The sequence below is a fragment of the Carassius auratus genome, chromosome 4 (genome assembly GCF_003368295.1).
Source record: "Carassius auratus strain Wakin chromosome 4, ASM336829v1, whole genome shotgun sequence".
Lineage (NCBI taxonomy): Eukaryota > Metazoa > Chordata > Actinopteri > Cypriniformes > Cyprinidae > Carassius > Carassius auratus.
The window spans coordinates 3,640,836-3,712,924 of NC_039246.1; the positions used below are offsets into that span (position 1 = coordinate 3,640,836).

Consider the following 72,089-nt stretch of genomic DNA (forward strand, 5'->3'; position numbering starts at 1 on the left):
CTGGTGGAATGACCTCCCAATCTCAATTCGTACAGCTGAGTCTTTACTCATTTTCAAGAAACATCTAAAGACTCATCTTTTTCGCCTGCACTTAACCTACTAACACCAGTACTTTTCCTTTTCTTGTCTTTTTCATTTAAAAAAAATAAAAATAAATAAATTTATATATACCTGGCTATGCGTTCTATACTAGACTAACTGAGACTTGTCATGGCACTTGTATACTGTTGTTGTTCTCTTGTTGACCTGACTGCTTCTATTGTTCTCATTTGTAAGTCGCTTTGGATAAAAGCGTCTGCTAAATGATTAAATGTATATGCACTGAAAAAAAGTGTAACATTGCTGTTGTTCGTTTAATGTGTATTTTCTCGTTGAAATAGCTTAAAATTATTATTTTTTTCTGTTAAAGTAAACGTTTTAGTTTATATTTATGGTTGAATCCATTCTTTTTACATGGATACAATGTGATTTTGCTGCGGGACATTAAACTGAATTTATTCATTTGATCAGAGCATTTTTATCAGATTAAGCATGATTTACACATGTGCATTGTTGAGTTGGAGATTCCGCTCTCTGACCACCTGACCTGTTTAAATAAAGGATTAAAAAACATATGTTACAGTTGAACTGTGTGTGTTGAACTGCGGCCGTGGCAGAACACTTCAACAGAACCCTCCAGCCTGGTAATGTTAGTTTTCAGCACCTCCTGCTTTTCTCACGTCAGTTTAGGTGACTTGTGTGAATCGTACAGATCTGAGAGGATCTGATTATAATTTCACAAAGTCTTCTGAAGCCATTCCATAACTTAATCTGAGGGACATAATTATATTTACATCATTAAATTAGGTTTACTTATGCTGTCAATAGCATAATGTCATATGTGATCTATTATTTACACTCCTTATCATCTTGTGTTCAGTATTTATAAGCCTTAATATTACAAGGCCCAGCTATTTCTGTCTGGTAATGTTAGTTTGCTACACTGTTAACAGCATTTAACGTTACTTGTAGTAAAAATTAACCAGATTGTTAGCCAGCTTTCCTAAAATCACAAAATTTATATACTTATGTTAAACGTTGGGTATTCTTAATTTTTGCATGATGTTAGTAGTTAACACACTTTGATGATTAACAATTAAAACTTAATGTTTTCCCTATCAGCTTCAAGTAAGCAGCCGCCAAATTATTTGAAAGCTCCTGCCTGTGATCAGTGCTTGTGGTAAATTCAAATTACAATGTCATGAGGGCATTTGTGATAATTAGACATCCTAAAGTGTAGAATTTTCATCTCATCTGGTGCTCATCCACCACACTGTTGGGAGGTCATCAGGAGCAAGGGAGGAGTTGTGAAAGGGAAGACCACCAGGACCTTGCAGGTTTTAGATGAGGTATCTATGAATAGGTTGTGTGTCAGTGTGATCCATGGCTAAATAGTTTTTTGTTGTAAAAGTTTAATTGTAACTCATAGTAACTGTTCTTACTTAGACTGTGGACATCACCATCAGAAGAGAAAGCATCCTCAAATCTCTGATCTACATCGGCGAACCTGTTGAGGTGAGGGCATCTCTCTCACTTGCTCACACCATTAACACCTACAGACTAACTTGGTCATAGTCTAGGTTTCCTAGCCATATTTAATAAATAGGGGTGTGACGAGAAACTAAGCTCACTAGACAATATTTTAACACTATTTATAAAAAATCTTTGATGCTCTTAAACCACATCCAGATGTTCCAAAACAATGTTTTTTCCCCATCTTCTCTGGAACGGTGTAAAAAAAGTGTGTCCAAACGAATCCATTTGCAAATGACTTAAATGGATAGTTCACCCAAAAATTTTAATTCTGTCATTAATAACTCATGTCGTTCCAAACCAGTAAGACCTCCATTGATCTTCGGAACACAGTTTAAGATATTTTAGATTTAGTCCAAGAGCTCTCGGAGTGACTCACTTCAAAGTGAGTGAGAGTGATTGTGGTGCTTATATGTGTGTGTAAATGAGGTGCAGGTGTGGCAAGTAAATTGGCTGCTGAATGAGGTGCAGGTGTGGCAAGGTGATTGTGATGCAGAGACTCATGGGAGATGTAGTTCGGGTGTGGTGCAACAGTATGAGAGGTGCTAGTGTCCAAGTGATGATATGGTGACATCAGTTGGTTGATGGGTGGAATGGTACTGAGTGGAGTGCCCTTTACTGAAGTTCGTGGGCACTCCAGCTAATAATCATGACACATATTCGTTTATTTAGTTTGTTCTAACTTAAAATAATTAGTTTGTTCGAATCTAAAATAATTAAACTGGTCAACCTTTAAAAAAGTGGTTACATGGATTTAAACTTTTCAAGTCAATGTCAAATATTTTGTGTGATTTGATTACTTAAATTTTTTTTTAAGTTGATCCAAGGTTTTTATTTTTTCAGTGTGTTTTGTATAATTATCAAACATGTCATCAGAATTGTATAGCAGACAGTGTTGTAGTCGAGTCACCAACTGTCGAGTCCGAGTCGAGTCCCAGTGTTCGAGTCCAAGTCCGAATCACCAAACAAGAGTCCGAGTTGAGTCCAAGTCAAGTCACCAGTGTTCTACATTAAACAAAAATGACACCACTGTCAGAATTACAAAGAGAGTTTATTTACTGATTTGACAAACACTTTGCAACACACTTTGCAACTTTACGATGACATCAAAAGCATGTTTACTTCCATTGTTGTGAACTTGTGATTGAGAACTAGCGTAGAAAATTTATATTTATTTAATTGTTTAAATATTTTTTTATAAGTAACATTAAAGGATTAGATCACTTCAAAATGAAAATTTCCTAATAATTTACTCACCCTGATGTCATCTAAGATATCCTTGTCTTTCTTTCTTCAGTGGAAAAGATTTTAAGTTTTTTGAGGAAACAATAGCAACCAACTGAGTTGGTAGGCATTGAAGTCCATTATATGAAGAAAACATCCTGAAATGTTTTCCTTAAAAAACATAATTTATTTTCCACTGAAGAAAAAAATCCATGGATATCCTGGATGGCATTGGGAGGAGTAAATGATTAAGAAATGTTCATTTTTGTGTGAACTAATCCTTTAACAACTGTATTACAGAAATACACTCAGCGATAAAAAGAAACGTGCATTTTACAGGACACTGTATTTTAAAGATACTTAAAACGAAAAAATCAATACAATATGCAGAGAGAGAAAGAGAGAGAAACAGAGAGTGAGAGAGAAGGAGAGAGATTTTGTGTTTGAGTGACCAAGTGATTTAGCGTGAGTGCGTTTGTATGTGTTCAAATGTATGTGTGAGTGTGTGTGACGGCACGAGACTGGACAGAAAGCAATGTGTAACGTTAGTCTGACATGTTTCTTCTCCACGACACCACAGGATTTTAGGAGTCAAATTTGCATCATCCATCTTACACAGTGACCACTGCAACAGACAAAATATTGGTTAATCTGACACAGTGACTATCGCAACAGACAAAAAAAATCATGTAATCTGAACCAGACATTAGACATTAGACATCGTCGACGTCTGATGCCAAATTTTCAAACATCGCTCCAACCCTAGCTTCTTCTGTAAATATTTTTTTTAAAAAGATAACGTTAGCCAAGGGAAAGGATTTTACTTTTCTGGGTGCATCCATGACAGGTGTCTGTTAAAGTTTGAAGCCGTCCCAGGCTTTTGCGATTACACACAAAACATTTAGCGTTGCTCTTTCCAGCATTAGATGCAAAATTTGATTCGAGTCCAAAGAATAGTGACTCGAGTCTGACTCGAGTCCGAGTTCAGGACTCGAGTACTCCATCACTGATAGCAGAATAATAGTGTATAAACACACTACCTTTTAAAGGGAGTTAATGCAGAGAATCTTTGCAGAACTGATGAGAACATCTCTTGACGTTGGGGAGATTTGAAAGTTGCAGAGGTCCAGCCATTTCTGGCCAGGCCAGTACGCACATCCATGATGCTGGAGATTAGCGGTAGTCTCATGCTATTTCTAATGTCATCTTTCAAAAGCGAGAGCAGGGAAAATGCTCGCTCGACATGGGCATTGGAAACAGGCAGAACAAGAAGTTTTATGGGCACAGGAGCTCCAGTATGCAAAACATTTCCATTGAAGCAGGTAAGCGCAATTGGTACTGCTTTACAAGTTCTTTCAGAAAATCCATACAACGCAATGTAATTTTCTCCTTCATGTCGGGGGTTTTTACACATTACTCATGCGTAAAACACTTGGTTTGAGAACGCATCTAGCAGTTGTCATGTACAGTCTTTTCAAGTCTCTAAACACACCAAGGGTGTCTCCGGTTTCCCACTGAAAGCATTTATTTACAGTTTTGATTTACATTAGAACAGGCAAGGGATTAGTTTTTTCATTGTACATCTCCTTTAAAAGCCGAGCAGTATAACAGGGCTCTGAAATTGAAGCTATGTTAAAGTGCAGTGTGAGGGCATCTTTTTGATCTGCAATATGGTCAATGCAAATAGACCTCACAAGCCAGTTTGGACTTATTAATTTCAGAGGGCAGCCCCCATTATTAATAATCTCATATATATTCTATGTTTACTGCCACTTTGCTATTTGAGCAAACCAGATGTAGGTTTCTGTAACCATGTTTACTATGTTGCTCAGAAGAAGCTGCATGGGAAAGAGGCTAAGTACAGCACCATAGAGAAAGAGTGCCTTGCCATCAGATGGGCCGTCCTCACCCTCCGCTATTATCTCCTGGGACGGGAGTTCACCCTCTGTTCGGACCACGCTCCGCTGCAGTGGCTCCACCGCATGAAGGATACCAACGCGCTCCGGATTACAATCCTACAGTGCCCAGCATACCCAGAGCCACTTCACATCCCAAACCTCATGTCAGGATTTGTTCACATCACGACAGTAAGCCAAGGCCTACTCACATCATGCCTGCCAAGCCAGAGCCTGCTCACATCATGCTGGTCTTTCAAGAGATCCTCCACAACATGGCCGCCATTGAAGAGCTTCGTCGTAAGATGGCTCCCACACAACAAGAGTCTTGTCACATTGCAGCTAAACATCCAGAGTCTTGAAATGTCGCAGCTGAACTTCCAGAGTCTGATTACATCATGCCCGCCACACCAGGAGTCCCCGGCCGAGATGGCGGTCACACCAGGAGTCACTGGCCGAGAAGGCAAAGGTGGCACCTATGAACTCTCTGCCTGTCCTGTCACGGCCATGGAGACCGTCCAAAAAATCTCTGCCTGTCCTTTCACAGTCAAGGAGGCCGTCCACAAACTCTCTGCCTGTCCTGCCACAGCCATGGAGGCCATCCACGAACCCTGCCTGTCCATGGCGGATCTGGCAGTTCAGGAGCCTTCTGTGGGCAAAAATTAAAGGCATTAAATTTGTATACAGAATGTATTAAAGCACACACACACGCACACTTATATATGACTTGTGGCGTACAGAAGAGTGTAAGCTGCCTGTGTTCATCCAGTGTTTTCCAAAATGGCGCTACGGTGATTTTTGGGAGAGACAGAGGAGACAAATTGTTGAATAAAGTCGTTATTTTTGTTTTCTTCTCATACAAAAAGTATTGTTGTTGCTTCATAACATTACAATTGAAAACTGGACTGATGGCAGATGGACTATTCTGATGATACTTTTCTGGACCTTGACAGTGTATTTTACTTCACAGTCTAGTCCAAGCATGCCACAGTTCATCTTTGCACCATTATGTCAAGTCAAGTCAAGTCAAGTCTGCTTTATTGTCAATTCTTCTACATGTACTGTACATACATACAGAGAATCTAAATTGCGTTACTGTCAGACCCCGGTGCATACAGATAACATTAACATTAAAGCCTAAAAATCTAAATCAAATATAAAATGTAGATACAACCCATCTGTCCTCTTTAAAAGCAGTACACATACCAGAGCACATGAACATGGTAGCAGACGAATTGTCACAAAGTTTACCTCTGTCGGGGGAATGGCACCTCCATCTGGAGATTGCAATTCATTTGGCACACGTACGAGGCGGCAGACATGGATCTGTTTGTGAACAGTCAGTCAACAGTCAATCAATGTCTGAGATCCATTTGTTTAAAAAAAGTTATTATGGCCCAGATTTACTAACAGCTTGCACCAGCACAAACTGTCTTGCCATTAAAATAGTACTGTCAGGATTTACTAAAGACACGCAGTGAAGAATTAGCACTGAAAAGGCATGGACACCTGACCTTATTTAAAGCTGCAGTAGGTAACTTTTGTAAATATATATTTTTTACATATTTATTAAACCTGTCATTATGTCGTGACAGTAGAATATGAGACAGATAATCTGTGAAAAAAGCAAGCTCCTCTGGCTCCTCCCAGTGTCCTATTGCCATTTGCAGAAAGTCATCCGCTCCCAGTAAGAAACAACCAATCAGAGCTGCGGTCCGTAACTTTGTTTGTGTTCAAAATGTAGAAAAATGTATATAATAAGCGAGTACACCATGAATCCGTTTTCCAAACCGTGTTTTTAGCTTGTCCTGAATCACTAGGGTGCACCTATAATAAGTGTTTATATTCGGACTATTTTAGATTGCTTCGGGGGTACCGCGGCGTAACCCAGTACCTTTGTGATTCTTCATAGACATAAACAGAGAGAAGTAGTTCCGGCTACAATGTTCTTCCGCAAGACGCAAGCAGTTCTGTTTATTAACCGCTAGAGCGTCAAAAGTTCCCTACCGCAGCTTTAATATGCATTTGTAAGAGTTTCCCTTTGTAGGGGATTAACAGTTAAAGAGTTAGTTCACCCAAAAATGAAAATTATGTCATTAATAACTTACCCTCATGTCGTTCCAAACCTGTGAGACCTCTGTTCATCTTCGGAAAACAGTTTAAGATATTTTAGATTAAGTCCGAGAGCTCTCAGTCCCTCCATTGAAAATGTATGATCCGAAAACCGATGCAACCGGTTCATGACTCGAGGAGTCAGTCTGTTGTTCGTTATCTGGCTCGGCTCGGTGTTCATCTTCAGTTCTCTTTTCACAGCAGTTCAGTCAGTGCACTGTTTGAATTACTCCGGGATATAATGCTCTCGGACTAAATCTAAAATATCTTAAACTGTGTTCCGAAGATGAACGGAGGTCTTACGGGTTTGGAACGATATGAGGGTGAGTTATTAATTACATAATTTTCATTTTTGGGTTAACTAACCCTTTCACACCCAAGGACCAACTATGATGAATGAAGACCAGGAGTCAGAGATGCATTCAATTAATAATAATTTTACTTAAAGAGAATAGTTTGCAGTTTCATCAGCAGAAGTCAGCTTCAGTACTCTTGACAGAGTTCTTAGGCCACAATTCAAAATCAACAACAATTATACCTTGACAGAGGATACTAATTGCATCAATGCATAAGTCAACAAAATTCTGATTTGTTCCAAAATCTAGATAAACTCTCCAAAGACGTATATCTGATACGCTGGACATTGGCAGTTGAACATTTGTCCTGGGACTGTCTGAGCTTCTCCCTGTACAGACAGATGCTAACACACATACACAGAGAACATATCAGAACTTCAAGTCCGCCTAGCCCTAGCTAGAATTTTATCAGTATGGTTTGTTACACACACACTGAAGTCATCATCTTAGAGAGTAGAAGTACAGAATAAAGCAGAATTCTTTAATATCTCATAAGCGCACATAAGGTTAAACATTTCACTCTTGCCATAACTTGATTAATAGTCAAACAAGAAATAATGTCATAGTTTAACCATGGCATTTGTAGTAAATCTGTGGTTATACAAATGGTAGTCAACACGCCAAAAAACCATGGGTTACTACAGTTTTACTATAATAAAACCATGGTTATTTTCCATAAGGGTAGACGTGTTTGCAGCGTTGAGCAATGCAGTGCTGAAATTTGCATGCTCACGTTTCCTCTCATAACACACAAATTGTAGACATTATGAAATATTATGCATATATTTATTGTGTTATAATAGAGATTTGTGAGATTGCATGAACTGAGATCATAGGCGGAGGGTGATCCAACTCCTTTGGCCACCCCACTCAAAACTGCCGTTTTTTTTTCCATTTTTTTCTTGACAAGAAATGCATTTATTTAGATCCAAACCACCGATCTCTTAAGGCTATGACCACATAGAGAATTTTCAGATGCACACTTGAGCTTCAACTCAGCGTCAGGCACGAGTCAAGTGGAAAAGCTACAGCAGCCAAATGAGCTTCAGTAGAGGAACTGTGAACTGCGGTCTGATGGGATATTGTTAGACAATTTGTCATTAAAAAACACTTCCCTGTCCCATCAGTCATTTTACTATTCAAAACCCTTACAAAAATAAACCATGGGTTTTTCATAGTAAAACTGCTTACATTTTTTTGCATGATTTCTGAATGCTTGAGACTATAACATCAATTAGACAAATGTATTATCTTTTTATTTACTTTTTTTAATCAAAGTTTTATTTTGTCCCCTATAGTAGTTTTTATTTCAGCAAAGGGGGCAGAACAATACAACTCCAATTAGGGCCAGCAGCAGCACTGGATGTACTGGTTCACATTTTGGGTTTTAACTATGTCTACATAATTCCAAAGTTTTTATTAACAATTAACTGCAATCAAACAGTTATTCAATTCAATTCAATTCAAGTTTATTTGTGTAGCACTTTTTACATTACAAATCGTTACAAAGCAACTTTCTAGAAAATTATGTTTCTACAATATTTAGTAGTAGCTAGTAGTTTGTGCACATTTGACAGGATTTTAGAAAAAATAAAAATAATAATAATAATACAAGACGTAGTCAGCTAGACGATGAACTATCAATATTATTAATTAAGTTATTATATGATGCAGTCACACATTTAGCAATAATTGTTAGTTCTGTTTGTTGATTCAGGTTAGCATCATCTGAGGTCCTCTGAGGGTCAGCATCATTAGTTATTTAATAATTATGAAATGCCCAAATATTCTCTAATTACTTGTACTTTTAGTAAATCTGATCACGTAATCCAGATCAGTGGTTCTCAATTTGTTTTGATTACTGTTAGATTACTGCAATCTGCAATAACATTTTGTTTTCTTATAAAATGAAAATGTAAAATTAGAATTTTTTTGAATACATTTTAGGCTCGTCTTATTCCGTCAATGAAATTGCATGTTGCATAGTTTTAGTTATCATTTATTGACCTTATCATCATCTCATCTTTGTCATGGGAAAAAAGCTCATCATGAACATTTTTCATCATAATCTTCGTTAACGAAATTAACACCAGAGGCAAGGCAAAAGAGTAATCCAGATGGACAGGCAATGGTCAGGGCAGGCATTAAACAATCAAAAAACGCAAAGGCAAAGAAACAGGGAAACATGGAAAGGCAAAATATTCATTCAGTCACCAGCAAATACAGAATTTAAGGTAAATTTACAGCAAATTATTTTCTTAACTTGAAAGAAATAATGAAAAATCATGAAAAATTATCTAGATTTGAATAGTTTGTACGCAATTTAGTTTACACACAAGTGACTACAAAACTGCAATAATTTTCTGATCAAGTGATTACTTTCTTTGCTGTCATATTCTCTTTTTTTTTTTTGATAGAAAAAAAATATTAGAAATAATGAACAGTGGAGAAACAAATGTGTCACATGAAAGCATCACACACAACTGCCGGACCACTCAATATATTAAATTGTTTAACTATTTTGAAAATATACTGAATAATAAATTACATTAAAATATTACAAAATATTAAATAATACATAAGTGACGGGTGCAGTATACAATAAGTGCACGAAAAGAAAAGAATAACGTAAACAATCTTTAATTAATTCACATAGAAGTTATCCGCATCAGGCAGGCAGGAGACATACACACAGCTCAGCTCAACTCAACACTGGAAGAGGGAACACAGGACAGACTAGAACTAAATACACAGGCAAACGATGAAAATTAACAAGACACAGGTGAACTGAATGACATAATCAGAAATAAGGTAAAACTAGATCATGGGCACATGAGAAAGAAAACACAACCAAAAGTCCTGGAGTGTGACAATAAGGAATTTATGCTTTCACACATTGAAAAAGGGTATAATATATTTTATTGTATATATATATGCACAATTGTATATTGTGCATAATGTAAATATTCAACATTATTCATAATGTGTAGCTGTACATAAAATATTGCTTATACACGAAAACAATCTTGTGTATGAAAATGTTAAATGTGTTAAATTCATATTTCACTGTATTGTGGAGGAGCATCTGCAGGTTGGCCATAAATGGAAGAGCTGCTGGCCACAGGCATCTGCAAGATAAATAAAAAAAGAAAGAAAAGAATATGATCAGCCTTCTTCCTCATTGATTTGCAGATTTTTTTCTTTCTATATTTGGGGTTCAAGCTTTTCTTACCTCTGAACTTTGAATATCATGGAAATGAAAGGGCCTGAAATCAGAGGGCTCTGGTGGTAGAGAAACAAACTGCACCTTTGGAAAACAATAATTAAAAACACATGTGATGTTTTATAACTTCTTACTGTGAAGTGCCAGAAATCTAGACAGTCCCAGTATTACAGGTTTATAAACAATCACTGTATTTTAAATAGAATGAGAATAACTCAAAAGACAGAAATCCTTCTGAAATCACTTGGTGTGGAACCTTACACCTTCATCTGCATTTCAAAAATAATTTCACAACTTGGATTGTGACCTTTCTCAGGAGATGGTAACATTGCTGTTCTTGAAGCAGTTAAAGACTGAGTTCTGCTATTAGTAGAGATGCTGATGCAGGCTGAACTCAGGACTCAAGTTCAAGCATAAACTAATAATTCTGACCAAATGTTTTGCATGTAGCCTAGGAAATCTGTCTACCCCTTTATATGATATTTTTGCAATACCTTTAGAAAATGAAACCAATTACTAGCTAGGATAGAACAACATGCTACCAGAAGACTGACATTTAGGAATAATTTTAATGAATATATAAAACCACAAATCCACCCACTCATTTTTTTTTATAATCCCAATAAATCATAAAGTCTCTTTGAATGCTTGATTCGAGATTTGTCTTGATATTACATCATTTTAAGGAGAAATTCCACCCATTTGTGACGCTCTCTGCTCTATTAGCATAGATATAGGTCTGAGTAAGAAGCAGCAGTTTGCCATTATTGTTTCCTGAGATGCGAGCAGCTACCGTTGGATCATAAGGATGGAATGAGAGGTAGAGTTGAGTGTCATCAGCATAGCAGTGATGTGAAAAGCCATGTTTCTGAATGACAGAACCTAATGATGCCATGTAGACAGAGAAGAGAAATGGTCCAAGAACTGAGCCCTGAGGCACCCCAGTAGTTAGATGTTGTGACTTGGTCACCTCACCTCTCCAAGATACTATGAAGGACCTATATGATAGGTAAGACTCAAACCACTAGAGTGCGGTTCCTGAGATGCCCTTTGCCAATAGAGTTTACAGGAGGATCTGGTGATTAACCGTGTCCAAATCAGTACACAGATCCAGCAAGATAAGGAATCAGCTCTTGCCAGTCTTAGAGCTTCAACAACTGAGAGCAAGGCAGTCTCAGTTGAATGTCCACTTCTGAAACCCGACTGGTTGCTGTCAAGGAGGTTGTTCTGTGCGAGAAAGGCAGGGAGTTTTGGTTGAACACAGCTTGGTCAAGTCTTTTTGCAATGAAAGGAAGAAGGGAAACCAGTGTGCAGTTTGCTCAAGGTGATGGGTTAAAACTGAAGCTGCCTTCATGTGGAAGCAGGATGATCTTAAATATGAATGTTATAATAAAAATTGCATATTAAAGATATTTGAAGTTGACCGCTTGAATTTATAATTTATAAATGAGACTTATAAAGTTTGTGATAACATGCAAAGACACCATGAAATAAATGTAATACACATATACTTCATAAACACAAATTTATTATGCACAGTACAATTAAGCCCAATCCCAATTCTATTTTATACCCCTTCCCCTTCCAAGGGGTAGGGGAGAAAATATTCCCCTAAGAATTGGGACACCAGTACCGTGCCGTCACACGCCATCATTCGTCATCTAGCTCTTACAATACACATATATACTAGTGTGCTGGTGTGCATTAGAGCCTTTAATTATCGTTCTGTATTAATGCGCTGCTTACTGACACACACACATATCGCAAATCATGCAGCTCACACATCCAGTAGAAAATAGACTTGTCAACGCTGCCCCACGAATTTTATTAAATACAGTTTAAATACTGAATCGCTACATTATATTTTCCAGCGAAAAGAGGATACAATCACTGTTTAAGTAAACTCACTATAAAAAGATAAATGCACAGACGCGAATACACGCAATTTCCATTTCCCTTTCTCTCTATCTCTCTTTCTTTCTTGAATATGCAATATTTGAGAAAATGGTTTAGCGATTTATAATTATTGGGGGGATTAGCCCCCATCAATGTCTATGGCAGTTATCAGCCTGATCAGACATATGCTGTGGCACTATCATGCAGTCTGTAATGATATGACATTAGCAAATAGCGATTTTGTGCAAACATTTTTTTGTTTCATGACCATTAATATGAACTCACAATTGAATGTAACATAAAACAAATGATTACTTTTCGTTAAACTCTTTATATATGCCAAAAAAGCTTACATTTCGGCTTCTTTTTGTTCACTGTAGCAGCCACGTTGCCGAGATAATTCATACCCCTTCATTTGAAGTGTGGTCCAGAAAAATCTTCATTTGAAGGGCTATCTGGCCCTTCCCCTTACCTCTACCCCTCCAACCAAAAGAGAATTGAGACACCCCTACCCCTTCACGTTATCAAGCTAGGGGAAAAGGGAAGGGCTAAGGGGTAGAATTGGGATTGGGCCTTAGATGACTGAAAACAAGCTTGTATTAATAGTGGAAGGATTATTTGCAAAGGCCTGCACATCAAAACAGCAGCAGAGAATTTCTGACATTCCCACTTAATGAGATTGTTTGTTTTTGCTGATATACCAGAGCATGAGCTCTTGAAGATCTGCCCTCCTCTGAAAAGGGACCAGGAGCACCAGCTCATTCGCATTTAAAGGGACAAACACAAAAACGTCTCGTTTTGGCTTATACACTAAAAGTGGCAATATGCTTAAGATTTTAAAGTTGAAGTAGCACCATTGTAACGGGTTGGACTGGAGTTTGAGAGACAAACTTATTTAATGATTTTACACAAAAAAAAAAACGTAACATCAATTGATATAACTCACCTGAGGACGAGAACTGCAGGTGATACTTTTACGGGCAAGTGCTCCCAGATAGATGGAGATGATAAACTCTAGCAAGGCAAATAACAGCAATACTCCTCTGATTCCCCTGAAGAGATTCTGAGAGAAAAATCAACATTAACACAAATAATTAGAACAGAAAAACGTATTAGATAGTCCGTATGGAAATGAAAACTCCTACAAATACAAATGCAGTGATGTCAGTTGCAAAAACAACTGCGTCCATGCCTTTTCACCCTAAATCCTGACACTAGGTTTTTGTTTTGTTTGTTTTTTTACACCAAAAGAGGCTTTTCAATGGCAAAAGATGTTAGTAAATCTGCCTCAGTCAAACTGGACTGAGTTTACAATTGATGCATAATGCCAATTAGAATGAATCAGAATCAAAATGAGCTTAATTTCCACTTATGTTTACACATACAAGGAATTTGTTTTCGTGATAGAAGCTCCGCAGTACAACAGAATGACAGCGACAGAACAAAAAACACATAATAAAAGAATAAAATAATAATAAGTAGGTAAGGAATGACGATATGCAAATTGACATTTGTATGGCAGGTATATTACAAAAAGCAGTAACTTATGTACAGGTATATTATGTGAAAAAAATTTAATTTCCACACTGATGCCGAGTCGTTGGAAGTGAACTGAGTACTTATTTTTCCAGAATAACTCCTCTTCGCCACTCCGATCTCCTTTTCCAGTGTGTATTTTACAAGTTTGTAAATCCTGCTCTGCTTCATTAGTCCATCTTTTTACAGTCCTTGATACAGGTTTAGCTGATTGTTGTGTCTTCCTGTAGGTCAGTATAAGATGAATCAGGCAGTGATCAGAACGTCCCAAAGCTGCTCGTGGAACAGAGTGATATGCATCCTTTACTTTAGTGTAACAGTGATCCAATATATTACTGTCTCTTGTGGGACATGTAACATGCTGTCTGTATTTTGGCAGTTTACGGGAGAGTTTGGCTTTATTAAAGTCCCAGAGAATGATTAAAACAGAGTCCGGGTGTTGTTGTTCTGTCTCTGTGATCTGATCAGCGAGTTTCTCTAAAGCTGAGCTCACATGCGCTTGAGGATGGATGTAAACACTGACCAGAATGAACGAGTGAAACTCCCGCGGTGAACAGAATGGCTTGCAGTTAATGAAGAGTGTTTCGAGATTTGAGCAGCACGTCTTCTTTAACACAGTTACATCTGTACACCAGCGTTCATTGATGTAAAAGCATGTCCCACCGCTGCGTGATTTCCCCGTTGATTCTGTGTCACAATCCAATCTAAACATCTGAAAGTCCAGCAGATGGAGCGTGCTGTCCGGTGTGGCGTCATTCAGACAGGTTTCCATAAAACACAAAGCAGAAGAGTGTGAGAAATCCTTATTTGACCGAGAGAGCAGGAGTTCGTCAGTTTTGTTGGGTAGAGAGCGGAGATTTGCCAGATGGATGCTAGGCAACGGCGTTCGAAATCCGCGCTTCCTGAGTCTGACGAGCGCTCCCGCTCGCTTCCCCCGTCTGCGCGTCCTGAAGCGCTTGATCAGCGCCGCCGCTCCTCCGATAACAACGTTCAGTAAAACATCTGAATAATTGAAATCCAGTAAAAGATCTTGTGGTGTGTTCTGCCGAATGTTCAGCAGTTCATCCCTGGTGAAACTGATTGCAGGAAAATATAACTAAAGAAAGGACAAAGTAACAGAAACACAAAAACAACTACAGAGCACGTCACGGAGGCAGCCATCCTGTATCGGCGCCAGCGAGTTTATTGCATTGTACATTTTCCTCTAGGTTTGAGTGCAACCTATAATCATTGCTGTTAATAGTTTTCATCGTCTGTTCGGTTATATGACATTTACTACCTGCTTGATTTTTACCATACATTTCTGCCATATGGACATCAACTTGAGATAACAACTGATAAGCTATTACTAAATATAATGTAGAAACTTTAATTTTATGTTAAGCTTCTTTGCAAAAAATGTGCATCATTAAAAGCGCTATAGAAATAATCTTGAATTAAATTAAACTATCTATAAACTACTTCTGAAAAACGATAAAGACTGAACAGGAGTGCAGATTAATGCTTGTGTACTGACCACACAGTGGTCTTACAGTAAATACTAAATAAATATGAATATAAAGTTGATGACATACCTCATACTTTCTGCCTAAATCATGACAGTAATAACTGCTGCAGTAAGTGTTGATTGCCCCTAAAGCCAAATCCAGTGAAATTAAAAGAATGGCAATGACTGCGGTTATAATACAGAACATGTTCAGTCCAAGTGAAGCCTTTATCTATAGGAAGAAAAACAAAATAAAATAGATTAATAAACTGCCAAACATTTTTAAACATAGTATTAATATAATACTGTACATAGAAAAGTATATGTAGTGGGATTAAAAATACACTACTTGACAAATAAATAAATGAAATATAGCTGCAAGCAGCAATCATCTGGGTCCAAGCACCAGTGTCTTACATGGATATTTAAGTGATATAATTAATATGTATCTTTTTAAAAATATTTTTTTATAATACAAGTTAATCGTTGCTGTGTAAAAAACAGCATATGCTAATTAGTATGGCTGTGCAATTAATGTCGTGTGCATCTCATCAGTCAAGCCTGTTCTGTGATTAGTAGTAAATCTCCATCAAATGCTTTTAGATGCATTCTGCTTTTAGAAGAAAATTAAAGAAAATCACTCGCTGCTCTTGACTGAATTACTTTGTAGTTTTAACAGTCAAACCAAAAATTATTCAGACACCAGATATCATTTTTGATTTATATAGCAAACTGTAATAATGTGAGAAATGTAGGAGCAACGCTCCTGGAACGCAACTGGAATCCGTTAACATGGGTGCGTTAAAAAATATGCAACGCATATGTAAGGTTGTTTGCACCTTGTGCAATGTGGAATTAGTTTACAGCTTTATCAAGCACTTTGTGATGCATTTTGGAAACAGGAGATGAGCCCCTTTTCTAATGCACCACCTAGCTTGATAAACCCCTTCTCAAAGACTTACTGTTTGTCAATTTTATTTGGGTAACACACATATTCTGAATGCCTTGGGCAAAATTGGAATGAGCCATTTTAATCTAGATTAATCTAAATTAATTTCAAGATCAAAGTGAGGTTAATGTAGATAAAAAAATGAATCTATGCCCACCAATAGTTCAAACACTCTGCCAGTGGAAATATCCTACTTTCGGGTTGGTACAAGTTTCTGCTGTTTTTTTTTTTTTGATCGTGGATCTAATGACGGAGACGAGAATGGATGTCCTTATATGAGCATTTCTCCCGGAAAAGCGCACCCGCACACACAATGACCAGAGGAGAGCAAGCTCGGCTTTTTCCGAAAAGAATCATCCCAACTCTGACTTGGAGTTTATAATAGAACTGGATGCATCCAATACGGCCATCGGCGATATCCTTTCTCAACGTCACGGTAATCCTCCCAAACTATTTCCATGTGCCGGCTTCTCTCGCAAACTCAACCCAGCATATAATTTTCATATAATGTCTGTCTATGCATTACCGCCAATGGTGCATTCTCGTTCAAACTCACATACCAGAACTCGATATACAGACTGCCCAAAGGCCAAAGGTAAGCAAAAAATATGCTTGGTATTGTTCGCGGAACAGTTGAGCACTATATGAGAAGTTTTTCAGTTTTGTATGTGCAATGACAATAAAGTTGAATCACTAGTCTAGTCTAATCTAATAAATTTGTGCCAGTAAAGGTGGAAATTCAAAATGAACAAATATTTGTATTGGTGGAAATTAAATTGTTGTTATATATTTAAGGATTTAAGGTAAAAAATATTAATTGTTTATAACAATTACTCAAAAATACAAATTGTATTGTTAATGCACCATCTTGTGTTGTGTGTATGTTCGGCTGATGCACGTTTAGGTATTTATGAATTATGGTTGTTGATTGATGCCCATATACTTTTAGAGCAGAAAAAGAAAAGAAAACAGTATAAAGTAGCACAGAAAATCAGCAAAAACTATTTCTGTACTTCCAGCATGATGCTTGGACCCTTAAAAGTAATGTGTTGTGCACATACCAAACACAAACTGGAGGGTGAATGAAATTTATTTTCTGCAGCAATGCACAGTGAGCCTGAGATAATGTACTGAATAGAGAGAGAAAGGACAAAATTAAAGCTTGTGTTGGCATATGTAAATTGCTTTATAAAAAAACAGAACACTTAATTGTATAATAGTTCCTTACGATGAGAGATCCCCAGAAAGGAAGACCACTATAGACAAAGATGGGTTCACCATAAACATTCAACACAATGCCAAACAGTAGAGTCATCACACCAATCATTATCTGGACCGTCTGTGGGGCACAAAAAGAACATACAGTGTGATTGCAAGATATTCTTTCATAAAGGGTAACAATAAAAAAATATATAAATTTATAGCAGACTTAACCAACAAAAATATTCTGCAAGTGTGGAATTATCATTGTATGAATGGCATCGTATTCGCAGATGTGCAGATGTGCAAGATTACTTCCCATTTTTTGATTGTTTGCAGCTCCTTAAACATTCTTCTATGTGACTGTAATCTTTACTATTTTACTCTGTAACTGCTAAACCTGATCTTATACTGGTGTCTTTCCTGCACTGCCACCAAGACTATAAGTCACATTCTTCAATAAATATTGTATATGATTTGTTAATGTGAGTACTGCTCCTCATTATTTGCTTACCTCACAGTGATATACACACAGAAAAGGGTTTATGAGAGATTTCTCACCCCAAGGGCTTTCGGTTGTCCTTTCAGAAATGCCTGAAGTCCATGAAGAGGTGAAGCTCCTGTCTCCTGTTGTACACGAACAGGCCCGGGAGCATTTGTTCGTGTCGTAATAGGAGCTGTTTGTGTTACTGGTTGAAACTGGATGATGAGTGTTGAAGAGTTCACGGGAATGACTGTGTGGGACATCCTGGTTTCTAAAACAGACCTGTACAAAATCATACAAAATCAAAACATGTAAATCACTGTAGTATTGTTGCCGCCTCCGCCATGTTGTGGAGACACTGTGTGTTTCATTGTGAAAGCAAAAATACTTTTTTTGGCCTTCCAAAAGAGGATACAGCTAAAGATCAGTGGTTAAGTTGTTTTTACAACACTGTTCCAGAACAGTTCAACCCAACTATTTATATGTGTGCAGCACATTTTTTGGAAGAAGAGGACTGTTTTCTGTGAGATTAGCCAACAATGTGGTTGTCTAATTCTGTAAAGTGGGGCAGTTCCAACTTTGCAAGGACAGTCTGGTGCTTCTGACTCGTGCCCTGTAAGTACTTTTACATATTTAAAAGATTTGCCACTGACTATTCAAACGTGTGTTTTAAACAGTGTAGAGAAGCGCTTGTTGTTTCTACGATCACAAATGCAGACAGGTTTTATGTTTACATGTGATGCAATGCAATGCTTAAAAATAATCAGTAATTATGTCCCCACTGGATGTAACAAATGCCTTGTTTATAATGGGTTTTATTGGTTTGGTCTTATTGTGCAGGAACACTGCATCACAGTATGATGAAGGGCGTAAAATTTCCATCACACACTTGAGGTATTCAGCACATCACAGCACACTGGTTAGCAACGCCATATGACCCCTTTAAATTGATCTATATCATTAACGTTTAACCCCTTACTAGTAACCCCCCTTTTTTGGCATGGAGACCGAAATGACATACCCAAAATAAAAAGGTTTCTGCTCATGATTCTTTCTGACTAGATACATAATCAACCTTTGTTCACAAAGCTGACACTTTAAAGTTTACTGTTCAGGAATCAGAATCACTCAGACTGTTATGATAATAGAGATATATAAGCTCAAACATAAAAAAAAAAAAAAAAATATTAAAAACATATGTTTTAAATGTATTTAAAAAAATGTTGATGTAGGAAATGAGTTTGAAAACACAGTGTAGCTAAGGCCACAAGTCTTCCAAGACTTCATAAAAAATTTCATAATCGAATCTGTAAAACTGTGAATTTTATGAAATATTTTCTAAGGCCATGTCATGTGTGTTTTTAGAGAAGGCTAATCAGATTGATTTATGGCCCTTGTCATCTCTGTAAGATCTCACATGTAAACTTTCCTGTGCTCTTTGTGTATGTTTCACTGTTGAAAACTGCCCGAATCATGATTGTATTGTTCTCACCAAACGGTTCTTTCACACCTCCGCCAAGTATGACACATTATCCGCATTATTCTTTTATCATTATTCTTTTGTTTTTATTCCACCTTTATTAGCCTTGATTGTGGTTTTTCAGGCTTTACAAAGCAACAAAGCAGCGATCTCACTTCAGTCTCTCTTTGCATTTAGCCCTTATTTATCAAGTCTTACTATAAAAATACAACAAAACATTTTCTTACGACCTTACGTGAATTATTGAGACAAAAATGCATTATGAAGAAGAAAAGCACCTGCTATTAGTAGCATTGGTGCTAACGTTAGCATCAAGCTACATCTGACAATTTATGAAATTATTAGTACACTTTTACTCAAAACTCACTTTAAACCCCGATCGAGTGTTTATAATAACTTCCTTTAGCGATCAGGGGTGGAATTTGGTCGTTTACTGTTGTAAAAATATGTTATTTGTAGCCTTTTTCATCGCTGCACAAGTTAGCATTTCCGATGTACATTTTCGATTTTTTTTATAAAAACGCCCCAGATCTCAAGAAATTCTCATACCAAGCTTTACTATCGTAATCGCGGGTTTATTATTCGGATATTTTGTGTGTACAGAGGTGTTTCAGTGTTGTTTTGGCCAGATAACTACCAGGAAGTGTGCAGGAAGCATGTGACACGATGGGGCGGTGTCCAGATATGAAACTCTAAGATTGGCATTGGGAAGGCCCAATCAGAGTCTGAGTCACACACCGCACGAGCTGTGACTACTGCACGCACACACAGATCGCTGGGAGAGGCTGTTTATCATCTGATCGCGTAAATCCGTGGAAAATGAATAGAAATGACGATTCTGTCTGAAGAAATATGAAGTAAACATCAGTAAATATATCCATATATCTCCGCAGATATGCATCTTTGGTCTGTAAATCCTTATTGACGCTGTTCAGTGAGTCTATGTGAACACAAATAAACCGCTGCTGACCTGACTGAATATTAGTTAGTGATTAATTTCTATTCAAAATGTGGCATAATACGGATTTATTATTTTGCACTCCTGACATAAATCACTAAATATCTGTCACTGCAACAATGTTTTATCAAAATATTGGTCAAATATCGAAGCTTGAGTCTTTAAACTTTCCATTGATGCACAGTTTGTCCAGATGAAGTAAGACAGTGATGTTTAATGTGCTGTGAAAGTGAAACAATAATAAACTGGGGCCGTCAGCGATGTTTGCACGCAAAGGGGTTAAGGCATTTAGCAGATGCTTATTTCCAAATAAAAGTGACCTACCTGCCATTATCCACTGAACCAGGGCCATAACCACCATAGACATTGAGGACAAAGACCCCACCACCCACCACCCCACCGCCAATAATTACAAATGGCCAGTGTTAGGCAAGTTACTTCCAAAATGCAACACAATTATATATGACTTATTTCTGTCTTTTGAAAGCAACTAGTTAACAATTAGTGCTTCCCTGCATTTGGACCCAGACCCTGTTCTTTCTTCGGCGGTCTCTACCACCCCGTGACAGAACACAGCCAGCCACATGGGTCCAGGAGGGAGGCTTCTCGATGTCCGCCAGGGAGATCGGACATACTCTCACTTTCAAGCACAAACCGCAATCACATTTAGAAATAAAGTGAAATGGTATTTGCCCTAATGTACAAACAATAAAAACACAATAGCTAACCTATAGGCTATTTTAATTCTCCTCACCCCAAACAAGCCCTTTAAATTTAATGTTATTCACAACTACACAAGAATGAAACATTTAAGTTGCTAAACAAAACTAACAAGCTTTCTTTGCAAAACAAAGGATTAATTAAAGCAAAAATGAAAGCAAATGCCAGTGTTCTCACGCAACCAATCTCTCTCATTCGGCATGAATCCAAATCTTTCTATATTTGTGATGCAGCCGCAGCGCTACCATTTAAGGTCCGGGCCCGCCCATTTTGGCCCAGGCCTATGAGTAGTGAGTGATTTTCATTCTAGCGGTTCATCCAATAAGCAGCCCGAGGAAAGCTTTGAGCAAAAGCTTCTCAGCCAATCAGCTGCTTCTACCCCACCAGCAAGTGATCCAATGAAATGAATGACGTTGGCGGACGCCATTCATTCAAGACAGACACAGACAGTTTTGTCGATATGAAACGTAAAACAAAACAAAGCAGCTTATTTTATTTTAAATTCAGCAAGAAATGCTCCGAGGAACAGCAGGAGGAAACTCCTGCAATTTTAAGTTGCGACTTACCATCCAGCTCGGCCGCCCTCTCCCCATCAAGTCCTCCCGTAGTAGCCACACCCTCACACCACTCAAGAGATGCTGTTTTTTGTAAGTCTTGTCGTCATTTCCCTGAAGCAGCTTATGAGGATAGATTCATTAATACGGGCTTCAAAGACTGGAAACATTTTTCTGAGGGTTGTGGCAAACATGAAGCCAGCAGGGCACATGCTGCAGCGCTGGGGAAAATGGATGGTTTCAAACAAAGTCACCAGCCAGGACGTGGAAATATTATTAACCAGCTGAACAACGATGCCAGCGACAAATCCTTAATTGATAGACATAGACAGCACATCATGATGGTTATAGATCTCGTCCTGTTCTGTACAAAACAAGAAATCCCATTGCGTGGGCATCGGGAAAACCCAGATGCGTTAAACAAGGGTAACTTTTTGGAACTACTTGACCTGGTTTCTAAATATGATCCAGAAATAAAAAGGCGACTGGATGAATTACCCAAGAATGGGAAACTACTCCACCACGCTATACAAAATGAGATACTGGAAATTGCAGCATCACTCCTTGTCAAAAAAATAAAGGCAGATTTGCATGATGAGCCGGACACATATTATGCGATTTTAGCAGATGAGTGCAAAGACTTGTCAAAACAAGAGCTAGTGGCAGTATGCATCAGATACCTGAACAACGCCACCTTGAAAGAACGGGCTCTGGGATTTGTGGAAACGGACAACATGATGCCAGATGCTATATCAGTTAAGATTTTGGAAGTGCTGGAGCCATTGCAGCTGGACCCGGGGCTGTGCGTCAGATTTGGGTTTGACGGCGCATCAGTCATGTTGGGGAACAGAGGAGGGGTACATGTGATACTGAAGACGTTTCCCTACGCTTTAAATGTGCATTGTAACCCACAAAAACTTAACCTTGTCCTGCGCACAGCAGCTAAAGTGTCCCTGGCATTTCAACATTTTTCGGTATTATAAACAGCTTGCATAACTTTATGACTGGGGCGCACAGACATGGCAAATTTCTGGAAATTCAAAAGCAGATGCGACCAGAGCAAAAAACAATGGAGCTGGAGAGATCCTGTGATGTGAGGTGGAGCTCATGGTCAAATGCAGTCAGAGAAGTGTTGACGCTCCTGGGACCTATTTTGGAGACCCTAGCCACATTCTCCGAAAGTTCTGGCCAAAGAAAAATTGAAGCTGACTCCCTACTGCACCAAATGCAAATGAAAAAGTTTTTGTTTCTGCTTGTCACATTCAACCCGTTATTTGAAGTCAACGACTACGCCACTAAGGGCTTGCAATCCTCCACACTATCAGTTACAGATTGTATTGATCTGATTGAAGGGCTTAAGGATAGCTACACACAATTCAGGAATGAAAATGATGTATTTGATAAAGTAATGGCACTGACAGATGAGCTGATGAGTAAACATGAGATTGTGAGCTGGGATATCAGTGGATCACGCAAGAGGAAGTTGCTGGCCAGGTTAACCAATACGCACGTTGATTCTACTCTGGGTAAAGCATCACCTGTACAGCAAAACTCCGACCTACCGAAATTATGGAATGACATACTGGACAAGCAGATGACGGAGCTGAACACTCGTTTCAAACCCGACACATATGGCTTTATGAGCGCCGCTGCTGCCTGCTCTCCATGGTCAGACACCTTTGGTGACAAGGCTCTCATCCGGCCCACCTGCGTGCACTTTTTCCATTCCCGAGGCGGAAGAGGAGCACACTGTGTTTGTGCAGCAGCTTAAGGCCAACAAGAAAGGCAAAGGCCAACAAGATCACAAACGAGAAAAAAGAAACAGTCGTAGAAGTGCTCGACGAATGCCCCCGTGATATTTTCCCCAACATGAACAGTCTCCTGCGCGCCCTCCTCACATTGCCCATGACGACATGTACTGTGGAGAGACTCTTTTCAGCTGTCAATCGGATAAAAACAGGCACCAGGGCAACAATGTTGACAGACAGACTGAACTCTTTGTCCCTGCTTTCATTTGAAAGGGAATTGACTGATTCACTGGAATAAAGACATTCTTGCTGTGTTCAGCACGAAACTCCGCCGTCTCCTGCTGTAACTCAGTCTTTCCCCTTCATTTTGTAAATGGGTTCATTACTTCTAAGTCAAATATATTTCAAGTATTAATTTGTTTTATATTAAGACTATAACCCCTTTCACATAGTAATACCGGTTAATTGCCCTAAAATTACCAGATGACTATAATGGTAAATACAAAAATGCACTGTTATTTTTTCTCTGGCGCTGTTTTGTGGTGTTTGTAAATTTTGTTTACAAAATTATATATTTTTTTTTTTGTTAAAATGTGTTGTTGTAGCCGGCACCGTAGCCAGCGCATCGACATATAGCCCCATTGCACTTTGGGTGTCCCGAGTTCAAGTCCTGGCTCAGAGATCTTTCCTGATCCCATCCCCCATCTCTCTCCCGCTTCACTTCCTGTCCTCACTACACAATCCTATCCAATTGAAAGCAAAAAAAAAAAAAAAGTTTGAAAAAATAAATTGTTTTGAAATGCATTATCGAGATAATCTTACATTATTGTACTTACAGAAAAAACTACTAAACTACCGTAATGTCCTTACTTTTGTGATTGCTAGTATACATTGTTACTAAACATTTATATTTTGAATAATGCTGTTTCGAACTTTTTATTAATTTAAGAATCCTGAAGAAGTAGCACAGGATTAAAAAATATAAAGCAGCACAAGTGATTTTAACATCACACATAGCAGTATTTAATGAAATGTGCGCTAATTTGCATACATTTCTTGTACAAAAGTCAACTTAAAAATTCTTGTTTAATTTTTTTTTACATATTACAGTCAGGAAATTCTGTGTTTCTCTTTTTATCACTCAATAATTCAGAAATTGAACAGCCGGAAAACAACATATTTTTACAATTTTGGGGGAAATAAAATGTATTTAATCAAGAAAATTATATATGAACAAATTCCTCTGTAAAAACCTTTGGAGTATAGAGAGGAATAAAAATATAAACTTCGGTGTGTGTACGTGTTACTGAAGCAGAACTATCGCAGTCTGAGCCCACAGTCTGACTGCAGCATTGAGCTGCCCACAAGAAGGAAATGCCACTAAATGTTGCGCAACCTGTTGGGCTGGTTTGTCAGGAGAGTTAGACTCAGTTACGGGATTCAGTTTACCAGGCCCCCACCCAAGTTCAGCAGAATCCTTTAACCTCAGTGGCAAACAAAAGATGGCCCTGTCATGTGTGAGGAAATTGCAGTCCTACTGGCAAAGGATGACAGAGCAATGCAAATGATTTATTTCCTCAAATGCATTTTTTTTTTTTTTACAAACCCTTTACAAATGTTAGTCATTTGAAGCATTTATGATTCATGTTGATACATGATTCACTCATCTCATAAAAAAAAAAAAAAAACAGTCTGGAGAAAATAATTGTATTTTGTATTAGTCTCTGGATTACAGAATTATTATGTTGCAAATAGTGTTACATTTCTTGTACAGACCAATGCTTTCATTTCAAGAGAACTTAATATAATCAATACGAATATTAAACTTGTTGCTTTTTGACTCTGAAATTGACAATAGTCGTTGACTTCTATTTTGAGTATCACTAAGGACCGTGATTTTGCCTAAATTAAATTCCAAACATAGGTTTGGGAGAGGTCAAGTTAATAATTTAGTCCTGTCGATTATCTTTAAAAGCCTATACAGCTCTCATTGAGCCATCTCAACATATTATTTCGGCATCCCTCCACCTCCCCATCTCCTCCTCTCTGTCTGTTTTTCTCCCTCTAGGTAGCACTGCAAGCAGGGTACTCCGTGCTCAAACCGAGACTCAGGTTTAAGCCTCCATTAAGGACTGCAAGCCAATTTTCGTTAAACAGTATCCATCAGGACTAGATGGGTAGGCGAACTCATGAAAAATCTTTTTAGGCCTACTGTTCTAGTGAATAAAGTCACATGTTTGAATCTTTGAATCTCTGATTTTGTGTTTCTGTGATCGGAGAATTTAATGCAAAATAAATACCAGCTGACATGCTATCAAGCAGACAGAGCTCTCATCAGGGGAGGGAAAACCTGCGGCGGCGGCGGGCTTTGTGTTTACATCAATGACACGTGGTGCTGTGATGCTGTTGTGATCTGCAAACACTGCTCAACCCTGCTGGAGTTTATGAGAGAGAACTAAAGATGGACACCGAGCCGACTTCTCGATTGATTCGTTCTCGAGTCAAGAACCATTTCTGTCAGACGCGTCCGATTCATGAACCGAGGAGCTGATGATACTGCGCATGTGTGATTCAGTGTGAAGCAGACTGACACACGTCTGAACTGAACTGATTCTGTGCTAGTATTATGAGCGCGGGTAAACCGAAGGCTTGAATCAAGGGCAATCATCGCAAATGACGCCATTATGTCGAGCGCAAAAGAACTGGTGAACCGTTTTCTTCAACCGGTTTATTGAATCAAACTGTCCGAAAGAACTACTGGTGATCCGAACACCGATGCAACCGGTTCTTCACTCGTGAACGAGTCAGTCTGTTGTTCGTTATCTGGCTCGGCTCGGTGTTCATCTTCACAGCAGTTCAGTCAGTGTACTGTTTGAGTAAATGAATTACTCTGGGATATTGGTTTGTTTGAACTCAGAGGGAGTGTCAGCCACATTAAACAAGTTAACATCTTAAGTCATTTGTGGATTAATGCGTATTGGAGACGTGAACCATTTAAAATGATTCAGTTCGATTTGGTGAACTGATTCAAGAAGATTCGGTTACATCGAATGATTCGTTCATGAACCGGATATCACAAACTGATTTGTTTTGAACTCTCTCTCACAACAGACATGGAAGAGAAGACAATGTCAGAGAAGAAAAAAGTTGTCGTTTTTGCTATTTTTGTACCAAAATGTTTTTTTCGATGCTTTAAAATATTCTAATGGACCCTCTGATGTCACATGGACTACTTTGATGATGTTTTTCTTCTCTTTCTGGACATGGACAGTATACCGTACACACAGCTTCAATGGAGGGACTGAGAGCTCTCAGACTAAATATAAAATGTCTTAAACTGTGTTCTGAAGATAAACAGAGGTCTCACTGGTTTGAAACAACATGAGGGTGAGTTATTAATGACATAATTTTAATTTTTGAGTGAACTAACCCTTTAAGACACATCTGAATGACGCAAATGATCTGTCTGTGTAAAAACTGAAAAGTATTTACATTGTTTTTTACTTCTGATTTTCACCACAGACTTACAAGTGCATTACCACCAGGGTTCTAAATTAACACCCGCCAACCCGCCAAATGCTGGTTAAAATTCATTTTGGCGGGTGTTAATTAAAACTTACTAGCCAGTTCGGCTGGTGATGCATGACATGAGGCTCTGTTCTCGGTCATTTATCCCCCTGGCAGCACTTCCTACATTTCCCATGAACACTGTGCTGTAATCCTACGTGATGACGTTTCATATGCTCATTGTCTGCACGCAGTTTGCTGTGAAACCAGCGCGAAAAAACATGGAAACGAATAGCGTCCATCAGAAAACACAAGGAAGAAGAACGAATGGAGCCAGAGCAGGGAGCATAGACTGAAAGAGGAGGGAGTTAGCTATCAAAGAAAAAAATTAAGATTAAACTAAATGTGGCGGTGGTTGGGACAGATTTCTGGGGGCAAAAAGAGGAACGAGGCAGGGGATGAGGATATTACGGAGAGCCCCGCACGTCACCTGTAGGAGAAAAAAAAATCAATCCGTCCCCTCAGTTTATAAACCGTACTCACAAATTCATAAACTGTTCCCTCGGTTTAACAAATTTTACCCACGGATTAACAAACCGTGCCCACGAATTCCCAATCCGTGCGCTCAGATTTTGTAAACCGTACCCTCGGTTTTTGAATCCGTACCCACAAATTCATAATCCGTGCGCACACTTTCACAATCCGTTCCCTCGGATTTGTATTTGTAAACTGACACGCATTTGTAGCTCCGCCCCCACCGGCAGATTCATTTCTGTTTATTAAACATTATTTTTCATAGTATCCAATGAGTCCACGATCAGCATTCACAAATAGTCTTCTTTTTAGCGTTTATTTTAATAGTGATTATTACATTAATCACCAATAGGATAAGACACAGCCGCCTGTATTTTATGAAAAAAAAAAAAAAAACGCTAAAAAGAAAATAAGGGTAAAAAGCAGTACAAAACACATAATATGCCGGTTATGTTTTCATTCCTTTTCTCTCTAACTGAATGCAATGTTATTTTCGGCCTCATTATTTATTAATAACATTAACAGTGAAACATGCATCTAACTCCGGCAGGTGGGGTGGATGGAGCTTAGTATAATAAAATCAGAAAAATAAGTCTTCATGCATGTTAAGAAAGAATTGTAGACAAGCATTTACAAAACTGTCAAAGTTTATTTAAAAATAAAGCAATTCATGAATTATTTTCTTGTACTCAAGCCTAAAAATTAAAATGATAAAATAACTTATATATTATTATATATTATTATGCAGGTTATGCATAAGAATCTTTTATCCAAAACAATTTACAACAGAGGAAAAAATTACTCCAGAGTTAGTCACAATGCCAGGTTTATTGTACAATAATAATCAGTTGCTATTATAAGATTATTCCTTTATTATTATTAAACCTATTCCACATAATAATAGTCAATAAAACTGCATGTTAACAGGAGCTTGCTGCATGAATCCGTGAGTACGGTTTACAGATCCGTGGGAACGGATTGCGAAAGTGTGCGCACGGATTATGAATTTGTGGGTACGGATTCAAAAACCGAGGGTACGGTTTACAAAAACTGAGCGCACGGATTGGAAATTCGTGGGCACGATTTGTTAAACCAAGGTAACAGTTTATGAATTCGTGAGTACGGTTAATAAACGGAAGTTTTTCATGCCAACAATGTTAATAAAATGATCAAATGCATTCAGTGGCACTCATAATTTGTTATTTTTACCGGAAAAAAAAATGGCTAGTCGAAATTCTGATTGGCTGGTGATCAAAAAAGTTAATTTAGAACCCTGATTACCACCATATCTCAATTAGGAGTGTAATGGTCCACTTGAAAGATAATGTAATTATCATTTATGGCAATAATGCACATAAGTCAGCAATCCACCATAAAGCAAGCAAGAAGAAGAAAACGTGAACAAGCTCAAGACAGTTCAAACTGTGTGAAACAGAGGTAAAAAAAAAAAAAAAAAGATATAAATACTGTTCTGTTTCTTGCACAGAGCAATAGTTTTGTGTTTTTACACATGTATTGTAGTTTTGTTGTGCATTTTCTTTACTCTCCAAGACATAATTCCTATCCACTTACAGCAATGGTTTCAGTTAACAATCTTTGTTTATGTTCTACTGAAGAAACAAAGTCACCTAAATCTTGGATGCCCTGGGAGTAAGCAAATAAACATCAAATTTATATTTTTGGGCGATCTATCCTTTTAAGAAACAGCAGTTAGCAAAACCAGGAAAGAAGAGCTGTTTTGTATATCTATAAATAGTTCTGCTTGCTGGAATGCCACAGGTAGAGCATTCTCACTGTATTACATGTCCTCGAGTAAACACCTCACAGTAAACTCAAGTTCAGTAAATGAAACACCTGCACACATGTATCTAATATCATGACATTTATATTACAACATGAAATCAATAATGTATTACGAGAAAAATGACTTACTGATTAATAAGACAGAACTTCTAAGCTCTGGTTTACAGCATTCAGAAATGGGGACTTTTAGTTTCAGTTTACCTGTGAACCACCTGTAAATTCCCAAATGACAAGCACCATCCCAACTGACAATAAATGGCTGTGATTGGCTCAAATCGGATTGAGTGCACCACTCCCCTTCTTTAATTATCCTATATTTTGTAATACATTTTGAGTGTTCCTTGGAAATAAGTGATTGGATTACAGAGAAACACAGTGAATACAGGGTTGTGTGGGAGGAGATATATACAGGCATGTACTGCGCGGTCTGGTTGGGCCGGTGGGTTATGTATTTTGTTTTTAAATCATTATCGCAAATATATTCGTAAGTATATTTTTGAACAGTCCAATTACGGCCTAACGTGTCTCTCTCATGAAGCCGCAAGATGCTTTTTTTTTTTTTTTTTTTTTTTTTTTACGTTAGTCACAATAATTTATTTAAAACATTACAAAAAGCAGTGTAAAGAACAGATAAAACGACGCGTGCGCATGATGCTGATGCGAGCTGCGAGACGTGACGTGTTCACTGCTCATTGGCCAATCAGAATCAAGTTCTAGCCTTGAAAAGTGGCCGCTTTACAACTGCGACGAAATTTAATATGTTAAATAATAACATATCTAACTTAAGAGTAAAGGAGGGGCCGAACGTTGAGAGAGAGAAAACGACAAGCACTTGAGGCAGATGCCACCAAATGTGTCAAGATAAATAAATTATTTGCTGGAAGGCAAAATACTTCAGTGAAGACGTCAGCAGGGAGGGACTTGACTGCTGAGGTGAGACAGAAATATAATGACACACGGAGGCTACTGCATTGTTTTGCTTCAAAAAGTTAGTTATATTCCAGCTGTAATATGCCACCACTCACTGATCTATATAAATTACATTTAAAATTCTCAGCTCTCAGGTTCTGTCTATTTTATTACAAAATTCAGACAATACCGTTTTGGCGTAAAAAAAATGTGAGGTGGCAGATCGCTGTAGCTGTTCAAGTAAATCGATCATCTGTTACTTTCTGTTTAAAGATACAGTACAACTTACAGAAATGTATATATGCCTCAGAAATAATATCGATCAGTTATCAGTCAAAAAATTATTTCACAGAATGTTACATTTACCTCAAGAAAGCCCTTTAAAGACCATAGCAGGTTAGTTGAGATTGAAAAATAGCCATAAGAAAGGAGTATTTTGCTAAATATGTGCACTACAGTACATATTTATTATATTTTCACCTGAAGTATTTTACATTTGATTATGCAATTTTTTTTTACATTTTTATTACTAACTGTTCACTTGCCTTCATTAATGTTTGAACTTAATTAGAATTGTGAAATGAGATTTCAGCTTATTTACAAAGAAAACAATAGCAATTTTTTTTTTTATCTTTGTTTATGTATTTATTTTTGGCAGGGCAAGAAAAGTTCTGAACCCTAGCATTGAGCTCTGCATTTGAATAAAGTGATGTGACATTCAGCCAAGTATGGTGACCCATACTCAGAATTCATGCTCTGCATTTAACCCATCTGAAGTGTACACACACAGAGCAGTGAACACACACACACACACACACACACACACACACACACACACACACACTGTGAACACACACCCGGCAGCCATTTATGCTGCAGCTTTTTAAAGGCATTTGATTATGTTATGAAAATTTTAAAATAAATCACTACACAACGTTCTTTGTCTTAATTACTGTTTTATTTTAGTGTAGATCAGTGGTCTTTATAAATAATGCTTGCTATAGTTCAGTGGTCTTAATACTAGCCTACTATAAGCAGCCAACAGGTCAGAGGTAATTTGTGTGTTATGTTGCAGCACATGAAATATAGTTACAGCAGAAATTGTGTACCCTAAGCATTAATATTTTATTAGAATAATAAGAAGCACATAAATTGAGACCTTTAGATATTTAAAATAAAGCCTGATAAAATAATTTACATTTTCTTTGTTTATTATTTTAATATTTTTTTCTTGGTTTTGATGGCAATACATTCTAATCAGTAATTTTACATCCAGATTAATGTATGTATAGACATGTAGTGTGTGCGTGTGTGTGTGTGTGTGTGCGCTCACGCATGTTTACATGAATGGTGGGCCGGTCTGGATGAAGTCCAGGGCTGATTTTTTGTCCCAGTCCAGCCCTGGATATATATACATACACCATGTATACCATATATACCATATGACCATGTTTTGTTACATACCTTTCTATCAAAGTTATCTGACATTATCAAGATTAATTTGTATTGATACAGTTTAAAGTTGGGCTACAGTGGTGTTTCGTGTAATCAGAGTTGTTCACAGTGTTAAAGAGATGGATTCTCATGCTAAACATAAATAAACAATAATTTGGACGAATGACAGAGAATTTCTGTGCCAAAAATTTTACTTCTGGGTTGGTACAAGTTTCGGCTGTTTTTTTCCAGTCGTGACTTTGCTCACAAAGAGGAGGTCACTACTCCAAAGTACCCAGCACCGCTGCACAATATGGCCGCCAACTCAGCGCCGCTGCCCAAGATTAAGTCAGGTCCCCACTAACACCCAAGAGTCAACAGCTACGCACATCTTTAACGGCGGGAAAAAGCGCTGAGGAAATACAACGCCTGTAATATGTGCGGTCAAATTGACCGCTATGGCCATTCAAGGTAGAAATACTCAGAACTCTTTTGTGTTTTGTAATTTTAATAAAATAACAATGTTAAATGACTGCCTTGGTAGTTCTTGTGTTAAAGGCTACACCTTCTCATCCGCTCGGATGCGTACAGGTGGATTGATTTAATATTATTTTAGCAGTATGTCTCCATCTCAACCTCTAGCTGACTTTTGATCAGATCAAGATTTAGGGACTCAGTATGGACCCCCTAGTAGTATAAGTCGAGGAGAGTGGCATTGCATATCAACTGAAGTGTGCTGTCATCATATTTCAAGTTTCTCTAACATCCCTTTTTTAATTTCTTCCATCATCTTTACATTAGCCGAGCTGCACAATCCTAGCATAGCTCCTAGCACGGTTTGAGGTAGACTGATCTTTCATGCGCCTGCTGAAGCTCTCTTCCTCTCTGCCGGATGTGAGAGAACCATCCATTAATGAACGACAGATGCTAAATGCATGATAAGTTACTACTTTTTCCTTTTGTAGTGAATAATTTACTGGCAAGGACATTCAAGTTATGGCAAAAACTATTTAGCCATGGCCATCTGAGCCTTCGTATGGTCACGCTTTCAGTAATGATGCAGGAAAATCGACTGTCGTCTATGTGTAGACGAGTAGGACTTTTCTCTTTAACTCCCCCTGGTGGTAAATGGGATTAATTTGCTCTAGTTATGAGCAGTGTAATTAACCGGCTGGTTGCTCATTACCATGATTGCGCTTCTAATCAAAGCAGAATGCACAAATAGCTGAGGCTGTGTATAGACATTTCCAGTTACTTCTGGCTTGTTTCGTTGGCCTTCTCTGGTGGAGTCATGTGGTTTAGGTTATTTTAATTACCCTCTGTTTACTCTCAGCCATTAAATACAGCCCAAAGTTTGGTGAGAGTATATTGCAGGGTCAGTGGCGGAGCCAGGAATTCTTCATAGGGGTGGCCAGGCAGGGGTCAGTAGTTACTTTGGGGTGGCACAAAAAACATAATTTTGCAAACAAACACGACACTTATCCAACCTTAAAATACTTTTTAAAGTATTGTATGTGCCCAAATCACAATGATGTATAATGTACAATAGCTAGCCTAAAATGGCATTTTTTTAAATTAAAATGTACCAAAATCCTGAGCGTCATAATCTTACTCACCCTCAAGTTCACTTTGAAAACAGAATACACATCTCCCAATGATAATGAAAAGTTTTTAAAAAGGACAAGAAATTATTTACTGAAGTGAAGAATTTTATTTCAAGTGCAAACTATGAAAATTCAGCAAACTTACTAGCTGTAAAATATGCAACGAGCGCAACGGTTATCCACGCTAACGTTAGCGTGTTTACATAGAAAAGTAAAGTTACTGTATATAAAATCGACTTAGAAGCTAGTAATTATATTGGTATGTTGAATCACAATGTTTCATGATTAAAACATACATTTATATATTCAGAGATAAATAAACACAGTTTTGAGCATCCGAGTCAGCTAATATGAAGCTAGCTAAGTTAACTGCTCCCCATGCTACCTGTTTGTTACACAGGACAATGATAAAACTTCAGGCACAAATAGTTGAACGGAACTATAAGATAATAATTTATCTAACCCTCTGGAGTCTATTAACGCTTATACGCGTTTTGAGTCATTTTCACCTGATAACCCCGAAAAGAACTTAAATTACACTTTCAGTTTTGATCGTACAGATAAGAGTAACACATCAATCGAATCTGTAAAGGGTCTACTTTTTTGTATACAGACATAACAACCAAACTTTGAGCACTTATAAAATAAAGATAACAAACAAGGTGTGCTGTCTGCAGCCTTTGTCTGCGCTGATCTTCATTTACAAACACGTTAGGGCTGTGAATCTTTGGCAAGGCATCGATTTGATTACGATTCATAGGTTTTCGACTCGATTCAAGAACGATTTTTGCAAATTTAGAACAATTCGATTCACAATTAAATTCGATTCGATTATAACGATTCGGTTCTGCATTCTTTGAGTGCATTCACGGTATTATTTAAATGCTTCTACTAAATTCTTTAAATGCTTAGTCAGGGGGCAAATTACAGTAGCATTTATGTTTAGAGAACCATAGGTAAAAAAACAAAAAAAAAAACAACCTTTTGTCCATTGTTAAATGCTAGTTTAATGATGCGACATGGCATATGTAAAAATGTATGTAAGCCAAGTTTTTAAAAAAGAGCTTAAAGAGTATTATGTGTAAGCTAACATTTTGTCACACCAGGGGCGTAGCCATAATTTCAGAAGTGACAGATTTGATACGATCTGAAAAATTACGAAACCCATTAATGTAAACATGCATAACAACAGCCCAAAGTTTAAGTAGCTTAGTTCCATTGGCAAAACACGTTCTTACACTGGCAGGCTGCCCACATACACTTCTTGTTTTACAACATACAAAAAAGATATCACCTGTCACCTATCCAAGACAACATTTAAAGTGTAACTAAATGGCAACAACTTTTAAAGTGTCAAAAACACTTCTAGTAAAAATCAGGATTTCGAAATGGACACATCTCTGATGGGACATTGTTCCCATGCAACCTCTCACCCACAATGTCAAAATATGTAAATGACAAATTTCCAAAATCTTTCAATCAATGCTCCACAAGTTATTTTTCACCATCACAATCCCTTTTATTGTAAGATACAATGGGTTTACATGTACAAGGAATTTATCTTGGTGTACTAGACATGTCAAAAAACTACGAAGAAATAAAAATGAATAAAATAAATGTTAATGCTCAAATCAATCATGCTACAAAAAATGGTGTATAAAGTGGTTCATTTCACTGGTTCACAATCACTAAGCTCACTGGTTTGACGATGCCATCACTAAATCAATGAACTGACTTTAGCTGTCATTTTCCTGTTGACACTGTAAAGCTGCTTTGACACAATCAGTATTGTATAAAGCACTATATAAACAAAGGTAAAAAACTAATTCATATAACACTTCTAGAGGACTTTTCACTGCTTTACCACACACACACACACACACGTTTAAACACAAGCAGGACAAAATAAATCTTCCTCAATTGGAGGCTGACCAACACAGTTCCAGTGAAACCATAGGTCACATGTGCTTCATTGAATCTGGTTAAGGAAATGTTGAGGCAAAGTGTTTTCTGCACATTTAGGCATATGTTGAAACGTCCTCATTTTTGGTTAAAAACTTACCCACTGCTCATGTGTATAATGTTCTCCACAAGCCCTACAGAGCTGTGACAGTTCGTCTGTGGAAGAATGTAATTGAATTATTGTACTAAATAGCTGTGCACTCAAAGACCAAAATATAAAAATAAAAAAATAAACCTTACCAGTCTCAGTGAGGAGCCTTTTGGCCATTTCCATTCTTATAGCAATTATGCCCTGATCATTAGTTTGAAACATTGCAGGCTTATTTAAAAGCACACTTTCAGCTAGCTGTAAGGAGAAAAGAGTTATTCACAATATAAAAGGATATAGGTCAGAAGAAGTACATGTGCAGTTAAACTTACCTTGCACACCAAAGCCCCATAAGATGTCCCATTCATCTGAAGTGGATGCTCTATCGTAGTACATGTCCACCGTGAAGCATTGACACCCCTCTCTCTCATGAAGGCTCTTAATTAGATGCAAATCATTAATTTACATGAATCCTCAAATCAAATATCAACAATTTGTGTAATCTGCACTCACCTAGTTACATCTCTGCATTTTCCTATGTCCATTGAGTTTGCCCCAAATGGGTCCACGTAGAGGGATCGCTTTTCCTTTGGATAAACAACCTTGACATCATGTAAAAAAGAAAAAAGGATTGATCTTAAGGAATAATTGATCTTAGTATGCTCTGATGAACTTACAATGAGTGTCCAGTGGTGGTTTACACACAAGGCTCCAACTAGCACGTCATGTTCCAGTGGATGCAGCTGCAAAAAAGCAGGTGGCTGTCAAGATATAGACGTTTTCACATGGTCAATAAAGCAGGATAGGGTGCTTACCTTCCTCAGTCCTTATTGACTTCCTTGCCACATGGAGGCCATTACATAGGAGTCAATTACAAAGCCTCTTTTGGAGTCGGTGGTGTGCGGTTTCACCAAACTGGTGAGGTAGGCATTTATTATCTAAAAACAATAGCATATTAGTCATCTTTATGTATACTTCTAACAATACAAACCCATTTGCTAATAAGAACTCAATAACCTACCTCAGCTTCTAGTTACTTCCCAGGTGCAAGATGTTACATCAAATTTCTTGAAAATTTTATAGAATTTTCCTAGCCCAGATAGCCTCTACCACTAAAAAAAAAAATATATATATATATACACACATCTATACATATACGTATAGATCTATATATATATATATATATATTAGCATATAGGATTTACATAAAAGTGCTGTAAAAAAAAACAAAAAGTATCTGTTGGGGTCTCTTCAGGTTGATGGCATGTAGGTGGGGACTGGAGAGGGGTGCCTTTTGGGGTCCCTTCGGGCTCTACAGGGAATGTAGGAGGACACTGGACAGGAATGACCATGGTAGCGCCAGTTTAGGCCATTTGTGCGGCAACCTTGGTTCTGGCTCAGTGTAGCGGGTAAGGTGGTCCACATTTACCTTCAGTGTGGCCTTTCCTTTTTCATAAACTAGGTCCTTTTTACCTTCAATGTTAATTATTGTAAAAGGGCCCAGCATGGCACTTCCCAGTTTTCCTCCCGTTCGCTGTTCTTCACGAACATTTTTGCGCAAAACTTTGTCTCCAACATTAAATCTGTCCTCCTGACCCTGAGGCCTTCCTCTTCCTCACCTTTCTCTAACCTTTTCTACATTCTCCATGACCACTTTGTGCACTTTTGGTAAGTCTTGAAGGCTAGTAGTCAAGGCTTCCGAAGCCACAATTCTCTCAACCATTTCATCATTTACCTGAAAGATACAAAACATAGATATTAGTTTTATCCACAGTTAAAGATTCAGTAGATGTATTTAATATTTAAGAACCCACCTCATAGTTATCGGGAACTTCTGAAGCATGCCTCCCGACCAAACATGAGATAGTAAGAAGAGAACCGTGTTGTGAGCTGCTTTTTGGGTCTAAGTGCAAATTAGGTTGCTTTCAGGTGTGTGTCCCAGATCTCAGCATTTGAACGCACCAACTTTTGTTAAATTAGGTTGCTTTCAGGTGTGTGTCCCAGATCTCAGCATTTGAACGCACCAACTTTTGTTAGAACTCTGAAAGGTAATTTTTTTTTATCCTTGTTATACAATTTCTGTTATAGGTTATACAGCTATAAACAATCCAGGTCAGCATCATACCTTTGGATGGTTCCATTCATTTTCTCCACAAGACCATTGGTTTGTGGGTGGTTTGGAGAGCACAAGCTCCGTTTAATACCTAACCTCTGACAAAGGTCAAAAATAATCTGTGAAAATAAGTGTACAGTAAACTGAAAAATGAGAATTGCCTTTTTCATTTTTAGAACCGAAACACATTAGGTGACAAAGATGTACCTTATTGTCAAACTCTTTGCCTTGATCTGTCAAAATTCTTTTTGGAGCTCCAAATTTATAGAAAAATCATAAAATGCAGTCAGCCACTTCTCTTGCACTTTTTGTTTTTAGTGGGTAGGCGTCTGTCCACTTAGTAAAATAATCAATCATGACACAAATGGATTAATTCCCCTGTTTGGTTGGAGTCAGTTTCCCAACCAAATCCATTCCCACCAGTTCTAGAGGCTCTGTGATCTGGGCCAAAATATGGTGTACAGAAGGACAAGATGCATTTTATAAACATTTTTATACACTTCTTTCATTGGATATACTCACCTCTATCGGGACGTAGGCCTTCTTCTCCTTCAATGTAGACCTTCTGGCCTGGCATTCAGGGCACCTGGATATATACAAAATGTAATTTTCTGTGTTAAGTACATTTCTAGTGATTTTTCTTTTAAATAATAAGCCACAAGTAGGCAAGAATAAAACTCACTCATTTTGGGGATGTCCTCTTCCATGCCAGCCCAGAAGAATCTGGAACTGATGGCATCTCGAGTCTTCCCACATGGAAAGAACCTATATGTGGATATATGCACATATATGCCGTATATATACTGTATATATGCGTAAATATCCCACATATAGGCAAAATTGAGGTGCATATATGTGCATATACAGGAAATATAGGTCTCCTGTATTGCTTTTTCATATTCACTTATAAGACCTATACATACAAGATATGTCTTCTATATAGCTAATGGCAAGATCTGGTCATTTTGTAGCTCATATCTCATTTTTGACTGTCATACATGATGCCTAGCTCATATTTTCTGTTATCAAGGCAAAAACTAAAAATTAACAACAAAAAAAAATATGCAAGAACTTATGTATGTGCGAACATGTGAAATTGGTATCACTTGTAATTGGCATGTTATGGAATTTAACTATGGCAATATATTAACATGATATACAGAGCCGGACAGTAAGAGAGTACAGTACTTTAGTACAATTTTGAGGGATCTGTACTTTACTCGTATCATTTTTGGGGAGTGCTCATGAGTTTACTCAAGTACATTTGAGGCAAATATTGTACTCTTTACTCCGCTACATTTCTATCCATAACTGTAAGTACCCGTTACTTCTTCGGCCCCGTCCACACGGAGACGGACCCTGATCTTTTTTTCCCTCATCTCAAGAAATATCCGCGTCCACATGAAACCGATGTAGTATACATGCCAGACCAGCATGTGGCGCTGTAATTCTGCCACAGAGATACACTTAAAACGCAGAAGAAGACATGGATTTGCTGTGCGTGGTACACAAACGAACATCGAACAATACATTTATTAATCCGTGTTAATGTTAGCGTTCAGTGTTTGTTCATGTTTTTGTTGCGGTTACGTGATGTAGCGGTGCCTGATTAGGGGCGAGACGTGGGCTGATGACGCCATATTTTCAGAAAATGTACGGATTCGTCGTCGAGACGAAATGCAAAGGCGGCGTTTTCTAATATATCCACTTTGGGACCCGGTTTCAAAACATCGGTTTCACTCTTCCAAAACCTCGCCTACGCCTCTGACATGTATAGTGAAGCAGACCATCTGATATGAAATTAGACAAAGGCTATGGTAATTATTTGCTGTACCTGTGCAACTAAAATGGCAATTTTAAGGCTTACCTTTCACTATATAGCTTTCAGCTCTTCTTTTAATGATGAATTTGTCCTGTTAGGAACATCCAGGAGGATATGACTCTTTGACTTTTACAGGATCCATACTCACAATCACCTCTTATCACTCTATTCACCACTAGACACGTTCTCTCACTAAACCACCACAACTTGCTACACAAAGTGAAAAAGTTAAATATATATAGGCTTGTCAATTGACTGATTCATTTTTTTTGTTAATATGGAGCATCTGTATGGACTCGTCATGTGGACAGAATGAAACTAGCTTAACGGCTTTAATAAGGACACATTTCCTTAATGATTACCACTTACTATGATTAGAGAGAGCGGATTTGACACATGCAACTTCTCAAGGTTTGATAGGCCTTTTTGAGTAAACAGAATTTTTTGTCTTGTCATTAAAGTTGAATATCCTGACAGAGGATTTTTAAAAAAGTTTGTGTTTTTAGTTTGTGATGTAGACTTCAAAACATTGGCTATTAACTGCAAAACTAGATGTACAGAATGCATCATTTCACTTTGAGGAACAACATTTAATAATAATAGGTTGCACTACTTTGCTGTAAAGTGTAATTTACTTTATTTAAATAACTTTGCAACATAGTTTTCTGCTTGTATGGTTGTGATTGTATGCATCTGAATTGAAATCCACTAGACACAAAGCACAATTGACTACATAAAATTGTCATTACAGACTTAAATGTAAAGACCATCAAAGTTTTGATTGAACCCATTTCCGTTACAACCATTAAAGCTCGTGAAAATGTTCTGTGTTGTTTTTATTCAGGTTTTTCACCAGCATTTAGATAATATAATAGATCATATTTTACATAATCTTTATTAAACAAATTAGATGATAAACAAGTTAACACAGGCACATTGTCTTTAAAGTGCAACACGCATTCTTCACAGATTAATATCACATGTGACCTATGGTTTCACTGGAACGGTGTTGGTCAGCCTCCTATTGAGGAAGATTTCTTTTGTCCTGCTTGTGTTTAAGCGTGTGTGTGTGTGTGTGTGTGTGTGTGTGTGGTAAAGCAGTGAAAAGTCCTCTAGAAGTGTTATATGAATTCAGTTGTCAGGATTCATGAAGTCAATTCATTGATTTAGTGATGGCATCGTCAAACCAGTGAGCTTAGTGATTGTGAACCAGTCAAATGAACCACTTCTGTGTACACTGTCTTTTGTAGCATGATTGATTTGAGCATTAAAATTTATTTGATTCATTTTTATTTCTTTGTATTTTTGACAATGTCTAGTACACCAAGATAAATTCCTTGTACATGTAAACCCATTGTATCTTACAATAAAAGGGATTGTGATGGTGAAAAATAACTTGTGGAGCATTGATTGAAAGATTTTGGAAATTTGTAATTTACATATTTTGACATTGTGGCTGAGAGGTTGCATGGGAACAATGTCCCATCAGAGATGTGTCCATTTCGAAATCCTGATTTTTACTAGAAGTGTTTTTGACACTCTTTAAAAGTTGTTGCCATTTAGTTACACTTTGGATAGATGACAGGGGATATATATATATATATATTTTTTTTTTTTTTTTTTTTAACATTGTAAAACAAGAAGTGTATGTGGAGCCTGCCAGTGTAAGAACGTGTTTTGCTAATGAACCAATGGAACTAAGCCACTTAAACTTTGGGCTGTTGTTATGCATGTTTACATTAATGGGATTCGTAATTTTTGAGGATGAGTAATTTTTCAGATCGTATCAAATCATTTCGTAGCATTAGAAGCGCTTTGGCTGGAATTATGTTAACTTAGAGAATCGCAGGTTATGATGCAATCGTTAGCCTATTTTTTTTTACAAAAACTGCTTCTACAGGACCACCACGTAAGATACAAGGTAAAGGTGCCTTTTATACATATTCGTGTTTCTTTAGAAATAATTAATCGACAAATGGAGTCTTTAAATACCTCAGATGTAAAGTTATTCGCTGTCAAAGTGACGCCAAAATGAATGGGAGTCAATGGGAATGCTAACAGCAGGTGGGGGTCCGCTAGCCAATGGCGGCACCCAGGGGTGCTTCAAAAAAATATGAAACCCTGCCCCCCTGACTGCACTGCAATCTCAATTAGTGCTGACAGGGCTAGCCCTAATGTGCTTTCATCATCGTGAAGCTGCCTGCAGTGAAAACACCTGAGAAGCACTGTCCTCACACCCTACAAAGCCAAACAGGTCATTTGAGGTGAAACAGCATTTTTATACCAGAACTCACTTTTTTTTAACACTACAAACCCTGGTACCATATATAACACATGTACATTCATTTTGAAGACAATGATCATTGGACAAACTTAATTTAAAAAAGTATTTCACCAAGAATTAAAAATAAATAAATACAGGCTGGCATGTTTTAATATGAGTCTTATTTTGTGTGTGAATTTTTATGCTCGTTTACGAACGTATGAACAGGACTTTTATTTTGGCCCGTCGGTGTGACGTCACAAGGCTGCGTCGCGCTCCAGCTTCTGTTGTGATTCAGCTGAAGAAAAGGTTTGTGTTTTCATCATTTAAACTGTTAAAATCGATGCAAACCCTATAGACATTTGTACAGTTCCAACAAAAAAGAATGGATAAAATATTCGTGGGTGTATGTATAAGGCTTTATGCAACATTTATCATCGCTATTTTGTGCGAGTAAAGCGCATCAGAAAAGACGCGTCTCATTTGGCTCCTGAAATCGAGAATGTCCGAATCAGTTGATTCGCCAAACGATTCACTTGACTCGCTCGACTCAGCGCTCGCTCGACTCCGAGGGCGTGACGTGACCGGTTTAATTCATCTGTCTGTGAGGATGAAACTGGCTCATTCTGTGATCTTGTTGAAGAAACAGATGGCCTTTTATTATGATTGAAGTATAGCCAATAAATGTTGGGTTGATTTTAACCCTACTAATGTGACCCACAGTTTTATACTTCAACGAGTTTTTATTATTTATTACAAAAACTGAGAATCATTATCTCTTGAATATGCTGCTAATATCTTCATTTTACGTCCTAAATATAAACATAGGTTTATAAAAAAAAAAAAAAACCATCATGATGAATTAAGGTGTATATAATCTAATATTATGATGAATGAATGATATTTGTTATGCCATTATGATTGTCCATTGTAAGATACAATATGTATAATAATAAGTTTGGCAATAATAATAATAATACAGTGGATAAAATTATCCACATATAATGTTTTTTACACTCAAAAACTGATAGACGTTATGAGGCTTACGATGAATCAGTTACAAAAATAAACACAAATCCAGACCTAATTGAAAGAACAAGCTGAAATAAGATTTATACCCATAATGGGTGATAATATTGCATAATGATATTTATAAGCTGTTTTGGTGCCCTGGTCAATTTTAACACATTTTATGTCCCTGTAAACCCAGGCGGCAAGGAAGTCGACCGGAAGTTGAAGTCGGCCGGGTGCCGCCATCTTGTAGCAGAACTTCACTTGCGTTAGCATTCCCATTGACTCCCATTCATTTTGACGTCACTTTGACAGCGAATAACTTTACATCTGAGGCGTTTAAAGACTCTGTTTGTCCATTATTTATTTTTAAAGATACACGACAATGTATAAAGGGCTCCATTACCTTCTATGTTACATTATGGCCCAGTATTAACAGTTTTTGTAAAAAATAGGCTAACGATTGCGTCATAACCACTCGGCTCTCTGTCGCATTACCGTACAGACAGGAGGAGAAGCTCGCAGGCAATTAACTTAATATGGCGTACTGGCTTTACATTTTAAAATACTATACAAAATAATTAATCAGAATACTTACTCCTGCTCACTCACGACAAAGAACTCCCCGCTCAAGCTCGCCGTCTCTGCAAGATTAACGATGGCAGTTTGCACGCACAGCTACTAGAAGATTTACATCTGTCAGACAGGTTGCTGACGTCGTCAAGCTTCGTTTGAGTCTGCGCGTCAGAAACGGAAGTGCTAAAAAACGCTAAAACTGGGCTTCACTTGTCTCAATTGAGTTCCAATGGGGTCGCTGTGTCCATTTCTTTTACTGTCTATGTGTAAACCGGACTGTTGTTAAAAGGGAATAAAGATAGCGGTTTTGCCATTATGTGTGCAGGACCTCGCAGGTCACATCTGACCCTTCTGTGTTCACAAAATTATCTGTCAGTTAGAAAAACATTCTTGTTTTAGGAGAAATCTTCTCAGCCCCACTGTAAGGATCATTTTACTTGTTTTATGCAAAGTTCACTTCATTTAGATTTTTTTTCCCCCTTGAAAACAAGACTTAATATGTTAAGTCATTTTTCTTGTCTAGTAAAAGTATCTTGATTTAACAATTGTAAGATGTTTTGACTAGAAACCAGACAAAAATACTAAGTGTAAGATCGGCCATTTTTTGCAGTGCTCTGACTGAGTCCCTTGTTGAACTAATTCTGTTAATTATTCTCATCTTAAACAGGATAAAAGTGTCCTTCTGTGAAGCGACTGTGCCACCGTTATAAAGATGGCGTTTATTAAAGAGGAGATTGAAGATGTGAAGATTGAAGAAACATTCAGAGTCAAACAAGAAGAGACTGAGACACAAACAGGTTGGTTCTGAAAGCTGAACATTTCTGAAGAATGTCTGTGTGTGTCATAATTAAAATGTTTTTATAAATCACATACTCTCTTGCTCACACACGTGCATACACACACTCAGTGGGCCTCATTTATCAATCTAACATAGAAACGAGTGCAGATCTGTGCACAAATCAACTCACGAATTCACGTGTGATGCATGACACATTTGTATGCCCCCAGTCTGATCATACGAATAATCTTACGTTGATAAATGTGACATCAGAAAACAATTATCATTTAAATATCACGCCCTAAAAACACTCACTCACTCCTAGAGTTTATGACACGGAGAAACGAAGCCCAGCCAAAAACAGGAAGTAAACTCATGAAAGAGAAATTGATCTTACTCCACAAAAACACCCGTTAAGCTTATGAATGACAACAGTTAGGCTACATTAATTGTCATTTATATTTACATTGAAATACTGTTAACTATAAACATCCTATTTTAGAAGTGCTGTGATTGATCGGTTGCCGATCATAATCAGCCGATGATTGCTTTGGGATGTTTGATTGGTGCTCTCTATAAAGACCGATCTAGAAAAGTAGACCAGATGACACAAACTCACAAGACTATTTTTTACGCGCTGCTAAAAATGGCTTCACAGGTCTGGCAGTTCTACACGGTGTGTGAAAACACAATACGTTTGCCGTTTGTAAATGTGTAGCAAGCACATTCACCGAGGTGGGAAGCACCCAAAGCATTTTAACACCACAAACCTCGTCAGACATTTAAAGGTTACTCGTGTGGAGGATTATGAGCAGTTTTCAAAGTACGAGAGAGCAACTCCAGCGCCACTTACCCAGCTGTCGGTAACAGAGACGTTTCAAAAACAGCAGCCCTACTACACGGACAGGGAGGAAATAATGGAGTTCATCTGGCTTGATCATCAGCCACTGTTTATTGTGGAGGAAAGGGGTTCCTGCGACTTGTGTCCTACTCGGATTTACGTTACACCATGCCAGGGCAAAAGTAGTTAACAGATGTTAATTAGTGAAAAATATGATTTCGCTACTTGCCCCATTTGAAGAGCTCACCCAACAGATCAACTGCATCGGCTGCAGATGTCATACCAGCGATCAGAGCTTTAACTCGTCTTCTAGGAAAGACAGCAGAAATGGTAAATGGACTGCATTTATATAGCTCTTTCAACAGACCACATTCACACATCGACTGCGGTGTCTGCCATTCAAGGCACATCCAGCTCGTCAGGAGCAGCTGGGGTTAGGTGTCTTGCTCAAGGACACCTCCACACTTGATCAGGTGGGGCCGGGGATCGAACCACCAACCTTCCAGTTTGTAGACAACCTACATGAACCACTGAGCCACTGCTGCCAGACACTGACCATGGAGTAAAAGCTTCAAAAGCCACGTGGTGTGAAGCGATCCAGAACAGATTCTGTGACACTGAATCCGAGCATCTGATTAACATCCCTTCAGGCCTGGATCCCAGGTGAGAAAACTTCATTTATACATTCTTCCCAATCGTGAGTATGTGTTGTGCTGCGTCGCTGTAAGAGCAAATTAAACATCGGGGAAAGGAGTATTGAAAACATTTAAATGAAGAACTGGAACATACATGTTTTTTATTATTCCAGCAGGCTCTTTAAATCATCTTGCAAGTATTCATCATTTCCCTTAAGTGATTGATAAAAGGTGCTAATACTGAAATGAAAACCTAGTGGTGTTATACCTTGGGCTAGTATTTCCTTATTCAAATTAGCTAAAAAAAATAAACTTGCTGTAAAAAATAAGCATATATATACTTTGGGAGTATTCTAGGCAACAAGAGCCAAGCATAACCTTCAAAATGCATTAAATCATAGAACTTGTCTTACTTTATTTATTTTTTCTCATAATTTCTCTGTGCTTTTGCATATTTCGTTTCTAAAATTAGATCAACCATAACCCATTCACTTAAGTATTTATAATTATGTTTTTTGATCAATTACCATTCTGTTTAAATTAATTGTTTTGTTTTGTTGTTATTAAAAGGGTGCGAGGACAGATTTTTCCCTGATGCACTCAATCCCCAGATTCGTGAGCTGCCTTCTGATGTCCTGGAGCAACCGGATGCTGAGGCGAACCCCCGGAGTACCACGAACTGGCTCCTTGCATCTTATGTGTCCTGAGTTGTTGGATGGAGATCAGGAACATCAGCTCAGTATCACTGCAGTTGAACCTATCAGAGCCAGTTATCACACAAAATGGACAGCCTCTTGATTTTTGGCAGAACAATAAAAGCTGCTATGTTTTAAGGTGATATGTTGCACATGTTGCTTGCCAGTAAATACAGTTGTATATTCACGAAATTCCTCTTCTCGTAATTTCATTAATTAATATCAGGGATGCACCACTATTAGATTAAATCAATTAAAGGTATAAACAAAAACAAGTGTAACGTTGTTACACAGTGTGTTTCTTTTTTTCCTCTTGTTTATCTGTTAATTATATTGTATCCTATTGTAGGCCTATATTTGATGTGATCCTTTTTATTTTCATTGAAGTGCTGCAGGTGCATGATGCAAGGATTGAATCCTTGTGGTCTGTTATTCACACAGGTAAAAGAGAAATGCATTCTAATCTTACTGGTTAAATGAAAATGAATAAATGCTGTCATTCTACAATTCTCCACCGTACTTAGTATGATGTGCGCAAGTTCAGGTAACTCAAAATCTTATATACACAAGCTGAGACCAGATGTGATATATCATTGTAGTCACCGCTCACGTTCCTTTTATGTTGTACCTTGTTTCGTAAATGAGGACTATTGTGATGTCAAAGCTGCACTGATGATTTTATCAATAAAATTGTTTTATAATTTACATGACCTACATGCTACATGACCGTTCTCATCACAGAGCTAGTAACATTGCTGTTCTTAAAGCAAATAAACTTACAGCTTGGCACACATCAGGTGATGATTCTGCTGATCTGTCACCTCTTATTTAGCCCTTGGCCAGACTTTGCTTTTCTAGGACCAAAGGAGTGCCCTTGGGGCTTGTGTCAAGGCATACTATTGTTGTCACAACCAATGCCTTCAGATTGGTCTAGGGCTATGTATGTAAGAGGAACGCTGCCTCTGGCTCCTGGACAGGATCTCGTCTGCAGTGGCATATAAATTGCCTTGAGTTCATGATGGTGTTGCTCAACTTCTGGGTAAGCATGTGCTCATTTGGATGGACAACACTGCAATGTTTGCATACATCAACCATCAAGTGGTTATAGACTCATGCCACATTTATTTGGGAAGCTCAGTTAGACCTGGTTGCCTCCCAAGAGTCCTCCATCGCCAGCTGTTTAATGCCCTACCTGAGGCCCCCTTGGCCCGGATGATGGTTGTGCCCTACAGGCCCACCTGGACCTGGTCCTCTGACCTGCTATTCCTAGTGACAGCCTTTCCCTGGAAAATCCTCCTAAGGAAGGACCTTTTTTGCACTTCCAGAGAGTCCCCCAAACAGTGAATCCTGGCTGAGCTACTTCAGCACCCTGTGTTTAATTAACGTTAATTCAATAATGTAATTCAGACCAAACAGATAAGCTTTAGGCTATCGGTGCTTACATGATAATGGCTAACGTTAGGTACATTGTTAGCCAAACCAACCAACTAACCTAAACAATACAAAGATACTAATTTAATAGGTAACGTAACACAAAGTGAATTAGACATGTAGTGTACACATACCTTTTATTATTTCTTCGCCTCGCTGGATGAACAGTCGTGGACTCTGGTGGTGATGAGGTTCGAAGCACATACAACCCACGTGCTGGGTCAAACGATATAAGTTGGGTTAATGGATTTTGACCCAAAGCATGAGTTGCACAAAATAACCCAAATTACATATAAATAACCCATAATGGGTAAAGCATTTTATAAGGTAAGTTTGGTGAGATGCCTCGCTCTGTTCTCAGATAACCGGGGTTATGCAAGTAACCAAACGTTCTCTTTCAAACAATGACTCTGTATCTCAATATAGGAATGATATAGCCAACATATAAGCGTACATATAATTAGCTGAGGTATGGTATGCATATTTGGCGTGCTGTCCGGGGAAGTGCTCTAAGCTCAGGAATGGCCCGAACCTAGAGTACCCCCCTTCCCCGTCTTTTATAAAGTGAACTCAAAGTGAGGAGATGGGGTGGAGAAGGGATGCTGATAAACAGTCAATGGATAGAGGTAAGTCAGCGATATTTTGACTATGGGATTGATTACTTGATTATGGTCCACCTGTGTTGATTAGGCTAAGTATCTGACGCGCTTCTCCCGAATTTTGTTAATAAAACTACATTTCACGAGTTCACGCTTACATATAATTAGCTGAAGTATGGTATGCATGTTTGGCGTGCGGTCCGGGGAAGGGTTCCGAGCTCGGGAATAGCCCGAACCTAGAGTACCCCCCAAAAAGTAAATAAATTAGAGGACAGCTGCCAGTTTAAAGAACGGAGCACACCCATCGAACAGGTAAGCCTTTTATTTTTGTATAAAACTTGCGACCCCGGATGGGTAGTCTCTCCAGCCATCAGAGGGAAAATTAAGATTGTTTTATCTGAGAAGCACCCATTGGTGTTCGGCGAAAGCTTAATTTGCGGTATTGGATGGGTACGTCTTGCTATCAGAGGGAAAATTGTTTTAGCTGCGATGTACTCGTTGGTGTTCAATAGGCACGCGTCACTGACTGAAAGGAAAAAAAAAATATATATATATATATTTGTTTTTATATATTTTGGTGGCCGATGAGGGTTTGGTGGGCTTTCTTTAAGTGAAACTGATTTGTTCTGATATAGCTTTGTTACGCTTCTGAAGACCATCTTCCAAGAGTTTGGATCTGCTGCTTGGAGAGGCCATTTTGCGCTGCTGAAGTTGCTGCCCCGACGCGAAAGGAATAGGTGGAGAAATTGTTTGCTGAGATACCCGATAATTGCAGATTGCATCTGAGGTGTTTTTAGAACCAGAAACGAGTGACTGTTTTTTTTTTGAGTCGTCGATGAATAGTGGTTCGTGCAGGGATTTTGCCTGGGAATTCCTAAGGTGTTGGAATGCCAGGATGGATTGGTAAGGCTGGATTGGGGAGGGGAGATTGAAAATATCTATAAAATGACCTTTCTTGGCTTGGTCTGTTTTGCTTTGTTTGATTAGAAAAGCGATCTTTTCCTCATCGAGTGCAGTTAGGTCTGATATGGTAGGGTTGATTGAAACTTGACGAGATTGTAATCTTCGAGCACCTAAGAAAACCGAAAAAAGCTAGAATGAACACGGCGTCGAGCGTGTGGGCAATGCTGAGGGGTTGATAATTTGTGCAGAGGGTGTGGATACATTTTGTGAGGATATCTACAGTTATGGGTTTTCTATTGTCTGGATGGGTGGGCTGTGATCGCTGGATTCCTTTAATTAAGGAGATTTGCGAATTATTTCGGGTGAGGGAGCGCCGGTCATCAGTTTGTGCAAAAACTGAACGACATAGCGTGCACCCCGGCAGTAGGATTCAGGGCGCGGCCCAGGCTTGCTAAATGTGGCTTGATAGGGAGCTAGGCCTTGCGGCGGAGGATGGTGGAGTGCTGTGAGGCGTATTTCGAGGTACTCCTTTCTTTTTTCCTTTCTTTGTGATTGGGGTTGACTGGGGAGAAATGTTAGTAGTTTGTAAGTTTGAGTACAAGTTGTATAGTTCAGACTTCAGATTGAATGTATGACATCAGTTTTAAACAGGGCTTGCCTCAGTTTCGACATTGTCCATTTTTCGATTGGCGGAATCGTAGGCCTGGCCGAGCGGTAGGAGGACACCAATGCGCTTAACTCCAATGCACATGATACACTTTGGAAGCAAATCACTGCCAGAGATCATAAATCCACAAGCTGCCAGACATGAGCATAAAGGGACATCCTTCCCTTTCTCCGCTGCAACCTCGGACCCTGACTTAGCTTGCCTTAACGTGTTAGTTGCAAAAAACTCTGGAACGAGTAGAGAAATCTGCAACAGACTTTAACTGCACTTTGTTCGGCAACAGGCCCGCTGCTCCACTCCCTCTACACATATATATGACTGTGCCTTCTAACACCTCCACTTCTGTCATCAAGTTCGCGGATGATACAGTGGTCATGGGCCTCATCTCCAACAACAATGAGGTTGCCTACCTTGATGAGCAGTGCTATAGAAGGTATATGTATATTGACTATGACTGGATTTCATCGTGGTATGGAAACGGCTCAGCCCAGGATTGTAAAACCCTGCAAAGAATGGTATACTCAGCTGAGCACATCTCCAGAACTGATCTCCCCTCTCTGCAAAACATCCACACCAGGAGCTAGGGCTGTTAAAGTCCTCAAAGACTCCACCCACCCTGGAAATCCACTGTTTTATCTGCTACAGTCAGGCAAACGCTTCCGTAGTAGAGGTCTTCACAGTGCACCCGAGACCCGTCGACCCGAGACCCGTACAGGTTCGGGTCTATATTTTAAATGATCAGCTGGGTCGAGTCCGAATCTATTACTTCAGGTCCTGGGTCTGTTTAACATTGTGTGTAATACCCGTGCAATCGGAGTCATCGACTCAGAGAAAACCCGGCCGCGATCAGACATTGCTTGTGTTTTTTGTAACTTGCAACTTGTAAAATTAGGAAGAGAAAAGTGTGAGCCAAAGAAAAAAAAGTGATCTTTCTCTCTTTCTGCCGTTTGAAGCAGAGTGCGCAGACTCAGACTTAATGTACGTTAATGAAGAGTAAGTGCACGCACGGTAATCATGCTTGCAGATTTGACACATTCATATTTAATATATTTCAAACCAGCAACACAATCTGAGGTGAACGGTCACATGAATGTTTTCTATGGCGCTCAAATTGCGTTAAAAAAGCATATTTTAGGTTGATACAGCTAGCACGCATGTGCAGTCTTGAGCGCGTGTCATATTTCAATGGCAACCAGTGAGGGACACAAATGACTTCGACCGCCAAACCGCGCTTTACATTTTCTCCCATTTTTAATAATATAAATGAACAAGTGTAATCTTAAAGATGTTAGCAAATAAATAACGTCAGCGGCCATGGCACTGAACAAGCAATCGTTATTATAGTTCAAAAGGGCAAACAGTCAAAGTTATTATGCGAGTTGACTCGAGTCAGAATGTACATCTGCAAAGTTGTATTTGTCATCCGTCACTGTGACATCAAGTAGACTTTTGAAGCTGAAATTCAGCTTGAAATTCAGTGGATTCAGCTTGGACTTGGAATAATGAGAGGAATAACATGGATAACTTTCTTGTCGGAGGATTTGAATGCATCACAGGCAGTCAGGAAGGAAGAGACTACGGCTCTTAGACAAAAAGTTGTATTTTTGCAACAAGTTTATTGACTTAAGTTAATTTAAGGTGGAATATGTGTCAAGTCACCTTTATTTATGTAGCGCTTTAAACAAAATACATTGCGTCAAAGCAACTGAACAACATTCATTAGGAAAACATTGTCAATAATGCAAAATCACAGACAGTTAAAGGCAGTTCATCATTGAATTCAGTGATGTCACCTCTGTTCAGTTTAAATAGTGTCTGTGCATTAATTTATTAATAAAAGTGTAACCAACTTTAGAGACGGTAGTGTAGGGTTACCCAATAACATTCTGCACACTGAACTTTTTTATGTAGTAGTTTAATATATTGTGCATACTTCATTATTTGTATTTAATTTGTTATTTTTTTTTGTATATTTCATTATTTGTATTTCATTTTTTTTGCATGGCCTAAAAAGAGTATGCCATATAACTTGTATGTAACAAATAAAATCTTGAAACTTGAATCTACTTTGACTGTACGTTTTTGAACTGAAGCAGGACAAAACAGGTGCTAAAGGAAAGTCTTCATGGGGAAGAGAACAAGTATGCTGTTTTCAGGGTCACAGCCATATATATTTGTAGGGGGTGGGATCCTTGTCATGAGGTGTGATTGGTATATCCTTCGGACAGATGTGGTTTAACTGGTGCTTCAAATTTAAAAAACATTTGTCTTTAAAGATCAGCAACAAAAACTGCTTTTAAAAACAGACACGAGTCCACTGCCCCTGCCAGAGTCTAGGGAAGTAAAAAAAAGAGCAATCTGACAAGTTCAGAGAAGGGGCTTTTCTTTTTTCTTACAGCATAGTACCATTGTAATAGAAACAGTGTTAATTTTATAGCATTGGGTTAACATGTATTTGCTTTCAAAAATCTTTTCACTGTAGACCCGATGCCACTGAAAGAAGAGAGTCAAGAACTGAGTGAAATGGAAGAAGAATATCATGATTTCATAAATGGGAAAAAATCTGCAAAGACTGACAAGACGTCCTCAGGAAAAAGATCCAAGAGGAAATCGTACAGGTTTTGCACCTGCCATCAGTGTGGAAAGAGTTTCAATCAAAAACCAAACCTTAAAATCCACATGAGAACTCACACAGGAGAGAAACCTTATACCTGTCAACGATGTGGAAAGAGTTTCAGTCAAAAAGCCAACCTTAAAAGCCACATGAGAATTCACACTGGAGAGAAGCGTTTCACCTGCCAACAGTGTGGAAACAGTTTCATTCAAAAAGGGAACCTTAAAAAACACATGGGTATCCACACCGGAGAGAAGCCATTCACATGTGATCAGTGTGGAAAGTGTTTCACACATAAAGACATGCTTAATTCCCACATGAGGGTTCACTCAAAAGAGGACTGTTTTTTATGTCAGCAGTGTGGAAGAAGTTTCGCTCATAAAGTAAGCTTCAAGACTCACATGAGAGTTCACACCGGAGAGGAGCCTTACGCATGCTCTCAGTGTGGAAAGAGCTTCAGATATAAACCATCTCTTGATTCCCACGTGAGAATTCACACCGGAGAAAACCCTCACACCTGCACACTGTGTGGGAAGAGCTTCTCACGAAACACATCTCTTAAGACTCACATGGACATTCACACTGGAGAGAAGCCATTCACATGTGATCAGTGTGGAAAGAGTTTCAGACGTAAAGTAACCCTTAATGAACACGTGAAGATTCACTGTAGGAGATAACCGTTTTAGATGTAACGAAGTAATATTAGAAGATAATATCCCGCATAACAGAGCAAATTGCAGAGGTTATGAGGAACAAAGGTCAACACTGTAAATATCGTCTCGTATTGTTTTTGCCCATAAAAGCTTTTAAAACCTGATATGCTTATCATTGTTTTAGTATACCATCTACAAATAATCTACAAATACTAAAGCAGCAAACTGCAGAACACAAAATTTATGTCACTGCCAAAACTTTTGGCCATGACTATCTATATCTTGATGACTGTGTTAAAGAGTTCTTCTCACATTAACCCAAACTAGAGTGTTATTCAATGTACCTGTGTTTAACCGTCCCACCATTTTCTCTTTCAAAGATGCAAAAAGAACAGGTTAAATTATTTCATATGAACTTGCTTCACAAAAACTAGAAAAGAAGTTGAAATATTTTTGTTTAGAAATGAGTGAAGGGTAAGTTTAAGCAGGGTGTTATTTTAACTGGAAAATTTCAGAAGTGAAGTCATGGCTGCAAGTACTTGATTTGTGCTATGTACATTTTACTTTTGTTTATAACTCCCCATTTATGAAATAGGCTGATGTTTTTTTGTTAATGTATATAAACTTAGTTTATTAATAAAGAATAAAATATCTCCTTACTATTTCCCCCCGACGCATTCATGGTAATTACTTTTGCTGGGGCTTTGTGGCAAGCTTTAGCTGATTGTGTGCGTTTGAACGTATCTCTTCCAGCTGCACTGAAAGCAGAGAGCTGCACCGGTCCGATTTTGTAAATCCGCACCCGACCCGACCCGCTTAAAATAGAACCGACACCCGACCCGCAATCAAATCAGTTAAGCCAATCACATTAGACACACTTTTTTTCGAATTTTATTGCCATGTCATACAGAAGTTATTCATGGAAAACTCTTTTTAAAAGATATTCGTTTTTTATACGTTATCTTAATTTTGATCAATGTTTTATCAATCAATTGCCCGTATTTAAAAAATAAGAAGCAAATATATAGCAGACAATGTAGCTAATAACCTTAGTGTAATTGACAGAATTACAAAAAAATATTTTGCTACCTACAATTTTTCTATTTTGTGTCACGCATGCATGCATGTCTATTTCCCGCATATAAAATATAAAATGCATGTGGACTGATATTTTTCATATGTCTGGACTCCTTTATTAATGGAGTAGCTACCTATATAAACAGACGTTTTAATATGTTGGTATTAAATGCATTTTCTGAGAATTTATATTACATGTTTTTACTGCAAATGTCGAAATAAGTGCTCTTTGGTCCATCCGTGCTTGAGTCACTGATCACATTAGAATAAAATATCTCATAATAAAATACAAAATTGACTGATTTATGAATGTATATGCATAGTTCTCATCCGTTGGAAATACAGATAAACGCTTTCATTTGTTGTATTTTTGATCCTGAAAGAAAACAGAACAACAATAGAGCGAATCATACCACCGTCTGAGGTTGTGCTTCAAGTCGAACGCACCCATTTATTAATCGTTCACAGCTGAGCATCGCGAGAGGCGGATCTGCGCCAGAGCACGCATGTAAATGAGCTGCACAAAGTCAATTTCAGATGCAATAAAATAAAAATAAAAAAAACCCTGGATAGCCTAGATTAGGCCCATATTCACAAATGTGTTAGCTATGGAATGAAATATCTGATATTCCGATTGTCAAATACATGCAAGTGGAAGTGTATTGTTGTTTAAACAACTCTATAACGATCGCTTTAGCTGAGCTTATGCGCAATATAATTTTATGACCCAAATTTTTAAATAGGCTTAAATCAAACACATTTTAATTCAGATTCTATATATATATATATATACCCGTCCAAAGCAACTGCCCCTGCACTTGCCAATAACAAGCATGGCTTTCCTTTAATTGATACGTTCAATGATCAACTCTGAGGTACCTGCAGTCAACGTAGCTAAGTGCATTTGGGCATTTCATCTCAACCAAGCCGAATGATGGTCTCTCAAGCGGGTCATATTCCAGCCCATCAGGTGATGCACCCAGCCAAGGTTTTCTGAAGCATTTGGACCTCTAACATGGCTAACCTCCCTAAAACTTTAAGCATTCACCCTCTCTTTCCTCAGTGAATGCCACTCAGAAACAAACGATTGGCTGAAAACGGTGTCAAATAAATATCTGCTATATCATTGGTTAAAAACTTAAACGTGTTGGCTACGTCATATCATCACATTGTACTGCCGAAACGTCAGACCTCGTCTAATCCGGAATTGACAATAGAGCATGAATTTATAGCAAAAAAGCAGTAGAGATGCTTTTCATGGATTTTGCACACTGTGACGCTGTGAAGTGGACATCAGTGGTCAAGGAAAAGCCGCCATTGACTTACATTGCAGCACCGAAAAACATAAAAGTAACCGACAAGCTGCAGGTAACATTACGTCTTTCCCTGAGGTCATTTTTTCAGAAGCAACATCACCTCAGGATGACATAATCAACACTGCAGAGCTTTGTAAAGTGTATTCATTTCTTTTTAACATTTATTATTTGTTTATGTATTTCTGTTATTTCCAGAAGTCCAGAAATGTTACGATTTCTGGCACCGTGCACTTTGCAAGATTTTTTGAAACAGACATCACAATGTCTTGAATAAATACAAATACAGTGAACAAATACTTTTTTTTAACCTGTTTTGTTACACATAGGTCTACATCAGATTGTCCGGCAATGAATAGAGTAGGCTTTTTCAGAATCACTGTATCATGATGCCATCAATATAATTGACAAAATTGTATTACGAGCACATTGTAGCTGCGAGTACACCAGAGTCCTATACAGTTATTCTTGCTCCACTAAATGCCACAAAGTGTCCTCCTTTTTGGTGTGATGCCTGATCATTCCATAGTGAAGTATAAACACAACATATTTAAGACATTGTGCAGTGTAGACAGCTTTACTGATAAAAGGCTTGCAACTTGTTGTATAAGTTTAATTGTCCTTGTTATTGCTACTTTTTTTCACAGCTTAGCATAAGTACTTCTGAAGTTTTTGCTATGGTACCAAATTAAGTCAGAAGTCAAAATGGTATCGAGACCAGTGAAAATTGACTGTGACGACAAAAATATTTGCATACTTTCTGAATGTATACTATGTAGTACACAAAATGTATTTGTCATGAACCCGGTCTACAAACTTATGTTTGTTCACTGCCAGAGGTCATTATCCACCACAAAGACTCTCACACTACACCGACTGTTTCACATCACCCTGGACTCCATTTCCCATCATCCATTGCACACAGCTGTAACCAATCTCACGCTCACCTGAAAGTTAGCACACACACTATATAACACACACTCAGTCTCAGCTCAAGTCACAGAGAATTGTTCTGTGTTTTCCCCCACTCTACCAGTGTTAGCCACGATATGGAGTTGGTTTATCATCAGAGTTTTGTCTTATTCATCGTTCCTAGTTTAGTCTAGTTTTTCCATGTATAGATCTCTGCCTTTGGTTTTGGACTGCCCTGTCATCTTGCCGTTTGGACTATTATCATGTACCCTGCCTGCGTATTGACCATGTTTGAAATAAAAGTCTGCTCTTGGATCTGCTCGCCTCATCTCTCGTTGGCTCTGTTACAGTATTACATTGAATATGTATTTGTAAATATGATCGTTGTTTTGATTACAGAACAGGATGGTGGATGAACACCAAAAAAATAACATGTCCCCATCACAGCCAACAACAGAGTTTCCATGTTGAAGAAATTGTATATAAAGATATGTGTAATTTAATTTCACTATAATGATATATATATATCTATATATATAAAAATGCAGTATTACCAATGCAGTCACAATAATAACATCACACTAAATAAAGTCAAGCTTTAATTAGGCCTCTAAGAAAGAGTTTCTCTTAAACTGGACATACACGTCACAATTTTTGTTGTAGTACGAGCTAGTACTCTATTTATTTCCTATCGGGAGAAATCATTGATGCTCAGTTGAACTATCGATCTGATGTTGATCAATCAGAAGTTGAGGAAAACCACTGAAGATGACAAAAAGGAAGATAGAAACTCGCTGAACTCATTTTATTTTTAAAACTATACAAACAGCAATACAACCATCAACAAATGAAAATCATAGACAATGACAACCAATTAAAATCAAAAAATAAATTTAGAAAAGAAAAAGGGGTGTTATGTACATTAAAAATGGAGAAATATAAGGCTTACCCTACTAGGGGGTTGATTTATACTCAACACGTCTGCAAGTTCACCTCGGTGAGCGTGGAAATATGACGTCATCGCGGTGCTGCCAGGAGTTCACTTTGAGTGCACGAGAACTCATTTCACGTGGCGGTATTTCTTTTAACTTTCTGCATAGCCCTGCATCCGAACGTGCACGAGTTCAGAGCGATTCTAGTCGAACATGCACTTCTGTGCAAAACAGAAGCAGTTTAATGTGAAGTTCAAACTCCATTAGGTGCTTTTTGATGGAAAACTATATTTTTTTTTTTCTTGGGGGGTGGGGGAATGTTTGCACAGTTTGTCCAAGACCCAATCCCAATTCTATTTTATACCCCTTCCCAAACAGAGTGTCAAGGGGTAGGGGAGAAAATATTGCCCTAAGGATTGGGACACCACTACCTTGACGTCACACACCATCATGGTTTGTTTGAACTCAGAGGGAGTGTCAGACACATTAAACAAGTTAACAGCTTAAGTCATTTGTGGATTAATGCGTATTGGAGACGATTCAGTTCGATTTGGTTCATGAACCAGATATCACAAACTGCTTTGTTTTAAACTCTCTCATAACAGACACAGAAGAGAAGACAATGCTGAATAAAGTCATAGTTTTTGCTATTTTTGGACCAAAATGTGTTTTCAATGCTTCAATAAATTCTAACTGACCCTCTGATGTCACATGGACTACTTTGATGATGTTTTTCTTACCTTTCTGGACAAGGACAGTAGACCGTACACACAGCTTCAATGGAGGGACTGAGAGCTCTCGGACTAAATCTAAAATATCTTAAACTGTGTTCAGAAGATGAACGGAGGTCTCACGGGTTTGAAACAAAATGAGGGTGAGTTGTTAATGACATAATTATGATTTTTGGGTCAACCAACCCTTTAAGGTATTTGGCATAATATTTAGCCGTTTTTCACATTTTGCTGAATGATTTTGTTACAAAAATAGCTCTTCAGGAGAACGGTAGCAGACCCCTTACTCGACCACTTGTGATTTGTATAATTTAAAACAAATCTTAATAATAGATCTGAGCATTTACATGAATTTATAACAACATGGAAGTCTTTGACAGTATTTCAATACAGCTGGCATTTTGCCCTACTCAATGTTTCTTTGATTTTGCAGATAATCGAGCAACTGTGTCAACAGCAAACTTCTGATACTGACCCAGAAGATGGTGTGGTGGTTCCAGAGATCCAGTGCCCTTTATCTGAAGAGAGCCAAGCTGTTCTGCAGAGATTAAATGATCCCCTGACATCACTGGACTACCGACAGCTCTAAGTCAAGTCACTTGATATTATTCAAAGACTGTGCTTTACTAACATTTGACATAAAAAAATAACATAAAAAAACATACACTTACGAAAACATAACATTACATCAGAAATTTAATTCACAAGAACATCACATTTAACAATGTTTTGGCAAACTAACTTCACAACAAATTTTAAACTCTTGATAATAAATTACAAAGTAGTGTGCTTTTTTTAAAGAGGTCAAATTAAACCATTAAAGGGACTGTTCTAAACCCAGTAAAAGTAAGCTCCCTGTTTCACTTTAAATTCATTTAAATTGTTAAATGTGCAGTGGGAAATGTGATTGTCTGGGTGCACGCACTGACAACAGGGTAATCAGCAAATTCTGTGGTCAGGCATACGCTCCATGCATGTATGGTCAAATAGGACAGTGATTTTAAAAGCTTGTCTCTCTGAAAGAAGCAGATGTCTATGTGCTTGACCAGACAGCCACTGCATTACTTTTGACACAGAAAGTGCCTCCTCATCCTCAGAATCTCCATCTAGGGCAGTAAACATACATAAATGTATTTTAAACATCTAAAAATAGACATTGCCTTAACACTTGAGTAACAACAAACTTACCTTCGAGTTCCATTAAGAAATCCTGGAAGTTATTCAAGATTTGCATTTCTTTGCTGTGCTTTAGAGTGCCACTCTCACTCATTTGTGGTTAAAGATGTGACACAATGTTATTAAGAGTCCACCTGGAAAAACATTCCAGAGAGAAAATTAAAAGTGTAACAGGTGTTATTTAAATTTATTAATTTCACACAAAATCCCTCCCTTTGTTATTATCAATTATTTTATATTTATATAATTTTTTTTCTATTATGGGAATTTTTATTTCCTCTGGGATGTTATTTGAGCTGTTTCTATCCTAGTATGTACATTTTTCAGTGTTGTTTTATAAATGTTAAAATATAGTACGTGGCCCCTTTAAGAGTTAGTTTCCGGTTGCTTTCCTTCAGTTCGCGGTAAGCGCAGCTCGGGGAAGGTGAGTTCTGCTGGAGCTCTCACTAAAAAGCTTTAAATTAGTTTGTTTCTTGTGACTAATATGTATTTTTTTGTTAAAAATACAGTTTAATCTTATTGTAACACCAATAGAGGTTGGGTAACATGAAGTATGTATTTTCTTTTGGTGTTTATTAACCGTGTTGTAAATTCCGTGGCTAAAATGATCCGTTTTGACTGGCAGGTCAATGTTGAAATTGTGGAGAAAGACCACCGATCGACTTTTGTTTTCATAAATGTTATAAATAATTTCCTCAGTGTTTGACTGTTATGTTATTGCAGGGGATTTTAATATGCACATAGATAATGCAGAAACAAAACTACAAAAGAAATGATAACGGTTCTAAACACCTTTGACCTGATTCAGCATGTGCATGGACCCACACACAAAGGTGGACACACTCTGGATCTAATCATCAGTAGGGGTCTAAACATTTCATCCATTGTTACTAAGGACATAGCATCTGATCACTTCTGTATTTTCTTTGATATATTGATCTCTGCTACCACTGAATCTAGATCTGTCTCTGTCAGAAGGAGATGCATAGACGAGAACACAAATGTACTATTTATGGAGGCTACATCTTTAACACCAAGCATTTCTGCAGACTCTGTTGATATTCTCCTTGATTCCTTCAACTCAAAAGGTTAAGAATGATGATATTGCTCCTGTAATAGTCAATAAGAAAACAAACAGACAGAAATCAGTTTGGAGAAGATCAACAGCAGTTCTAACTATGAAAAGACAATGCAGAAAAGCCGAGCAGATCTGGAGGAAGACGAAATTTGAAATTTACTATAGCATCTATCAACCGTTTGTTTAACTTCTTAGAAGCAGATCTTTTAGAAGTCGTGAACGCCTCACTTCTTTCTGGGACATTTCCAAACTCCCTAAAAACTGCAGTTGTTAAGCCCCTCCTGAAAAAGAGCAATCTTGATAACACAATTTTGAGCAATTTTAGACCAATATCTAATCTTCCTTTTATAGGCAAAATTATAGAAAAGGTAGTTTTTAATCAGCTGAACTAAATGCTTGAACTCAAATGGATACCTGGACAATTTTCAATCTGGTTTCCGACTGCATCACAGCACAGAGACAGCACTCATTAAGATAATAAATGATATTCGCTTAAATTGTGACTCTGGCAAATATTGGTGCTGGTATTGCTAGATCTCAGTGCTGCGTTTGACACTGTCGATCATAACATACTACTAGAGAGACTGGAAAACTGGGTCGGGCTTTCTGGGATGGTACTTAAATGGTTCAGATCATACTTAGAAGGGAGAGGCTATTATGTGAGTATAGGAGAGCAGAAGTCTAAGTGGACGTCCATGACATGTGGAGTCCCACAAGGGTCAGTTCTTGCACCGCTCTTGTTTAGCCTGTATATGCTCCCACTAAGTCAAATAATGAGAAAGGCAATTTGGTTCTATCACAGCTATGCTGATGATAGCCAGATTTACCTAGCCTTATCTCCAAATGACTACAGCCCCACTGACTCCCTCTGCCAATGCATTGATGAAATTAATAGTTGGATGTGCCAGAACTTTCTTCAGTTAAACAAGGAAAAAACTGAAATTATTGCATTTGGAAACAAAGATTAAGTTTAAATGCATTTGTGTACATTTTGTATTTTCTTGATCACATTTAAACACATTTGCCATCTTGTCATTGACATGCCATTCATGTCAAGATAACATGGCGGATATCGCACTTTTCATAAAATAAAAATGTACTTTTCAGTACCAACCAGTTAGAATACTTTTTTTTTTTTCAGGCACTAAAAATAAAAAATTGCATTCGCGTTTTGGAACCAAACTTTTCAAATTGTACAATGATATTTGCGTAGAGGCAAGTATTGGAAAAATATTATACCTTTGTTTGGCATTTTTCTCACAGCTGTTGCCCTGAGGCGAGGAGAGGGTTCATCTGAATGGTAAGCACAATATTAATTACTTTAATGCTGGAGCTGAATTTACTCATTTGAAGTTTGCAGATGTACCTGGATGCTTTCTCTTTAAGTTAGGCATCCAGGTGTCTCTTCCCCACTCGTCTAAAAAAATAATACAACAACAATTATAAGGAATAATTTATTCACTCATAACGAAAGGTGAATAAAAATTCTGTCATAGTTTTCTCACCTTCAAGTTGTTACAAACCAGTGTTTCATTCTTCTGCTGAATACAAAAGGAAGATATTTTGAAAAATATTGGCAGCAGTTTATGATCCCCCATTGACTCCCATTATATGTTTTTCTTCATACTTTGAAAGTCAGTGAAGTCCAGCAAATGTTTAATTACCAACTTTCTCTAAAATATAATTCTGTGTTCACCAGAACAAAGAAATTCATATAGGTTTTAAGGTAAATGATGACAGACTTTTCATTTTTGGGTGACTTGTCACTTTCATGTGACATGTTTTTAATTTTTAGCCATTTTTCTGAGCTTATAATGTTCTCATACCATCACTGCTGTCTTCAAATCAGTTTGGTTTTCTGGTTGGCCTCATGAAGTTATTGCCAGTAATTATCGCTTCTACAGAGGAATTCAATTCAGCATTTTTACTCCCCCCTAATGCCCTCTCAAAATCATCTAGGGATGAAATGTTAATGGAATTAAGAAATGTCAATCTGAATTTATTTCAGTAATAATCTGAAAACATTCTGCCGTATATTGAACTTTACCGGTTTCGGCAAACAAAGATTTTTTGTGTGCTCCAGGTCTCATCGTCAGGGACTTCAGGGCCTGTTTTGTCTGATTGTTTGGGGCTCAGTAACTATATTGTTTTTGAAATTCGTAAAGAAAGTCAAAAGTTAACTGTTACCTAATTGGGATAATTTAAACTTTCAAAATAATATTATTTATGTGGGTTGGACTTGTACTCCATTATCTTCTAATGTCCAGCGTTCTGCTACAATTCCAACCAGTGATTCTTCTAAAAGATCTACAATATAATACATGCTAAGGAAAAGAAAAGCTAAGTTCATTTATTGTCTACATTTCTTCTAGAATATATTTGTGACCTGGGAGCACAAAACAAGTCTTAAGTGGCATGGGTACATTTATAGCAATAGCCAAAAATACATTGTATGGGTCAAAATTATACATATTTTTTTTTTCATAAATCATTAGGATATTAAATAAAGAGCATGTTCCATTAAGGTATTTTGTACCTTATTTCCTACCGTTCCTACCGCCGTTTGTAAAGTATTTTGAGTGAGTGTGAGCAATGTGCTGATGCTGCTTGACTAAGTAAACAAAGACAAAACTACAATAGCATCTTAAATATTAAAAAAGCTGGCCAAATCGTCTGCCAGTCCACCCGGAATCGTCCCGGTTCTCCCGATGGCCAGTCAGCGCCTGGTCTCCACAGACACGCAGAACGTGCAGGATTCATAGATTGTCATTTTACATCTTAATATTCACAGATACTCCCATATCGCGTTTTGATTCAAGTGTACTGACCTACGTTTGATTTATTCGTCCAAAATGTGGCATATTCCGTCTGCGTTTGGCTGAATTTCATTTTTATGACTGGATTCTACGCGTGGCAGAGATAACAGGCCGTATGTCTTAATAAACTGTATGTGGATGGTGTAAATATTAAAATGTTAATCCCTCTGTAATCTTTAACATTTTCATAAGTAACTAATTTAATTACTCATTTTTCAACTGTAACTGATTACAAATACATTTATTTTGTAATTAAATTACATGTAACTAGTTACTCCCCAACACTGTACCCTTGGCATAGGGTACAAATTTGTACCCTTGTGATTTGTACCTTAAGAGACCAGTTTTGTACCTGTGGTGGCCTTCAAAAAGAAAATTGGCTTTTGACAGGGTACAATCGTTGATATGACATATATATATAATTTACACACACACTGAATTAAAATCAGAATTTATTCAATCCTTTTCATTTTCACATTACGTTTCATTTTAAACACAATGTGTAACTGTGAATGTAAACAATCATCAACTGAATAAGTGTCATTTACCTGAAAGTCTATTTCATCTCAATGTTGGTTACTTCTATGTCTGCTTCAGATATTTTTTGAAGGACCTCCTCGGTCACAGTAAAAAACTCACACTACACACTTTAACACTACTAAAGATCATACATGGTCCCAATCTGTCTAGTGTTACAAGTACACCGTTTGTGGTGTTGAATTTTTAAGTGTAAAGTGTTACACTTGCTATTGTTGTTTAAATGTTATGGGGTATTTAACACCCCTGCTGTTGTTTTAAGTGTAATTAATAAAGTACTCTTTTCAGTGCAAACAAGAAAAAAAAAGTGAAGTATTATGTTAAAAATTAAGTTAATGTACAAGATTAAGCATAAAATCATGAGTCTTCAGACAGATGTATACATTTCAACATTTATTGAACAAATGGGCAAAGTGTCAACTTTAAAAGCAGATATCAGATGTGTAGAGGTGTCTTCCAGCTTCAGCTGCTGTCTTTGCTTTTAAAGGGAAGGTCTCAATCCACTTTGAGAAGTAGTCTGTAGCTGTTAGGATATATTGAAAGCCTTCTGCAGTTTTGGGGAATGGACCAGTTAAATCAATTTAACAAGCTCCCAAACTACAGAAACCTATAAAATGCAAAGTAAGTTTAGTGTGTCTGTGTATTTATGTATTTTTTTACATTTATTTAACCTTTATTTTTCCTGGAAGGTCCCAATTGAGATTAAAATTAATCTCTTCCTCCAGGGAGTCCGGGCCAAGATGGCCATATTAAAGTTTCACATAATTACAAAACACATAAACAAATTCTACACAGACAAGGTAAATACAAAAACATTAATCAAATGTCACCAAATTAATTACAACAGCCACACACTTCATTTATTTTACATCGCAATATGTTTCTAAACACATTCAGAGAAGGATTTTTTTTTAAATATCTATATATATGTGTGTGTGTTATATATATCAAAATGTTACTAGGTCAAAGACATTTAAGTCAAAATAAATAAATAAAAACTGTTTTTATATACATGGAAAGCACATTAAATGAAAGTAAAGTTTCAACTTTAAAGGTTTTAAATATGTTGGGAAAATAAAATGTCAGAATGTCTAGACAACAATCTCTAGGCTTTTCAAATTGAGTCATCTGAATAAACAATTGTACATGGAACAATATTGCACAGGTTCCCAGCATGCATTGCTGCTTGAAAAAATGTTGTGTTCATTATTAAAATATTAGATTTGTTTTCAATCTTAATTTATGTTGCTGCTGTTGTCACTGTAAGTTTGCTGTTGTGTGGATCAGAGTTCATATATTTACTGATTTAAAATTTACTGATCCTCACCATGGTTGAGAATCGTGTGCTGAGGTATGTGCATCTCATTGCAATTTAATAAATGCATGCGTCTATAACCATAAATGCTTGCCTTCATTTATAAAAAATGAGTAGAAAGCTTGGAACATAAACTTAAATCTGTCAAAAAAAAAAATAATTTTACATCAAGAAAATTTGAAATGGTTTACTAATCAGATTATCATATAACCTAACATATAGCCCAACTTTTCAATGACAAATGATAACAAAGATGATCCCTGGTGCTAGCTGGTTATGTAATGTGACAATAATCAGTTCTCATTACAACTAGCTGTCTTGGTATAATCAATACTAACAGAAATACTCAAAAACTTACCTTAAATAAAGAAATCCACGCGCGAGTAGTAAAAAAAAATTATGGGCATGTTGTTCAGCGTGACTAAAATGATGCAATATCGATGTGCGCATGCGCTGTAAGCCCTTGTAGGACAATCTGACGGGTAAGATAAAATGCATGAGAAACTTTCACGCTTCTGTAACTTAAAGTAGACTAACCATGTTCCACACAGATTGCCTTTTACTGTCGATTGCTGAATAAATACTTACGTGTCAAACATCAAATACATATCGGTGTCATCTTCATTTCCCCCTCTTTTACCCTCGATCACGACAGAAACCCTCACACCATTTGTTTCAGTGAGATTTCAGTTGGTTTTTCTAGGTGCGTCCACTACGATTGAAAATGGACGGAGGGCAAGCTAAACGTGAAATTGCCGCTTGGGCCCGGAGACAACAAGAGCTTCGAAAATTTACATTTCTATTTAATTTATTCTTCTCAAAGTATTACAGTCTTAATGAATTGACTATTATGTTATTACAAATGTATAAATAAATTACCCTTTGTTGACTAAATGCTCTGACATGGGAATATTTAAACATCAACTGTGGGCGATGAGCACTTGGCGCCACCTTCCGCCTGAGGCAGACAAAAGACGCGGCTTGCCCATCGTCCTGCGTGAAGTGTTGATGTTTACATTCATAAAGGATCAAATATGTTAACGTTAACTTACATTAATGTTTATCATTTTTAATTGTCATGCTTTAACAAATTAAACTAAAACTCATTTGATGTTTTTTTTCATTGCCAAATTTTCATCAAGTTATTTAACTTAACGTAATGTTTACCTAGCATAGTTAACGTAAACACAATGACAGGATATTCAGATATTTAAGTTTCCATACATCAAGTTAACAAATTATAAAGCTTTGTGAATAAACAAATTTTATAAACATTTTAACTCAAGGTTAAGTCAACTAAGTTACATGACTAACAACATTATATTTCAAAAGGAAAGTCAGTTAATCAAAAGAAAGATGTCAGGAAAGAAAAAACAATATTCAAAGGAGAAATTAAATGAGGCAGTTGAGGAAGTAAAGGCAGGAGCAAGCTCAAGAGAAACAGCAAAAAAAAGGATTTCCCTACACCACCCTACAGGACTATATAAAAAAATACATGCACAACCCTCATCACCCTTATTGGGCCCTGACACCTGGAGAGGAAGAGGCTCTCCTGTCCTTTACATTCTGGATGGCAGACCATGGTTTCCCTGTGACCAGATCCCTTATCAAAGTTCTGGCTGTTGGGTTCATTAAGGAGAGTGGTAGAAGCAAGACCACCTCCGTAAACCTGGAGAAGGGGCCAAGTGATGTGTGGTGGTCCAGGTTTAAGGCCCCCCCATCCAGAATTGGTCTCAAGGACGGCAGATTCCCTGGACAGAGCCAGAGTCCATGGTGCTACACCGGAGGTCATTAAGGCATTCTTCAAATTGTTCAAGGCCCTTTATGTGATGCACAAACTGGAGAACAAGCCACATCGCATCTATTTGTGATGAGACTGGCTTTGGAGACAAGCCTCGGTCCAAGGAGAAGGTCCTGTGCCAGACTGGGAGGAAACACAACAGCAGCAGACAAGGGGACATTGTTGCGGGGAAGAGGCAGTTTTCATCTCTCCTCAAACATGTCTACCCCACTGCTGTCACAGCCCAAAACATCAAGGCTGGGTTTGGCAAAGCTGGAAACCCAAGCATTTTTCCAGGGCTGCTGTGGACACAACCCAGGTAATTTTTACATTAATACAATGATAATTCATCCTTGAAGCTACTTCCCTTTCTTTTCAAGTGTGTTAATGAGTTTTACATACGTTTTATTTTCTTAGGTGGTGAGAGTGTTCCCATCTGTAGACGGAAGTGATGCCACACCATCCATCGCTCCCCCCTCACCATCCATCCATCTATCCATCCATCGCTCCCCCCTCACCATCCATCCATCTATCCATCCATCGCTCCCCCCTCACCATCCATCCATCTATCCATCCATCGCTCCTCCCCACCATCCATCGCTCCCCCCACACACACCATCCGTCGTAGTTGGATGTTTAAGCGTCTGCCTCCCCAAGTCAGATCATCCTGGAGTAGTTCTGCTGATTGCTAAACAGTGTCTGAGACAAACTTTGGTGTTTTGTGTTTGGAAGCAGCGGGGGATATGCATTGGGGGAAATGCATTCTGGAGACAACTTTTTGGAACAGAGACCTGTCCAGAGAGATACATTTGCACTTGTGAACACTGGCATCCTGTCAATGTTTAGGCAGAGGTCAGACTGCAGATGGAGCAGGATACCTGCTCAGATGTGTTGAGAGCTGATCTGCCATATCAAACTGTACACTGTAAGTTCATAATTGTTCATGTGTCCAAAGGGTGTCCTTGCAGTATGGGGAAGGTCTTCATGCCCATGTCTTTTCAGGATGTTTAATAGAGGATCCACATCATTATGTTCAGAAGGTTCTTGTTCTCTCTCAGAATCTGACAGGCCTGGATCTGAAAACGTGTCAAGATGATGCACCTCAATGTACTGCTTGTGATGAAGTCTGTCTCTTCCAGCGATGCTGATCATCTCAACTGAACTGATCATTTCTTTGTTATCTGGCTTCTTTTGGCCGTTGATACTCTAGCACAGATTTTGTTGTACTGCCTCCTACACTCTTTGGATGTCATCGAGCTGCTGTACTGCTGTCTCTGCCAATAATTATATCAATTAAAATTTTTAGCAGATTTAATCTGTGTTTTCTTAAACTACCAGTATCAACCAAATAACTAAATTTGGTACTTAACGTATGCTTTTTGAAGTATGAATGCTGAGAAAACAAACAAAAAAAACGTAGTTAATCTATAGCTGCTACCAGCAATTCTCGGGCCAAGTCCATTACGGTCACTTCAAATAGCATAATTTGACCCCTTTAACAGGACACTGAGGTGTAGGACTGATATTGTCCTGTGCATCTTTTACAAAGATTACAGAGTTCGTCTCATTCAAACCCATTTTTATGAACTCTTCATCACTGGGATGAGCTGAAGAAGACTGTTCTACATTGATGATTTCTAAACAATCACTGCAAGTGAGTGTGTCAGTGCTTAGAAAAAGCCCCCTAGTATCCTGAGTCACAGATAGACAAGTTAAGGTCCTGTGATATGAATTTTGCAAGAATGGGGTGTGACTTGTATTGTTTCAAGTTCTATAATGCCATTGCATTTCATTATATTTGAATTGATTGAATTTTGGAAGTATGACATCAGTGAAATTAATTATTATTTTTTTTAATTTGAAATTAGTTTTTCTGAGCTTTGTGGTATTTTAGACAGTTGTTATGCTTTAGCAGAATTAAATGGGCATCAACTAATTTGTTCGTACAGCGAACATTTAGTGTAATTTCATATCAACTCTAAGAAAGGATATTTTCATGGCCACAGAAAACAACCGTATTACAGTAGCCTAATAATGCTCAGGCAAGGCAAGTTTATTTATAAAGCACATTTTATACACATTTGTAATTCAAAATGCTTTACATAAAAGAAAAGAAAAAATCAAAACAATGAAATGATTTTCAAAGGTTTGAAATTCCTTGTTTTAAATACATTTAAAAGATTTCAAATTAATTTAAAACAGTTAAGAATAGAAAGTAATTATACGTAAAATACAGTGCAATCAGTTCTGACATTGCACAGTGCTCATTTAATAAATGAACAGCTAAACAGATGGATTTTGAGTCTAGGTTTAAATGTGACTAGTGTTTAGCACATCTGATCTCTTCTGGAAGCTGATTCCAGCTGCGGGCGGCATAGTAACTAAAGGAGGACTCCCCTTGTTTTGTGTGAACCCTTGGTATTTCTAACTGACTCGATCCTAATGATCTGAGTGCTCTGTTAGGTTTATATTCAGTGAACATGTCTGCAATATATTTCAGGTCCTAGGTCATTTAGTGACTTATATTTATGGATGAGCTGCAGCTGTCTAATGGTCTTTTTGGGAAGAACCCATTACAGTAGTCCACCCTGCTGGTGATAAAGGCATGAACAAGCTTCTCCAAGTCTTGACTTGAAACAAAACATCTAATTCTTGCAACGTTTTTGAAATGATAGTATGCTGATTTAGTTACTGCTTTGACATGACTACTGAAACTAAGGTCTGAAACATTGGTAACACCATCAACACTGACTATTGCAGCAAACCTACGACACGTCACATTAAATACAGTAAATAATGCACACATCTACAAATAAACCTTCCAATCAAGATGCCAATTACCTTTTGGCATTCATTTTTCTCAGTCTTATTTGTATAAATGTTATTTCTAATCTCAGAAATCACAACAAATTTGTGCACACTTGAAACCCATTCTGATTCTGATTTATTCAGATACTGAACTTGCACATTTGCCTTATTACCAAAAACCTATTTTATAAAAGTGCCCGCTTAATGAAACAAATTCAAAAGATTGATAAATGGATGAACTGAACTACGGCAACTCAACACTCTCTTACTCCGGAGAATCTGGAGCATTTCAAAGGATGCCAGTCTTTATGATCCAAATCAGCATCAAAACCCCTCAGACATACTAGGCTAGTGACAAATGGTCAAAAAGTGCTTTAGTTTTCGAGATACCCCTACCGGAGGTAGAACTAAACCCAACAATGTTTTTCCTCATCTCTAAGTTCTCCCTCATATGAAATGGATTCTTGGCTAAAAATATTTTACTGCTAAGATTGTTAAATTAACAGATATTGTTATACACCCCAAAACCAAAAAAGGACCAAAATATAGCCTGTCCGTATGGGAGTTAAGGCACATAAACTAATGCAGATCAATCACACAAGCTCTGACAGCTTTGAAACTTGACATGTTTGTAGTCAGGAAGTTGATTTAACTACTAGAAAAGACTGGATGTGAATATCTTGATGTATGGAATAAATAGAGACATATAAACATACACCTAAAATAAGCGGACATGCAAAAATCGAATATCTATGCAGAATGTATTTTTTTACTTTAATGGTTGCTTTGCCAGGGATTATCATAGAAACAAATATGATGGCTTGTTGGAAAGGTGGGTTGTGCTGAATCCAGCAATACCAAATATGTAAATATAGCATAACAAATAGGAGTGTTCTGTCACTCAATGTATGAGGTGTCCAAAATGAACCAAAATGGAATACTGTCATAATTTAGTCCAAAGCCCATTATCAGTGGTGAGAAGAATGCTGAGATATTCAAATATAAGATACATCTAATAATGAAATATTTCATATGGCACCTTGTACTATATGGACACAAAGACTGAAATAATCGAAAGATAACACCTTACCATAGCACAAACAGGAGACCAGGAGTCAGGATTGCAGTTTGTACTTAAAGAGCTTTTTAATAAAACTATAACTTTACTTCACTCAATACAAAACAAATTACTGTATTACATAAACAAATTAAAATTTAACTAAACAAACAAACACTGTGGGGAAATGAGCTAAGTATTCTCTGGCTGTTTATTTTTGATTTTCTAGCAGCAACCATTTAGAACAATAACTGATTTTTGGTAGCCATTCTGAGGTCAACCCCCCCATGATGTCACAGCTGCAACACACCACTGTCACTCATCCACATTGTCATCAGTGACAAAGTGGGTCATATTTTGACAGTCTGGGAAAGGGCAAGAGCAAAACTCTGTGCAGGTCAAGCCCACTGAAAGACACTGGCATTTGGTGACATCGGTGCAGTTTCCGTCTTTACAGTAGAGATCGGTGATGTCTCTAACTTCTTTAGGTGCTGGTGCCTTCTGGAACATTACAGGTTCAATGCACCCATCTTCACTGAGCCTCCATCCTCTTCCAACTGGGTTCCAGAGAAGAGGTTTGGCCAGGTGGCTGTGACACCACACTGCTGTTTGGTACATTGCTCTCAGCACATGTTGCTGGAAGGCATCTTCTGTAGGGGGTAGATTTACTGCTGACAAATCTGTGGTAGATGCTAATGTGTACCTCAGCTCATCCAGGTTGGTGCAAGGATGCCCATCCACCTTTTTCTTTTGACCATACAAGAGGAGGGCATACCTTCTTGCCACAGGCAAAGCCTCTTCCAGTCTACCAGAGAGTCCAAATTTGGTCATTTCCTGTAACTCACAAAGATGGGTCTTCAGTCTTATGAGGGCAGTGGCCTTTCCAATTCTGTACAAACTGCTTGTGGTGTCACAACCTGTGAGGGCGTGGCATGCAGGTAAACACTCACAAAGCACTGCTCCAAGCTTCTGAGCGATCAGACAGATAGGGAAGAATCTTTCCTTAAGGCCATGTCCAGAGTGCATAAACACTGCTGAGGATCCAAACATCCCTTTGCTTGAATAGTACAGAAGCAAAACTAGTACATCTGTATCATCACATTTGACAATTAGACGAGAATGTGACTGTGCAAGGTGTATTGCATGTAACACCAGCCTCGTGTCAGCCTCCTCCTGGTCACTGTAAAGATCTTTCAAGCAGTAAGTGCCTGACTGGCTAACCCTCTTAACCTCCTGACCATTTTCAAAGCCACCTGCCAAGATGACAGTGTTCCCTGAAGAAATTCTTGTTGGCCCAGTACTGGTGATGTAGGTGCTGACAAAGCTACATAGAGCAGCCTTGTTTCCACTGCTCCGGAGGTATTTTCTGTAGTTTGGAACAGTTGTTTGTCCTGTGATGATATGTGATTGTCTGCTGGTATGAATGGTGCCTCTTCTTTGTCTTTCAAGATCTTTGATTGAGTGTTGGTGGTCATATCTATCAAACACTATAACAAAACAGCTGTTACCTTCCTTTCCCATTAAAGTTGCGATCTTTTTCCAGACACACTCACCCAGGTCATTGAATGTTTGAAAGAATGACTCATTTAGACTTTGAAGAAGAGCCATGCCATCAATGATGTATGCTGATGGTTCTTTGACATTTGGCAGCTGCTGTGTCTCTTCAACAACAGCCTCAAGTTTTTTGGCCAGGTCAGCTTTTGTTGTCTTCCTCATGCTTCC

General features: G+C 37.9%; 2 protein-coding genes across 2 annotated transcripts; one reads left to right on the top strand and one right to left on the bottom strand.

Moving 5' to 3' along the window:
• Positions 1 to 8,882: 8,882 nt before the first annotated feature.
• Positions 8,883 to 29,462, bottom strand: LOC113067088 (membrane-spanning 4-domains subfamily A member 4A-like). Its single transcript, XM_026239330.1, has 8 exons — positions 29,367 to 29,462; positions 18,011 to 18,215; positions 17,478 to 17,588; positions 17,311 to 17,379; positions 15,389 to 15,532; positions 13,225 to 13,341; positions 10,392 to 10,466; positions 8,883 to 10,287 (listed from the first exon to the last, which is right to left on the bottom strand). Exons 2-8 carry the CDS (start codon positions 18,194 to 18,196, stop codon positions 10,216 to 10,218), a joined length of 774 nt encoding a protein of 257 aa, XP_026095115.1. The 5' UTR covers positions 18,197 to 18,215; positions 29,367 to 29,462; the 3' UTR covers positions 8,883 to 10,215.
• A 12,220-nt stretch (positions 29,463 to 41,682) lies between these two features.
• LOC113066969 (gastrula zinc finger protein XlCGF8.2DB-like) lies at positions 41,683 to 52,998 on the top strand. The gene is made up of 3 exons (XM_026239132.1): positions 41,683 to 41,741; positions 43,687 to 43,816; positions 52,051 to 52,998. The coding sequence occupies exons 2-3, from the start codon at positions 43,732 to 43,734 to the stop codon at positions 52,857 to 52,859; spliced, it is 894 nt and encodes a 297-aa protein (XP_026094917.1). The 5' UTR covers positions 41,683 to 41,741; positions 43,687 to 43,731; the 3' UTR covers positions 52,860 to 52,998.
• The last annotated feature ends 19,091 nt before the right edge of the window (positions 52,999 to 72,089 follow it).

Excerpts from the sequence above, each read along its gene's own strand:
- LOC113067088 (XM_026239330.1), bottom strand. The coding sequence starts at position 18,196 with ATGTCCCACACAGTCATTCCCGTGAACTCTTCAACACTCATCATCCAG. Across the intron at positions 17,380-17,477 it reads CTTTCTGGGGATCTCTCATC|TACATTATCTCAGGCTCACT; the intron begins GTAAGGAACTAT and ends CTCTCTATTCAG. Across the intron at positions 10,288-10,391 it reads ATGATATTCAAAGTTCAGAG|ATGCCTGTGGCCAGCAGCTC; the intron begins GTAAGAAAAGCT and ends TTTATCTTGCAG.
- LOC113066969 (XM_026239132.1), top strand. The coding sequence starts at position 43,732 with ATGGCGTTTATTAAAGAGGAGATTGAAGATGTGAAGATTGAAGAAACA. Across the intron at positions 43,817-52,050 it reads AGAGACTGAGACACAAACAG|ACCCGATGCCACTGAAAGAA; the intron begins GTTGGTTCTGAA and ends TTTTCACTGTAG.